General features: G+C 37.2%; 2 protein-coding genes and 1 long non-coding RNA gene across 3 annotated transcripts in view; 2 read left to right on the forward strand and 1 right to left on the reverse strand.

The window, feature by feature from the left end:
* The window catches only part of ttc17 (tetratricopeptide repeat domain 17), an 18,959-nt gene extending 15,289 nt beyond the window's left edge, over positions 1 to 3,670 (forward strand). Inside the window, exons 17-25 of the mRNA XM_038270581.1 lie at positions 124 to 243; positions 724 to 1,019; positions 1,136 to 1,289; positions 1,394 to 1,514; positions 1,617 to 1,776; positions 2,067 to 2,150; positions 2,428 to 2,547; positions 2,642 to 2,785; positions 2,916 to 3,670. Coding sequence (XP_038126509.1) covers positions 124 to 243; positions 724 to 1,019; positions 1,136 to 1,289; positions 1,394 to 1,514; positions 1,617 to 1,776; positions 2,067 to 2,150; positions 2,428 to 2,547; positions 2,642 to 2,785; positions 2,916 to 3,053 — 1,337 coding nt within the window. The 3' untranslated portion in view covers positions 3,054 to 3,670. The remainder of the gene's footprint in view (positions 1 to 123; positions 244 to 723; positions 1,020 to 1,135; positions 1,290 to 1,393; positions 1,515 to 1,616; positions 1,777 to 2,066; positions 2,151 to 2,427; positions 2,548 to 2,641; positions 2,786 to 2,915) is intronic.
* On the reverse strand, positions 341 to 14,153 carry LOC119773576. The gene is made up of 4 exons (XR_005279433.1): positions 14,008 to 14,153; positions 13,813 to 13,911; positions 922 to 1,328; positions 341 to 814 (listed from the first exon to the last, which is right to left on the reverse strand). It is a non-coding gene; the product is annotated as an uncharacterized LOC119773576 (long non-coding RNA).
* Positions 14,154 to 22,785: 8,632 nt separating this feature from the next.
* Positions 22,786 to 59,302, forward strand: hsd17b12b (hydroxysteroid (17-beta) dehydrogenase 12b). The gene is made up of 11 exons (XM_038270636.1): positions 22,786 to 23,120; positions 38,949 to 38,995; positions 39,360 to 39,435; positions 40,049 to 40,156; positions 43,218 to 43,282; positions 43,584 to 43,628; positions 47,065 to 47,099; positions 50,866 to 50,947; positions 53,487 to 53,552; positions 53,720 to 53,869; positions 58,143 to 59,302. The coding sequence occupies exons 1-11, from the start codon at positions 22,943 to 22,945 to the stop codon at positions 58,248 to 58,250; spliced, it is 960 nt and encodes a 319-aa protein (XP_038126564.1). The 5' UTR covers positions 22,786 to 22,942; the 3' UTR covers positions 58,251 to 59,302.
* The last annotated feature ends 12,787 nt before the right edge of the window (positions 59,303 to 72,089 follow it).

Below are 72,089 nucleotides of genomic sequence, written 5' to 3' on the forward strand. Positions count from 1 at the left end.
CTTGAACATCTGCATTGAAGTTAACAGGTTATTTTACATTATGTTTTATAAATCTTTAATATGGATTTTAACAAAGTAATAAATCTTTAAATCCTCACTGGAGATTTGTTTGTGGTGATCCAGAGGATAAACCCTGCTTGACTGAGGAAGACTTCAGCATACAGCTGGAGGAATGGGAGGACAGTGAAGAGCGACCAGATGGAACTGCCAGTCCTGCTATTGAAGACACGCTGCTCTTTGAGAGTAAGAACTGATTTTCATTGATGCCTCCATTACAATAAAAAATCTAAAAAGTACTGTTGGAAATAGTTTGATTCTAGATACATTTTGGGAAAATTCTGTTCATTTAGTATTATGAGGTTTCACATTTCATTTTATAAAAAAACAAAAATTAAAGCATGTCAACTTTTCTTTATTTTGTTACATCAAAGATCCATTAGTATGAGGACATTGCTTCCAGTTCTACTCATTTTGATATTTCCTTACAACAGATTTTCATCAGTATTTGAGACAAAGAGGCAAACAGGACATAAAGTTTTATATAGAAATAAACATTTCATGCATTTATTACCAGAGCTGAAAACCGTTTTGTTTGTTAGTTTACTCTCATAATAGTGCTGTTAGTTTGTTAATAATCTGTAATGGCTAAAAATGTTGACTGCAGATGACATTTTGATCCTCATGAAATTTTTGTTTTGTTTTTAATTCTGTCTCTTTGTCCAGATGTCGTCCTGGACAGTAATGGCTCAGGTGAAGCAAAGACACAGCAGCAGGCATCTCCCTCCAACGCAGGAACTTCTAAAATGTCTTCATCCTTTGGAGAAGGAAGAGTGGAGAAAGAGGATGAGTGGCAGCTGAAGGAGGACCTGATGGGAGCATTCGAGGGAGCACTGGATGTGGGAGGGAAACGTGGAGACTTACAAGGTATAAGAGTGCTGAAGAACGACCGAGTCATGGGGGCCCGTGCTGGAAGCGGACCATGTTTTGGAAACTGTGAGGATGATGATGGAGCAGAGTGGGTAAGTGTGGAAATAAAGCTGCTGCTCTTAAGTATTAACAATAGTTGACGAAAAGTGATTTAAGTGATTTTTGAGATTAGCTAAATGTGTTTTTGGTTATTTCTCCCTGTGTTTAGATCACCTTCCAGGTAAAGCGGGTGCGGAAGGCTAAGGCAGATGGATCAGAGAGTGCTACCGTCTCCGAAGAGGGTCAGAACGAGGAGTTTCTACCTGGAGGCAGCTCTGTACTGGAAATCAGTGGTCCAACTATTCCATCTCCTGGTCCTTCAGGTAGCAAAAAAACAACAACAAAAAACACTTTCCTTGCACCTGCAACAGCAGAAACAAAGCGAAAGGTTCACTATAAGGATTTTTTTTTTGTGCTTTCTGAGCAGGTCGCTGGAGAGACTATACAAGTCTTGGCTGGCCTGGACCAGAGGAGTGCCAGCGTACACGGAGGGTTGACCTCACTACTGTCGCTAGTACTTGGTTGGCTGTTTCTGCCAAGAATATTGAGTAAGTCTGTCAAAATGGTAAACACAGCCACAATCACTATACTTAGATTACGTCTCATGTTGAATTAGCAGCATGTTTTACAAGTGTGTGTTCCTTCTGTAGCATCACAGAGCACATTGACTTTGCAACCCCGCTCCAAGAGCCTGCAGCTGAGCCTTTATGCAATGCCAACCTAGCTGCCAGTATGCACACCCTTGACCACCTGGGAGGTGTAGCCAACCGTGCCTCCATCCACTACACAGGGGAAGCCCAGCTGCGAGAGGTACACTGGAGCTGAGACCATTTAATGTACTAATAAGCAAAATAAGTTCAGTCACTATGTCTGAGATTGAAGCTGCAAAATGGCTTTTAGAAAGCTGTTAGCTGCTGTTATTAAAGTAAAATGAAACAAACAGGATCATATTAATGTTGTTAGAAGTCATTCTTATTCTGTTATTTAATAAAGTCCAAAATATGGTATTACTTTCTAAGTTCTTCAAAGAACTATATTGTGTAGCCCATCTGTCATATTTTATTTAAAGCCTCACTTGTGGCTTTTTTTTATCTCTTAAGGTCCTGCAGAACCTTGGTAAAGATAAGTTTCCTCCCCAATCATTTGAGCAGGTGGGAACACGCATTGCTAAAGTTTTGGAAAAGGTAAGTACTGTATTACGAACAGTAAACCTGTCTTCAGTCCTTTTATTAAGTCAGTTTTTTGTCATTTTAGAGATAAAGAAAAAGCAAAGTTTACAGACTGGCAACTGTCAGAGTTTAGGAACTTTACAGTTTTTTAGTTTGCTTGCTTCCTTATTTTTACAGTTGTAAAAAATAAAGTTTTTCTGTACTGTTTAAAGTAGTGTCAGGAAAACAAATGACTAAAATGATACTAACACCTTCTGACTAGATTAATTAAAGTTTTTTTGTCACCAATCAGAATCAGACATCTTGGGTATTATCCAGCATGGCTGCACTGTACTGGAGAGTGAAAGGTCAAGGCAAGAGAGCCATCGACTGCTTGAGGCAAGCCCTCAACTATGCCCCTCATCACATGAAGGCATGTTAGACTCAATAATTTTGTTTTTTCTCATTTAGCTAGTATGTGTATAAATAACACATTTTTATTGTATTTCCTTCTGCTCTTGAATCAGGATGTACCACTCATCAGCTTGGCCAACATCTTTCAGAATGCTAGGTTATGGGAGGATGCCCTAACAGTAGCCCGCATGGCTGTAGAGATTGCACCGCACTTTGTTGTGAACCACTTTACCCTTGCCAACGTCTATATTGCAATGGTAACCGTGTTTGTTCTCATAACGATATAAAATACTCAGTATCTCTGGCCTTGTTTAGCTGGTGATGTAAAAGCACCTTAAACAATTTCTCCTTTTTGATCACATTGTGTTTTTTTTTTCCTGATAACAGGAGGAGTTTGAGAAAGCCATGCACTGGTATGAGTCCACTTTGAAGCTACAGCCAGAGTTTGCCCCAGCCAAAGATCGTCTTAGGACCATCCAGTGTTACCTCCTGACCAAGAGAGAGCGTCGTCAGCCTTCACCCTGATCTCAGGCATATCCAGTTATCGTGAACACGTCACATACATGCAGACGTTCTCTACCGCAGAATAATTTCAGAAATTGACAACATAGGAAAGTAAAAAAAAAAAAAAAAAAACATCTGTCAGAATGTTGTGTAATCCAGGCCCTTTTTTCTGCATTGGTGGTTAAACCCACCCCTACAATTGAGTATAAATGTAGATTGATTAGTCCCACATCTGCAAGACCTTTCCTATTTATCAATCAACAATGCGTAATGTGAATATCATGTTTTTGTTTTCTATTTTTTCTTAAAAAATATAACGGGGATCTAAGTGAGTAATGCTTTTAAAGTTCAAATACCTCTGGTGTAACTTTTGATTCAGCTTGGGCCAACCAGAAGACTTATTATCGTCCTTCTTGAAGACATTCTGATAATGGAAAAACAACATCAATAATAACCATGTTTTTGCTCTGCTGTTCTAGAGCATAATGAAATTTAATCGTCTTAAAGGTGGTGCAAGATTTAAATATAACTTATTAAAATTCTAACTGAAAGGGATGTTATACAGTGTTTGGCAAATACCTTTTGCTGAGAAAAACGGGAATCTGCTTCTAAACTCAGAAGTTAAACGGGTTTAAATTGAGCGATAAATGCCCTCTCTGTGCTTCTTTAAATAAATGGGAATTCTCGGTTTATGCACTTTTTCTTTTTATCATTCCTATTTATATGGGACCTACAAACTGATTTTGCTACGAGCTAATTTAAAAATAAAAGGGTAAAAAATTATATGCTGTACCATTTCCTAATCAACATGGGGAAATTACCTGGCATAAAAGGATTTGTCAGTCTATAAAAAAGTGACATCTGTATTAAATGTACAGTATTAAAGTCAATGTGTGGATTTCCTTTTCTTTCTCAGTGTTAAAACAGTGTTGTTGTATTTTTTAAAATCTTTTTAGGTTCAATTAATCTACAGACAGCATCTGCGTATTGCTATGAAGTGCTGATTTAAACTTCCCGATAGAACCTCTAGTAAACAGAACTCTGACCTCTTGGTGGTGCTGCTGGACCTTTTGTTGCCATACACAACTTACCTGCTTCTACAACATCCCCTCTATGCTGTAATGGCACCATTTTATAGTATTCCAATTCAAAAGGGAATATTAGGTACTGATGAGACATTGTTTTTAAAGGAAAGGGCAGCATTTACAATATTCTGGGAATATTAACCTTTTTCATATTACAACATGCAGATCCCGAATTCTTTGCAATGAATTGTATTATTTTTGGTGCTAAGCTTCATCCATTCTTGCTTGAACAAAATAAGTCAGAGACGTATCCTCAGATCATTGGTAGTTTCTGAGGTTTTTGTTATCACATATAACAATTAATTACAAATATATTGCAAGCACTGAACTATTTTGTTACAAATTTTTACATTTGAAAAATGTGTATGTAGCTAAGGAGCAAACTATTGTCTTATCTAAATCTAGATAGCAGAATGTGTCATTTAAATATCTTTCCATGGTCCAATATGACATTAAATATATGTTTATCATGAATGAAATGCCCAAACATTAGTTTCCCATAACGTTTGGCCATCTATGCACCCTATGCTAGAAAACATTAAGAAATACTAACTAGCAAAAAACATCTTTTTTTTAACTGGTTGTCATCAGACTGTTAAATACATGTGAGCAAAATTGTTGATACCCTTCATTTAATGAAAGAAAAACCCTCATTGATCACAGAAATAACCTGAATCTGACAAAAATAAAGAAATAATTCTAAGAAAATAAACAGATAAAAGTCAGACGTTGATTCTCAGCTATGCTTTAGAATGCTTTAAAAAGCGTATGAAACAGTCCTTGAAAAAAAATAGTGGTAGCACTAGAAAAAAAAATGAACAAAAGGACATGTTAAATTAAGGTATGTCCACTAATTAGCATCATAGGTGTCTGCAATCTTGTAATCAGTCATGGGGCCTATGTATGTATATATATATGTATATATACACACACACACTGCTCAAAACAATTAAAGGAACACTTTACAAAACATATTAGATCTCAATGGGGAATAAAATAATGCTTTTTATTTATACTGATATGGAATTGGGTGATGTGTTAGGAACAAAAGGATGCCATATCATTTGATGGAAATTAAAACTATCAACCTACAGGGCTGTATTCAAAGACACCCCAAAAATTGCAGTGAAAAAAATGATGTGGCAGGCTTTTTGCTGATATTTCATTGCAGCAACTCAAAATGGTATTCAGGAATTTGTATGGCCCCCACGTGCGTGTATGCATGCCTGACAACGTCGGGGCTTGCTCCTTATTAGGTGACGGATGGCGTCCTGGGGTATCTCCTCCCAGATCTGGACCAGGGCATCACTGAGCTCCTGGACAGTCTGAGGTTCAACCTGGCGGCGTTGAATGGATCAAAACATAATGTCCCTGAGGTGTTCTATTGGTTTTAGGTCAGGCGAGCGTTGGGGCCAGTCAATGGTGTCAATTCCTTCATCCTCCAAGAACTGTCTGCATACTCTCGTCACATGAGGCCGGCCATTGTCGTGTACAGGAGGAACCCAGAACCCCCTGCACCAGCATAGGGTCTGACAATGGGTGCAAGGATTTCATCCCGTTACCTAATGGCAGTCAGGGTGCCATTGTCTAGCCTGTATAGGTCTGTGTGACGCTCCATGGATATGCCTCCCCAGACCATCACTGACCCACTACCAAACCGGTCCTGCTGAACGATGGCAGCATAACGTTCCCCACGGCTTTTCAAGACCCTTTCACGTCTGTCACATGTGCTCAGGGTGAAACTGCTCTCATCTGTGAAAAGCACAGGGCGCCAGTGGCAGACTTGCCAATTCCAGTGTTCTGTGGCAAATGCCAATCGAGCTCCACGGTGCCGGGTGGTGAGCACAGGGCCCACTAGAGGATGTCGGGCCCTCAGGATACCCATGTGAAGTCTTTCTGATTGTTTGGTCAAAGACATTCACACCAGTGGCCTGCTGGAGGTCATTTAGTAGGGCTCTGGCAGTGCTCCTCCTGTTCCTCCTTGCACAAAGAAGCAGATACCAGTCCTGCTGATGGGTTGTAGACCTTCTACGGCCCTGTCCAGCTCTCCTGGAGTAACTGCCTGTCTCCTGGAATCTCCTCCATGCTCTTAAGATTGTGCTAGGAGACACGGCAAGCCCTCTGGCAATGGCACGTATTGATGTGCCATCCTGGAGGAGTCGGACTGCCTGTGCAACCTCTGTAGGGTCCAGGTAGCGCCTCATGCTGACAGTAGTGACAGTTACCCTAGCCAAATGCAAAACCTGTGAAAAAGAGTCAGAAAAGATGAGGAGGGGAAAAAATGTCAGTGGCCTCCACCTGTAAAACCATTCCTGTTTTGATGGTCGTCTCGTTGTTGCCCCTCTAGTGCACCGGTTGATAGTTTCATTAACACCAAAGCAGCTGAAACTGATTAACACCCCCCTCTGCTACTTACCTGACCAAATCAATATCCCAGAAGTTTAATTAACTTTATGCTATACTCTGATTACAAAGTGTTCCTTTAATGTTTTTGAGTAGTGTATGTACATGTATGTATATATGTATATATATATATATATGGCTACAGGTGGTCACTGTGCTGTTTTGTGACATGGTGTGTACCACACTCAACATGGATGTGAAGAAAAGTTGTCTCAGGGGTTTAGAAAGAAAGTTATAGCATGTTGAAGGTGAAGGCTATCATTCTATCTCCAAGCAGCTTGATGTTCCTGTGACTACTGTTGAATATATTCAGAGATTAAAGATCCATAAGACTGTGGCCAACCTTCATGGATGTGACTGCAGGAGGAATATTTATGGCAAATCAAAGGGATGGATAAAATTAATGGTAACAAAATTGACATGCCACAAAAAGTCGGGGAGAATGTGGTTTGGACAGTTGACACAGAAATTTACATTTTTACCAAGGCACATTAACATTATGTTCAGAGACATTTAAAAAAAAGGCATATTAAGAAAGGAACACTCCCTACTGTCAAACATGGAGGAGGCTCCATGTTGTAATGGGGCTGCTTTGCTTCATCTTACACAGGATACAATAGACAGCATACAATAGAATGACAAGAGGGATGTGATTCAAGGGATTCTAAAAAGAAATGTGCTGCCCATTCTCAGTAAGCTTAGTCTCAGGTCTTGGGTCTGCAAGGTCTGCAACCAGATAATGAACCAAAACAAACAGCTAAAAACAACCATGAATGGCTAAAAAAAAAAACATTGGACTATTCTGAAGAGGCCTTCTATGAGCCCTGACTTAACTCCTACTGAGAAAAGGAAAAACAATGCCTGACTTTTATCTGTTAACCTTTGTGTAATTGTTATTCACCAATACTTTGGTCAGTTTGAAGTTATTTGTGTGACAGTTGTGGGTTTTTCTTTAATTTAATGAGGGCTACAAACGTTTTTTTGTTGTAAAATTGGTCAAAATTGGTAAAAGTTGTAAATTGGTCTTTGCATCATTAAAAGTAAGCTTTTTAAATTTCCATTTTCACTTAACTTGTCCTTGTTTGTCCCTGAACAGGTTTTCAAATGTCTAGCTTCATTTAGTTTAATGAAAAATAAACTCATATACACAACATTTGAGACCTTAGAAAAATGTCCAGTATTGTAAAGGTTTACTTTTTTTTTTCCATCTTTTTTTTTTCTTTATTCTGCAAGTAGAATATGTTTTTGTCGAGGTAATAACAAAGAACCTGTATGGTGGAGTTTACTTTCATTCTGATACCAGATGCAGGCTTGCCTTTAAGTTATTGACTGCTGTCATTTTAGAAAAAACATCAACTAATGATCGAGTTAATGTCTTTTATCTTTTTTGTTTTAATCAACAAATTTATGGGTATACCAAGGAGACCAAAGTGTATCTTTAGAATTTTTCAGATGAAGAAGGCAGCCTGCAAATAATTATTTAGTATCAAAAAAACTGTTAAACAGTTATGATATCCATAACATAACATACCTGAGATATTAATGGACTCCTGGCTGTTTAAAGCCATGTAATGAAAGTTTGTGCTGGTTCTGCAGCATGCTGCCTCATGAACAAAGATGGAACACTTTGTTCATTCATATCAGTGAGGACCGCAGCATAGTATTCATGTGGAAGGATTCTTTTTTTCCTGCTGGCTTTTTTTCTCTCCCCGTGAAAATACTTGTTCTAAAAATGGCTCACGCACTAAACAGACTTCTATTTTTAGAATGCTGTGAAGTAACAAGATGGTTGCAGAGGAGCTGAAGTGTATGCACAGAATCCTATAAATAAAAAAGAAAGCACATGCAAGGGGAAAATCTGCAGCTACAGTGCCCTCCTCTCTCCTTCAGATCCACCGTAGACAAAACCTGCTGCATTGCAAATGGATTGTATTTTTTGTCATCCCCGCTGTCTATTTCTGTGCAGTCAAACCTCTTCTCCACTCTGTTTTGGAATGTCTCTCAATGAATAATTGACTGGAGAGGTATTTTTGACCACCCCTGTCTTGGATGCAATGTATAAATAGCTCATGTGCTGCAAAGCGTGCATGGATTTGTCAGGGGTGTTAGGCCTGGGAGTAAGAGCTGTGTTATGTAATAGCCATGTGAGTTGGCACGCCACAGAAACACTGCATTGAATGGGTGTGTATGAAAGCTCTGTTCCCATTGAGTGTTTTCAGAGCAATTGTATTCTCACTGGGAGTCCTTTGTTAAGTTTTTTGAAGCTGAGTTGGCCAATTTTATTATCGCAGTGGCAAAGAGGACTTGTATGTCTTATATATACTCATAAAAATGTATCTACATACATTACATCCCGGTTATCGTACTTTTTTCAAATCAAATATCCCACCTATAGATTGCAGATTCAGATTTTACAGTTTGCACAGCTTTTGCAGTTGTATGAATACCAGAAAACATCTCTACTTTCTTCCACATGATTAGCTACAATTTACACTTAAACAATTTTTTTTTTATGTATTTATTTTTGTGCTGATTATTTTTATCTTCATGTTACTTCATTAATAGCAATTAAAAGACAAAACCTTGATTTAGGATTTAGGAGCACTTCTTCGGTTGAAAACATGCATATTCAGTCCTGAATAAAGCAGCTTCACACATTTTCTATTATCTATCTCTTTTTTTTTACATTTAGTGATAATTTTCCATTATACTAAATGAACGATGCTCAAGGTTTTTTTTGGAATTTGTTTGGTGTATGCAAGTATTCATATTTAGCTCAGCATCACCTAATATAGAATCAGTGAATGAAAGTGATGCAAGACGTTATGTAATAATAGTGAATTTCCTGCGTTGACAGGACAGACTATTTTTAAATGCACTGAGATAAAGTGCATTAAGATTTCAAACATGGGCAGAATCTTTGTTTAAATTTCAGTTTTATTTGATTGGCAACCAGAAAATTCAGAAAGTATTCTTGAATCTTGGTGATATATCTGAAATTTAGTAGTACATTATGGTTTATTGGTTGAGCAACAATAGTAGATACAATCCCCTTCTTACCGTTTGGCATTGCTGACAACGTGCAAAAGGAGGTGAATTAGTCTACCAATCCAATAGCATGGTCTTTGATAGATATTTTTTACAATAAATAAACTTTGATCCTCTTTACGCCTTGTTATTTGTCACCCCTGTTCAGAAAATATGCTCTGATAAGGGTAATTTTTATCTTTTTAAAATCATTATCTGCCTCACGTCCAAATGATGGTAAGTAAGACCTCTATGTCAGATTATCATTTCAAGGTTTGTCTTTTTCCTCTTTAGAATGTATGGGTTTTCTCAGGTTAAACTAGATGTCTTCAGTAGTTTTAAATGTGAGATCTTGGTTATTTTACTGGATTGTTTAGGATATGGGTGTTAGAGGTCAGAGTTTTTTCTCTTTGCTCTTTTGGTAAACTTGGATCACTGGAGTAGGAATCTTTGTTTTACTGGATTGAAGTACTTGACCTTTCTCACTAGCAGGTTTTTATTTTTATTTTTTTTTTACAAAAGGATACTTTGAGATTGACAATTGATTTGAAAAATTACAGAAGTGCCCCACTTAAATGATACAGCAATGGCAAATTATTTTCCTGAAGAGTTTAGAGATGGCTTAATTTTTGCAAAACCAAACCAAAGGATTTTTACTTACTACCACAAAATGGTGAAATATAACATTTGAAACTGTTTTCTAACACTGCTCTGCTGAGAAATGTTTACAATGTTGTAAGGGTCCATCTACTGTACCTCTAGAGATCACACGTCACACATATTGACCATTAAAGATAGACAACAGATTCCTGGTGACCCAACAATGAATAAGCTGATTTATGAAAAATAAAATAATATCTGTTTTCATAATGGTTTACCTGATGCTACTATTCCTTTACTATATTGTGTGTTTGTAAACAATATATTCATGCTGCTTAGTTCAAAAATGTTCACAGCATTTGAATATTGCCCTTTTATCAGCAATGCAGGACTATGGTATATATATCTATAATCAGTTCCCAGCCTTATCCTTTTCACAGGTACCATGTGTTTCTGAATCTCCTCTCAGTTAATATATAATATATTGATAGGGCTTGGCGATATAGCTTAAAAATCTATTCTCTGGTTGTTATTTTTTTTCACCAAATCCGATTCATCATTTTTGTTTTTTTTACCTTAAGTTTCATAATAAAACTGTCAAATCACCCACATTACTTTCAAAACATAGCTTTTATTTCAATCATCCATTTTGGGAGGTGACCTTAGTTTAAAGGACAACAAAATTTAAGTTTTGTTGTTTCACAACAAATAATGCCCAGGGTTGGGATTAACTACCCAGCCCTAATTTTTTGTTAATCTTATGTTTATTCTGATTGAAATGGTTTCTACAAGCTTCCTGCATCATTCTGTACATTCTCCTAAAAAAATTAAACAAGAAAAGGGGCAAGATAGCACAACCAGAAAGATTTCTTTGAAATCAGCACCATGGACAGATCCTCAATGACCCTTTCACACTCTACGATGCTTTAACAGAGAAGTGGAGAAAAGAACACAAAATAACCGTTTTGGTTTTTGTGATTTTTTTTGTAGCCATTAAAAATAAAGAAATACAGTAATTGTTACAGAATATAAAAAAGCATACTATTTTAAGTTCTTTTTTTAAGTATTCATCCTTAACAGAACTCATCTGGCCTTGACCAGTACTGAATGAAGTTGAAGGTACTGCTTATTCTCTCTAATATCACCCCTGCATTGCCAATGATTAGAATTGACAGCCATGTTTCAGTTTGTCTATTCAAGATCACTTGATGCCTTCATATACCAGCTATAATGATGAAAAGATTCAGTATTCACAGTTGATCTCTTTGTACATATTAGTATGTTTCTTGGGGCAGTTGGTTACAGTTGGATTTATTCAATAAGAGCAATCTAAATGGCTCAGAAATCATTTGCATGCCACACCAATCAGATTTGAAAACGTAAACAAATTGTAAAATTTTCTTTCTTTATCACTTGCTCTTTTTCACAATACATTCTGAATGAATTATAATGGTCAGAAAACAACTTCTGTCACATCATAAGAGAGAAAGATCATTTTAATGCATATGCAGTTGTGCTTTGGATTTTGAGTCGTTGAATGATTAACAGTGTCACTGTATAAACGTAGCACTGTTCAAACATAGATACATTACTTACTGAAAGTACGTTCAGCAATTTCATATTAAACATTACAGCAGCTTGTCTGCAAATGTTCATGTTACTGTACAGAGCACAACTATCTAAAGTGTTGGTATTCCTGCAGAAGAAACAACTTTTAGCCTTTAACTAAACAAGTTTAGTTAAAGGCATCACTACCAGAAAGTTTTTGATTCTACTGTATTACTGTTCAGAAGAAATTAGAAAAACCTAAGAAAAGGTAGGATACTGCATTGAATAGCAAATCAAACATTTTAAAACGGGGATGTTATAGTCAACAAGTGAATATGATTAGGTTATAAAAAGACTGGTAACTAATTCTAATGCAGTGCACATGCATTGACTCACACAGGCAAAATATAAACTTTTTCGTAGAGCAGGGTAATACATTTAAAGGGGTGATAAACTGATATCTTATGGAAAAGTGATGTTTAAAATTATCTCTTTTATGTCATTACACACTCATTCCACATTCTCACCTAGCTGTATGTATTGAGGACCATGTGTTGACTCCCATTGACTTGCATTGATTTCTAACCCTGTATGTGCCTTAACCAAATCTATATTTAATACTAAACTTAACCATTAGCAGTGCATACTTAACTCTAACCTTAACTCAAACTCAAATCACACCTTAGTCTAAAATCTAACTGTAAGCAAAAACTAAGTGAGAACCATCAAAATATCCTCACTTTGGTTTGTTCATTTGTTGGTTAAATTGGAAAAGAAATGGTCCACTCTGATGCTAAGATAAGAGCGCACACACTCATATTTATGGCAAAACTTATTTGACCACCTTTGTCATCAAAAACAATGGTTATGCAATCAAGCACTAACTGTGTATCATGTGACTAAAACAAACAGAATGGAAAAAAGAACAGTGAATGCCTGAAAGCACTATTCCTAGCAGTAAAATAAAATAAGTGTGATGAAAGAACAGTGACTGTGTTCAAATTCTAAGAAAATATGAGTTTTAAAAACTTGTACTGTAGCTTTGTTCGTTTAGACCTATTTGTGCAAAACAACTGTACATTTAATTGTACTGATGTTATATTAAATGAGAAAGTTAAGACAGATGGTGGTCAAAAATTTTCTTCCATGACTATATCCTACAGGAATAATCAAACTCCTCCCATCAGATCTCATTCTACTGCCTATGTTGTTCCTGACAGCATCATGTATGAATGATGAGCCTGTGTATTTTTGTCACATTACATCTGCATGTTAAAGTACATCTACACAAGATTGCACATCGTGGGTGCTGTGTAATCAAATAATGTATGAATAAAAAACCGTAAAGGAAACAAAAGTCTCCTGCAAATGCAATGCCATGAAAATCCTGCAGGTTGCAGCTTTAATGAATGAGACGGTGTCTCTATTCTTAAAGAGACATCGGTTTTAATAGAAGAACAAATGAGGGTTTTTTTTGTTTTTGTTATCTATGTGATTATTGTAGTCGGACTGCAGTTTGTCCGATGAATGCTGCCGCGGGTTATTAAGACGCATCTTGTACAGTAGCACCTTGAGCAGAGAAACCCGCAGCGCCAGGCGTGTTGAGGATGGGAGTTAAAAATAGCATCATCGGTCGGCCAAGCGCCGCTCCGTTACTACGCGTTTCAGCATTCTGCCCTATGCAGGGGGGAGTCTGCAGGACTGAGACCGCGGCAGCCCTCCACCTTTTTCTGTAGCTCCGCATTATCACTCTGAGAGCCACTTTTGAAGAACTAAACCCAACCTGCAGTCCATTTTCTGCACATGTGCAACCCTTTTGGGTTAATTGCTCCCCATTGTCCGCCCGATGCTACTATAGTTTCCTCCCTGTGATATAAACACCGACTATTAAAGAGCTAGTCTTTTGGACTCCTCCTCTACTCTTTAACATTTTTACTTATAAGACCCTCGGCGGTGTTTATTCACATTAAAGGCAAAAGCAGGCTTTGCTTCCACCTTCAAAGTGGGAAATTCTCTACCTGACGTCAATGCCTTTGTGACTGACGCAGCCCGCAGCAGAAGGAAGTCTATTTTTGTTATCCATTTGTTTAGGCGTTAAAAAAGGGGTACCCACTTACCCACCATCAGGCTCTACCATCGTATGGTCATTTGCCAAATCTTTTGTTTTTCTTTCCACAGAATGGGTGCGTCTCTTTGCGCCTAAACGCAAACTGGCGCTGTGAAATAAGAGCGCAAACGCGCATTCAGCGACAATTCGTGAATTGATAATAATGAAAAAAAGACAGAAATGAAAAGCGTCCAGTTTTGCACACCATTATGGCCCGTTGACCAACCCGGAACGGGCGTTTTCCCGCTGGCAGTCATGATCATTTTCTATCAAAGAAAATGCGGGCGGGCTTGCGCGTGCGTGCAGCCCACCGTGGAAAGAGGATCGCGCTCAAACGCCGCACGCTCGAAATTCCTCCAAGGAACCTCTGCGAGCTTTTCTTTTTTCATCACGCGCGAGCTAAAAATAGAAACGGGGTTGGATCGTGATCCAGAAATAGATAGGGGGCATCACTCCTATAAAAGGCATACCATTCAAGAGTACAGTGAGAGAAGAGAAAAGTCGGAGCAGATTTAATGGACAAAGAGGGTATTTTGTCCGTTTTTAAATATAATTTTCCATGTTTATATCTGTGGCTCTGCCGCTACAACGGTGAGTTGTTTCAACCTTTCTCTGGATGCACCTGTTTCCTTTTAATCCCAGTGTCCTGCATCTGTAATATGCTTTATTATTTTCTTTTAACCAAAATTTATTTTTATTTTTATCTGTTTGATTATGATGGGATTCCCACTTGAAACCAAACGCCTCTAATGAGTGTTTTTTTTAAGCTGCTGTTTTTGCAGCTTGCTGGAAAGGACATCAACCGGTGTGTGAATGCAGCTACGCGGGAATCACCACCATTGATGATTATTTATATTCGTAGATAAGTCTTCCACTTTTTTATACAAGATAAAGCACGCGATACCAGGCTTGCTGCTTTGACTCTGTGATGCATATTCTGGGAAATGTTGCCCGGTTTTCTGCCAAAGAGTAAGGAGGGAGCTGTCCTTTATGTGGTGGTGCTGAAGTGTTTCAGGTTGCGCTTGCCGGTTTACACTCAGCGCAAATACAATTTGTATCCATCTGTGTTGCGTTTGATGCACCAGGATGTATGCTTTTTGATGTGTCTTGATCTGCTCATACTTTTTTCATACTGCGATGTGAACACATACATGAGTGATTTTCTTTTTTATGCAGATACGGAAGGGAGAGCGGTTCAGAGCCTCACAAAACAAACAAACAAACAAAAAGGTTACATTTACAATTTGCTATCCGTTTGCGGATTTTTTCATCTCTCCTCCCTTTTGTGCACGATGAGTCGAGTCGTGACTACTAAAAGTGAGTAAGGCGCGTGCTGCGTCAGTGGCGTCTGGCTCCGGTGCGCTCGAGACAGATGGGGAGAATCGTGACGGGCTGGGGAGACGCGTCCTCGACTGAAAGACTGGGCGGCCCAATGAAAAGGAAGCGAGGGTGGGGCCCCTACATCAGCAGCTGGGGATTTGGAGCCAAAATTAACCCTTTGCAAATAATGAAAACTTTATGTTTGTTTTAACTGGATGCGCTCTGACCAGTATGGTCCTACATACCAGATCACAATGAAGAGTTCTGCGTTTTCAGGTTAAGCTTGATTGGTTTAATCCGCTCTAATGTCCATGAGAGCAGAGGTAGTCAAGAAACAGTCAGGTGCTTTGGCCTCCTGCTTTTAGATGCTCCTTTTTTTGCATCCCTATTGGTGGATGACTGGCTACCCTGCCCAATCAGACCACGAGCATTCCTCTGCTGCGTGTTAAAGTCTATAACAGCGACTAGATATCGCCGCTCTTTTTAATAACAAGGCTGCATGTTACTGCAAAGCCATGAGCAGTTAGACGAGTGTTCAGATCAGATACAATTAAGTCAACAAACACATAAAACGACAGAGCAGAAGCTGAAGACTCTTTGAGGATGAAGAACCACCGGGAGTCGTGGACGATAGATTGACTGTGATTTGTAGCAGCTGTCCGTCACGAATCTTTTTGCGGTCTGGGCTTGCTGTGCATACATGAACCCGGGAAGCCCTTACCCCAAAAAGCATTCGTGGAGGATGTTAACGTCGCTCGTGTTGTTTTGGATGGAGGAGTCACACTGCTGCTGTCAAAACAGGCTGTTGTAAAACCGAGAGCTGGACCCTCAAAGTGCTTCCGCACACACAGACAGCGGTGTCTGAATGTAACAGTAAGAATTTAGGTTAGATACTTCAATGCAATTATTTGTTTATTTACATTAACTGGTTGAATCTGAATGAGGAGCAGACAAACACAAAAGTACAAACATATCAGCTCACATAACATGCTGATTATTGCGGTGCAAAGAATAAACAAATGAAGAAAGAAGACAACAGGAATTTGAGAAAATCTTAAACAATTATGACATTTCTGACATTATCTATAGAGTTATCCTGCTACTTGCGTTTATTCTGTTAAATCACACTTAAGATATCTATCTATCTATCTATCTATCTATCTATCTATCTATCTATCTATCTATCTATCTATCTATCTATCTATCTATCTATCTATCTATCTATCTATCTATCTATCCATCCATCCATCCATCCATCCATCCATCCATCCATCCATCCATCCATCCATCCATCCATCCAATTATTGCAGGTGTCAATATTGTTCTCATATTTATGTGAAATGTAAACAGCCACATGCTAAAGACTGAGTCAGCTGTAAATGAAATTGCATTACCTTCATATTTCAAGGATATGAATATACGTATATCTTTTGGCACAAATTAAACAGGGTGCTATCAAAATTCTGATGTTTTTTGTTGTTTCTGTTTTTTTTTTTTTTTTTTTTTTTTTTGCATTTTTAGTTGTACATACACATACCAAACAGTTTTCTGGTTTGGCCCAGATAAGAATGTAAAATTCAGAACATTCCCTATATCACATGCTTAATCCGAAAATATATATTTTTTGTATTCTATTTTTTAATAAATCAATGTTCTACACATATCCTGCATCCCACGTCAATCTGGGCATGTTTTTAAATTTCTTTCCCATTTGACTTAGCAGCGGAAGAAAAGTAGACTTATTTTTTTCTCTTTCTGCTCTCTCGTGTTGTGTTCACTTTCTTATTTCTTTTTTACCCCTTTCATTCCCAGGGTACCTACTTCACAGGCAAATATAGTACACAACAGCAGCAGTGACCAAACAGCAGCTAGGTCAACAAGTTGTAGCTACAGAGAGAGTGGTAATACCTGTAAAATATTTCAGATATTTTCACCATATTCTGTTTTTATTTTATTTTATTGTTCCTTCTGGTTTCCCTCCACCTAAAACATACTGCATTTGAATTAAGTCTCGTCAATATGTCATAACACACCTTAAGAGTTTGTTCCTCTCTTTTTTAATTTCCTGCTATTTATATTATTAATAAAACTATCTTTAGAATATAAGTTTAGTTGTATTAAATTATTTTTTTTGCAAGCCATGATGAAGCCATGACTGTTATGTCTACCCCATCACTGTGCTACTCATACACTATATCAGGTAGAACACATCACAGTACACAGTTAGCTACTCAGAAACCAGACAGAAATATTGTTTGTTATGTTTTTTTTATAGTCCTTTTGGTATTGTTAATTTTTACACACCCCATGTCTTTCTCTTTAAATAAGTACATCCATAAAATTTCATATAATTACATGTAAAAGTAGATCCCTTCTGAACATTATATATGAAGAACTTACTGTTATTGTTCTAACAAATTTAGACTTTGGTTTCTATGTTTTTTTGCAGTCTGTTACTCAGATAAACAATTGAACTTGAATCTTAAAGCTGCTTTAACAGTTTTGAACCTAAGATTTTAAACACATTAAGAAGCAGGACGTAACCCCCCGCTTTCTTTCCTATGAACTGTTAGGATGTTCAGTCCATCAGAAGCAAATTGTAACCTGCTGTAAATCATCCAATTCTTTGCAAATTCTCATCTCCCAGTGTAACAGGAATAAAAATCTGAACATGCACACTGGTTTGATGGGGCTCCGTGCTTGTGGGCTGTAGTTTGTTATGTTTAAAACGAGTCACGAAAAAAAGCAAAGTGGCTTAGAGTAGTTAGAATTTGAATGGATTTTAAACTTCAATCTCAGGAAATTATAATTTATCAAAAATGAAAAGGTATGATTCTTGTTCACGTTGTTCTTTGAAAGGTTGAAATATACACTCACCGGCCACTTTATTAGGTACACCTGTCCAACTGCTTGTTAACACTTAATTTCTAAGCAGCCAATCACATGGCGGCAACTCAGTGCATTTAGGCATGTAGACATGGTCAAGACAATCTCCTGCAGTTCAAACCGAGCATCAGTATGGGAAAGAAAGGTGATTTGAGTGACTTTGAACGTGGCATGATTGTTGGTGCCAGAAGGGCTGGTCTGAGTATTTCAGAAACTGCTGATCTACTGGGATTTTCACGCACAACCATCTCTAGGGTTTACAGAGAATGGTCCGAAAAAGAAAAACCATCCAGTAAGCGGCAGTTCTGTGGGCGGAAATGCCTTGTTGATGCCAGAGGTCAGAGGAGAATGGCCAGACTGGTTCGAGCTGATAGAAGGGCAACAGTGACTCAAATAACCACCCATTACAACCAAGGTGGGCAGAAGAGCATCTCTGAACGCACAGTACGTCGAACTTTGAGGCAGATGGGCTACAGCAGCAGAAGACCACACCGGGTGCCACTCCTTTCAGCTAAGAACAGGAAACTGAGGCTACAATTTGCACAAGCTCATGGAAATTGGACAATAGAAGATTGGAAAAACGTTGCCTGGTCTGATGAGTCTCGATTTCTGTTGCAACATTCAGATGGTAGGGTCAGAATTTGGCGTCTACAACATGAAAGCATGGATCCATCCTGCCTTGTATCAACGGTTCAGGCTGGTGGTGGTGGTGTCATGGTGTGGGGAATATTTTCTTGGCACTCTTTGGGCCCCTTGGTACCAATTGAGCATCGTTGCAACGCCACAGCCTACCTAAGTATTGTTGCTGACCATGTCCATCCCTTTATGACCACAATGTACCCAACTTCTGATGGCTACTTTCAGCAGGATAATGCGCCATGTCATAAAGCTGGAATCATCTCAGACTGGTTTCTTGAACATGACAATGAGTTCACTGTACTCAAATGGCCTTCACAGTCTCCAGATCTCAATCCAATAGAGCATCTTTGGGATGTGGTGGAACGGGAGATTCGCATCATGGATGTGCAGCTGACAAATCTGCGGCAACTGTGTGATGCCATCATGTCAATATGGACCAAACTCCCTGAGGAATGCTTCCAGCACCTTGTTGAATCTATGCCACGAAGAATTGAGGCAGTTCTGAAGGCAAAAGGGGGTCCAACCTGTTACTAGCATGGGGTACCTAATAAAGTGGCCGGTGAGTGTATTTGTTTTTATATTCCTTTTGTCATAAGAACACATGTTTGAACTTTGTATAGATATAAACAAGAAATATTAATCATCATTAAACACTGGTGAAGTTTCACATTATCCAGATTTTATCTCCTCCTCCTATTCTAATTATTTATTCTCTAACAGTGTGAGCTTTTGTTTTTCAGTGTGGAGCTGGTTAAGAGTGCTGAACAAACAGCGTAAAAGTATCTGGGCATGAGAAATACTGATCATTATAGTTATTTACACAAGTAGCAGCCTACATTTATTAAACTCATGCATGTGTGCAATTGACTTTCTTTATTCCTGCTACTGGTGGACACCATCTGCCCCTCAACCCTGTAAGGATAAGATAGACAAAGGATGAATGAATAGAGAGATGTGTTCTCACTGAAAAGACACGGCACTGAACAACTAATAAAACAATATTATGATGTGGTGCAGTTGTCACAAAACATTCGCAAGTATGTGCAGAAATACAGTACAAAGTACGCTTAACTTAAAAAATTCTAACATATATGTACGGCTTAAACTGCAGTGAAAAGTAATTTTAGTAGGCATCCTAATGTGCAGTTTTATTTTCTCTAAGTGTCTTAATGCAAGAGTATGGAGCAACATAAATAGATATAATATATGAGTCATATGCTTAATGAATGTGCATATTTGATTTCAGATCTATATGTAAGAGAAACATATTTTTGCTTTTTTTTATCTCAAACCATGAATACACTCCTGTGCATGACTCTGTACTAACAAATTCAGTTCGATCCCTTTTTTTGCATTTTATTATTATTTTTTAGACATGTACATTGGTTTATATAATGTGAAAATACAAATAAAAAAGATTTGAAAAAGTGTTGCTATTATTTGTGAGTTCCCTTTCTTGAATGTATTGATGTATGAAGACATGCTTGAGGTTGTATCTGCTCTTAGTGCACACTGTGATTCTGTTTGTCGATAAAAACAGAATTTAATCCAGCACAGCATTTGCATTTTTTACATTTCTATCAAAAAAGTTCATAGATTCTCTAAAGATATATTAATGCTCATGTGCTTTTGTTATTCTTTGCAACAAAGGTGGACATGAAAAAACAAAAATGTAAACCTGGGGATTTTCTTTACGCATGTTTGATCAGTTTCCTTCTAAGTTGAATCAGGTTAATGCAACACAGAGGATACAGGAATGTATGTCTGTTGTTGCCTTTTTAAGATGCAAAGAAACAAAATACTAAATAAATCACAGAGTTGGCATGTAGCATAGAGAAAGTTCAACAGAGTAAAATTGAAGATATCATCAGCCTATTTTAATGTTACGCTGTAGAAAAAAACCCCCCATCTGTAACTCATGTTAAAAACCTTTTTTTTTTTTTCATTCAATGCAACAGTTAAAACCAGCAGTTCTCAGTCACCTTCAGCACACTCCCTCACTAAGGCATTAAAGGCCGGCTCACAGGACTTGCCTTGGGGCATTCACAGTGAGGATGGGCTGCTGGTCCATCCACGACGAAGACAATCTTATGATTTTAATTTTATTCAGGTTCCTTCAACAGTTTAGACCCTTGTTTACAGTTGGTGCAATTCTATTTTTAGTAGCAAGGCACTTATGTAACACCCGCGCTAACATTATGGACCAGTGATGTCTGCTCCATCCTGCTCTAACTGTTTTCTGCATATGTGTGCATGTGCACATTTACATCTCTATACTAACTTGTATGCAGTTGGGATTTCTGTAAGGCATAAACAAAATAAAGAAAAGGAAATTACTAAGCATATGCTGGACATATCAAACACATGATGACAATTTTACAGAGATTTAATTAAAAGGGGGATTTAAACTATTCTTTGTTTCTCTTTGTGATTTTTTTTCAGGGAGTTGTTGATTTAAGATTTATATTTTAAGGTTAGCCAGAATATCTAGAATGATTCGCCTAAATTCAAGCAAGAGAAACCCTACAGACTTGAAAGAAGAGATTTAAAGTATACCTGATGAAAAATGAAAAAAATCCAATTTGCTGTCTATTATAACATAGCTTTTAAAAAGCACAAGTTAAGTGAATCAGGGATCGGCATTTGAGCAAAAAAATAAATCCTCTCAAAATTCAGCAAGACTATGAAAAGTTGAAAATATGAGAGAGGATTTTTTTTTTATTATTATTTTATTTTAGGTTGCTTATTTATATTTTCATTTATCTATACATTTTTCTCAACATAAAAAATCAATCAGAAAAATCCTCAGACAGCTTATGTTCACACCAATATTGAATATTAAGTTAAATACATACATGTCTAACCCAAGAGGTAAAAAAGCAAGCAACAATGTAATATTCTTGACGTACTAAAAAAAATAATAAAAAACACCACTTAATAGTCACCACGACATGTAGATCTTATTTTACTGTAAAGGTAAGCAACACGTGCTTGAAAATGGCAAAAAGAGAGTTAGTGTGTAGTAAGTGTAGCTGTGGGATTCTTTTTTTTAAAGAAGGAAAAGACAAGCGTGAAAGTCCTAAAAAAGGAGAGGAAATTTTAGGAAAAATAAAATTACCCTCAGTCGACTTCAGAATAACAGTATATACTTACAATATTTAAAATCTAAAAACAAATGAGACAGGGGAGGAAAACACTTAAAAGACAATGGGTTTTAGCAAATAAGGAATTTTGTAATTTATTTGTTGTACATCTTTAGCCAAAAGTTAAATGAACAGGCAACAGTCTAACATTCTTTTTTAAACATACTGAAAAAAATCCTGCTTCTGAAACACAAAATGAAGATTTGATTTTACTGTTAAGCAACACATGGATAACCATTTCAGAGAAAGACGTAAAATTGCAATGAGAGGGAGGATTGTGTGAACTGCAAATGTAGGACATTTGTCTTGAAATAAAGAAAAGTAAAAGTAAATATTTACAATATTTTAAGACATAAAAACAAATGGGATAGGGTAGACAAATACTTTATAGAAAAGGGGGTTTCTGATGAGTGTAAAGCACTCAATCTATGCCATCAATCTATGTATTGCCTAATTTATATAAGTGTTTAAGCTGTACTGACTATATGCTGCTTTAACATCTAGTTTTTTCATACATTTATAGAATACGTTGCTTTTAAAAATGAAAAGCTGTCAATTACAGGTTTATAAATATAGAGGAAATACAAAAATTAATGAATAAGTAAAATATCAGAAATATAAAAAAAAAGTACAGTTAAGTAAATAACAGAAAACATGTTTAAACCAAAAATAACTGAGCTTAAAATAAACTGAATTGAAACTTTCATTGTTGAAGATCAGGTCACAAATAAACAACCTCAAATGCAAAGAAAGAGCGTATAACGTGCTGAAAAAAATCTAAATTAAAAAATATTAAACTCTCTGTGACACACAAGCTTTTTTGTTAACATCAAAAAACAGAAGAATCAAATTTATCTACAGGTACCCACTGCTATCGGCGAAGGTTATGAATTATTGCGTTCTTATATTTCAACAGTAGAGGGTGCTATTATCCCAGGACTTTATTGTTGCTAAGAAACGCCCAAAAGAAGAAGCAGAAGAAAAGTTGACCAATCACCAGCAGCCTAACATAAATGCGGAAGTTCCTCTCAGGCGTCTTAAGCTCCAACTCCCATCTGCTTTTGAACAGCTACTGTCTCATTATCAAAGAGGTTAGTAGTGCAGGCTTCAGCGTCGCGACCGAATACCGACAGAGGTGTGAACGGTGCGGGTATGTCGCTTAACGGAGAAGCCTTGTTTCGGTCCGTAGAGGCGCCGCTGTTCTGGCTGGGCGCTCTGACTGCGGCCTGGCTCTCGGTGTGCTCAGTGTCGCGGCTGATGTCCGGCTTCAGAGTATGGCTGCTGGGCAACGGAAATCTCGTCTCCCCCAGCAAACTGGGAAAATGGGCAGGTGAGAATGTAGAACGTTGGAAACACACATATTACATTTATTACAGTTCAAACTGAAGCTTCAGCTGCACAGACTATCAGAACTAAGTTGCACCTGGAGTGAGTTAGTGTTGTTTCAGTGGTTAAAGAATTGTGCTGTAAATGAAAGGAATATAAGGGCAGCAGTCTTAATTTTGCGTTTCGACAAATTTCAAGTTCATTTGTAATCAATTATTGTTTTGTTTTACTTTGTTTATCGTATCATATCATAAAAATGTACAAATAAAACATAACTTTTTAGGTTCAGTAGCTACTGCACCAATTGAAACAGTTCACTAATTTAATGTAATTTGATTTTCCTTTCAATTTGGTTAAAAAAAACTGCTAAAGATTATGTCTATGAACTAATTGAATTAATGTGTGTGTATATACATATATATATATATATATATATATTAGTGTTGCGCCGATGCCATTTTTTGGCCCCGATACCCAATACCTCGCTGCCTACCTTTGTGAAGCAGGAAAAAATCGAATACAAAGTGACTCCAGTAGAACTTTTTAATAAAAAGTTCTACTGGATAATAAAAATAAAAAGTTTTTATTGCCTACCAGGAGTGGGTGACAATAGTTGAATAAACTTATGGCTCTCAAAATGGTATCGGTGCCCTATTTGTTGGTACTCGCCGATACCGATACCACCATTTTAGGGCAGTATCGGGACCCCATCCGATACTGGTATCGGTGCAACACTAATATATATATATCAGTCAGAATCTGCAGGTCAGAACTAGTAGGAAGCCAAAAATTACTACAGGCCGAGAAAAACTGAATGGTGCATTTTCATTAGTGATGTTCCCATAAAACCTTTTTATTTCCAATATGACACTGATACTGCAGCTTTGAGAATTGACTAATACCGACAGAAACACGATTAAACATCGGCTGGAATCACACACACTTTTAATACTTTTTTTTAGAGTGGAATATTAGAAAAGGGTTGATCTAGTAACTCAAACGGAGAACAATGGTCAACAACTAATGGAATGAGGACAACTGACCCATTTATTAACCGCATCACTTTATGTATTAACCACATAAACTTTAGAAAAAATAGTTTCTATCAGCATGCAAATAATACAGATTTTAGGTGCAGGCCACATAATCTGATATTTACACCCCATATTGAATTGGTACATATTTTTCGTTGCCATTATAATGTATTAAAAGTAGGGCTGCAACTAAGGATTATTTTAAAAATCGATGAATCGGCCGATTATTTTTTCGATTAATCGAAGAATCGGACAAAAATATTTTTTATATTAACCTCTTTATTCCAAAATAAACATTTTAGACAGAACAAACAAGCACACAAGTAGAGGTTGCTCATTAACTGTACTGGTGCAATATGAAAAATAAATGTTTGTGTTAAAACTGCGCAAACTTACATGAGAAATGTAGCTGTACATCCACAAAATATAGGGTACTTTGTTTCATAAAGCGCAAAAAAAAGACATTTTTGTTTTTAAAAGCCCCTAAGGGGTTCAAACAATAGGTCCCCCCATTTCAACAAATTAGTTTTTTTTTTTTAGACTAGAAGAGTTCTGCCTTTTAAGACAGGAAAGTATAGCAGTTAAAGTTGCTGCTTTAGAAAATACTGAACCATAGAGATAAAAATAGCCCTGTGATACAAATTATAAATTGTATTTGGAATAAAAATGAGAGAACTAGGGGTGCTAAAAAACACATCCTCCAAAGACAGATATTTACATGGGAATGTGGCATATAATTAATTGACATACACTATATTGCCAAAAGTATTTGCTCACCCATCCAAATTATTGGAATCAGGTGTTCCAATCACTTCCATGCCCACAGGTGTATAAATTCAAGCACCTAGGCATGCAGACTGTTTTTACAAACATTTGTGAAAGAATGGGTCGCTCTCAGGAGCTCAGTGAATTCCAGCGTGGAACTGTGATAGGATGCCACCTGTGCAACAAATCCAGTCGTGAAATTTCCTCGCTCCTAAATATTCCACAGTCAACTGTCAGCTGTATTATAAGAAAATGGAAGTGTTTGGGAACGACAGCAACTCAGCCACGAAGAGGTAGGCCACGTAAACTGACGGAGCGGGGTCAGCGGATGCTGACTCGCATAGTGCGAAGAGGTCGCCAACTTTCTGAAGAGTCAATCACTACAGACCTCCAAACTTCATGTGGCCTTCAGATTAGCTCAAGAACAGTGCGCAGAGAGCTTCATGGAATGGGTTTCCATGGTCGAGCAGCTGCATCCAAGCCATACATCACCAAGTGCAATGCAAAGCGTCGGATGCGGTGGTGTAAAGCACGCCGCCACTGGACTCTAGAGCAGTGGAGACGCGTTCTCTGGAGTGACGAATCGCGCTTCTCCATCTGGCAATCTGATGGACGGGTCTGGGTTTGGCGGTTGCCAGGAGAACGGTACTTGTCTGACTGCATTGTGCCAAGTGTAAAGTTTGGTGGAGGGGGGATTATGGTGTGAGGTTGTTTTTCAGGAGCTGGGCTTGGCCCCTTAGTTCCAGTGAAAGGAACTCTGAATGCTTCAGCATACCAAGACATTTTGGACAATTCCATGCTCCCAACTTTGTGGGAACAGTTTGGAGCTGGCCCCTTCCTCTTCCAACATGACTGTGCACCAGTGCACAAAGCAAGGTCCATAAAGACATGGATGACAGAGTCTGGTGTGGATGAACTTGACTGGCCTGCACAGAGTCCTGACCTCAACCCGATAGAACACCTTTGGGATGAATTAGAGCGGAGACTGAGAGCCAGGCCTTCTCGTCCAACATCAGTGTGCGACCTCACAAATGCGCTTCTGGAAGAATGGTCAAAAATTCCCATAAACACACTCCTAAACCTTGTGGACAGCCTTCCCAGAAGAGTTGAAGCTGTTCTAGCTGCAAAGGGTGGACCGACGTCATATTGAACCCTATGGATTAGGAACGGGATGTCACTTAAGCTTATATGTGAGTCAAGGCAGGTGAGCAAATACTTTTGGCAATATAGTGTATTACATATCTTGCTGGATTTTATTCTGCTTTACTTCCAAAATAGTAAAGCAGAATAGGTTTAGCGCCACCGCAGCATGGGAGGGAGAAATACGTCCAGGATCAAATGGATAAATATAGACAGGAGGAAAAAAAAAATCATGAATCGATACTCTTGCGGACATATCGATGCATCGGATCGTCAGCTGTTGAATCGATGCATCGATACAAAATGATTATTATTTACACACCTAATATACACTAGTTTTCTGTCATCAGTAAAGACCGGAAATGAGAAAAGGCCGCAAATGTAAGCAAAATGTTCTGTTGTAATAATCTTAAATTGTAGAGTTTTTCACTTTAAATAACATGTTAAAGATGTCTAAAATTGAATAAAAAAAAAAAAGAAGAGAAGCACCCCTTTCCCATTTCAGTACGTTCTTCAGGGGACGTTTGTCTGTATTGTAAAGGAAGTATCCCAGTGAATATTTCTTGTCAGACTAAACATGGCCTTGAAAATAGAAAATACCAGTGGCTGTGTCTGCTTGAGGACAATATACCATTTAGCCAGAGCAAACAACATGTGCTTGTGGTTTCACAAAGGTTTTGTGGTGCAGTCTTTGTTTCAGGCTAGAGTGCATCTAGTCTGTATGAGCAATGCTAAGATTTGCGCTCATGGTGTGCTGAATTGGTAAAGTTTCAGAATTGGAAAAAATCACTGCCACCGCCTCTAACTGAAGTTTATACCAACTATAAGCGTTTTACAATCCACTTTCTTAAAATACTGTCCACTTATGCAATTGATAACGCTAAGACATTATCTTAGGTAGAAAGTATCACTATCAAATATGGTTTAAGATTGTGACCCTGCCATGCAACTTTCTTAAGGCTTTTTAAAATGTCATGTTTGTAGAATCCGCGGCCTTTAGCTCTCCCATTATGCAGCAATGAATACTTACCTGCTGTCCTATGTTGTTAAATGCAGGATACTATATTGCTGGAACAGGAGCAAGATATTGAACAATGCATTTTTTTTTGGTTGTAAACTTTAGCTTGTGACTCAATTATGGTTCGAGAGGATTAGCAAATCAGATTGAATGCTGTCCATCTGTCGAAGCTGCTCACTGATTGAACTTTGAAATTTGAACAGACCACCTGATGTTAATAAGTGTAAGCCAAGGGATCGAAGTTCATATTTCAACGTGGATGCTGGAGACAATTTGTGTGTTTGGTATGGAGTTCTCCCACAGATTTTGTTGGAATCTAAAAGCTATTACGTTTTGGGATTGTAATCTCGGTGCTTCTTGTTGTAAAGAAATGACTGATGGTTGAATTTAAGCATGGGGATATGCTTAAATAAAAAAAAGTCTACTGCATCTCTTTTAATCCACAGTCGCATCACTCTGACAGAGAAGCAAATGTTTTGAAGCCGGCAACTGAGGTTGCTCTTGATCCCTTTTTTTTTCTTTTTTTCTGTGATGCTATAAATGGAAACTCAGAGAGAGGAGGGAGTTCATTTTTGGATCAGTCGTGCAAAATGTTTCAGAATATCCAATGAGCCAAAAGGAGGTTGTTGGCCTCCACTGTTACGTTCATTCACAAACTTTATCTCACTGAAGTAGACTTGATTGAGAGGACAGTCTGATTATATAATGACTCTGGAGTCATTCATAAATGAAGCACACATGATATGAATAATCCTCAGGATTCTGGTTCAGTAGTTCCCACTTTTCACAAGTGTGTAGGTATGCGTGTGTGTGTGTGTGTGTTTAAAAAAAAAAAAGAAAAGAAAAGAAAAAGTAGCTCTGAGAATATTAGTGGGCTGTGTGGTTACACCCTTAGGAAGATCTCTTGCTTGGCAAAGGTCTGGGTTATTTTTTCAGATCCTATAAATACAATCATGTAATGCATGAATATTGTAGAATTTCAATTATATATCGCCTGCCTCTGGTATCCAACAAATATGTCTGCTTCAAACGTTCTTTTCTCTGTGTGAATTATTATTATTATTAGATATTACCATTACACTGTAAGAAGGAATATAATAGTTTTTAAAAATGGTAATGCAATAAAATTGTTTTACTGATTTTCTGCTAAGCACCCAACATAATCAAAAAAGCATTAATTTAGTGTGACAGAGGCTGGATTTGAGCCATGGACTCCATATTGTTGTTCTAAAGTTTGTTATGCAAGCTGAATTTTTTTTAAGTTTTACTTTTAGTGCAACAGTTTTTGGATTTTTTAAAACTGCTATTGTATTTTCATCTCATTACTATGATCTATGATTACTGTGAACTAGAGATGTCCCGATCCAGGTTTTTGCACTTCCGATCCGATATTGTTTTTGGACTTCCGATCCGATACCGATACTATCCGAGCATGTATTTAAGTTTAAGTTAAAGTATTTAGCCTTAGTTGTAAGACTCATGTTGTAAAGGGTTTTAGTACTCTTGATAACATCTAGCCAGCTGAATTAGGTGAGATTGAATAAAACACAATGCTTGGTAACAACAAACTTGCCTGTTTATTAAGAGATAAACACAAACTGGACAAAATTATGAATAGCAATCTGAAATTGCACAGTGAGCAGTAAAACCGTAAACAGTTAAAGGTGCAAGTATTACTCTAAGTTTTAATAAAAATGCAAAACAGGGGAACACTGGCGCAAAATAGTGGAATGGATCGTTTCAATCGGCGAAACTGGAAAATACAGACCGGATTTAAAAAAAAAAAACTGGATCGGCAATCTGGATCGGCATTTTACATGCTTTGCCGATACGCATTTTTTTTCCAATATCGGCGTCCCGATCCGATATGTGGATCGGATCGGGACAAGCCTACTGTGAACCATATGCGCTGCTCTAAAATCAAGTCTGCATTGAAACAAATTATCTCTTAAAAATATGCTTTTTGTCAGAATGTATATAGTAGTTTATGCGATTGTAAAAAAAAAAAAAAAAAAAAAAAAATATATATATATATATATATTATAATATAATAAAAAAATCTATATTTGGTATGATTATTGATTAACAAAAAATATATTTATTAATACATTTATTAAGCAACCCTATTCTCCTGTGGTAGAAGTTTGGATGGATCAAACCTCTATGATTGCTGATGCTAAATTTGCACCTTATTAAGATCATAAATGATAAGACAATTTGAAGATAATCATCTGGTGTATTTTGCTCCCTTTGATGTATTCCTTGAACCTATCAAGACTTAACAGCAACATTTAAATTGACATTTGTCCTTGTAAAACCTTTAACCTGGTTCTATTGTAGTTTGCAGTCCCCAGGGGGTAGATGAAACCTGAAAAGTTATAATTGGCAGTTAGATTGGTGGTCAAATAATTTTTCTCAGTTTAATTATCAACCAGCCATTCTCCAGGATTCTGTACAGGCAGGGGATAGTGTAACAATGAAGCACAATTAATTTAAGTCTTTGTCAAAATACAATTAGGGGCATCGGTCTCTTTATTTGGTAATCATTTACCATGTACTGCTTGAAATTGAGCTTTCCTTGTTTCTTTATTTTTCCCTGTTATTTATTTATTTTCTCTAGCTTGAACAGTACGTGGCCTGACCCTACAGGTGATCATGCAGAGAAGCTGCACAGCTGTCTCAAATATTTCTTTCACTCGTGAATGTTTTCTCAGCGTAATGTATTTTCCTATTCCTTGGAGATGGCCTCATAAACCCTTACAATTGATGGGCATTTCTTAGATCGACCACATTTTAAATCCATTTATAAGCCAAGTTTTAAAATGTTTTCATTGTTATTTAAATTTTTGTTTCTTGTTATATAAATATAAGCAGTATAAGTCAATTGCTATTATATACAGCATTAGGTTTGATTTAAAACAAAATGCATACAAAAAGGATTTTGAGTGAAGATAAATTTATGTGAAAATTTAAATTCAATTACTCCATAACCTTTTTTGTTTTTTTGAAGTAGATAAAATTTTAAAATATTATTTATTTGACAAGTGCTTATAGTGTGAATTACATTGTCTTGTGAAACTATAGGATCCCTTTTCTAAAGCTATGTTTTACACCTTAGACTTAGACAGTACTTTATTGACCTCTTCAAGCTCTGTGTTTTTCTGACTCCTTGGTACCCCGTACCCCTTTCTGCCATGTTTAGAAATGTTTTTAAAAGATGCATTGCTCAAGGAAATATTCTCATATTCTGTTTTCTTTGCAAACTTCTTAGTTTCTCAGTGGAGTGGAGGTTTGTCTCCATCTGCTGGTTAGAGGCATTTCTGAAGATAAAATGTTAAGTGTCATTTTAAAATTATAAAACTGGCCTTATGTTTTGTGTGATTCTAATTATTGTAAAACTTTTAATTCGTATTGTTGTAAAGCAGATCTCTTCTTTTCTCCAAGCTTTCTGCATAACCAATTTTTGGAGCTATAATATTTGTGCTTATCATTCAGAAGCTTTTACTTGCTAAACCTTTTTTTTTCATAGCAAAACAAGGGTTTAAGTCTAATTATAACTGGTTATTGAATACAGTATTTGTTTGTCTCAGATTAACTTTTGTTATATTATCATGGAAAGGGCTTGCTTCTAACTGCTGATGATAACCTGGGAAATGAGAGGCTGTGTTGCTAACATTTCCACGTGCACATAGTAGCAGCATCATTCAGGACACTCACTTTAGTCTGACCTAGTTTTGCTGGAAACAACAGCTGCTCCAAAAATAGATCTTTACTTATTTGAGTGAAGGCAACATTCACTCAGCTGTAAAGTCCTTGCTTTTTTATTCCTGTCCTGTCTGAAAAGAAAATCTCATTCTTAAAAAGGCTAAAAATAAACCAACCTATGTTTCCCTCGTCATTTCGCCTACAGACTCTCCTGTACCCCCACCCTTTCCTCTCTGTACTATTTATAGTTGCCCCCAGGATCCCCTATGTTTGTGTTTTTGTCATTTTCTTTACTCTTCTCTTCAGCCCTCTTGTTTAGCTCTCCTGCAATCCTTGATGATGCTTGGCATCACATCATTCTTTGTACAGAATATTATCACGCAAATAAGAGATGAATAAAATAAAATTAGTTAAAGGGAGAAATTTAATAACCATTTGTAGTAATAATAAAAAAGTAAACGCGTGCTTGGAGTACATTTTATTATGTTAAGAATGTTAGATATTGCAGAAGTGTCAAAATCTCCTCTTTATAACAGTTCATATTTAGTATAAACTTCTGTTCCAGCTGTATTTCATCTAAGATTCCAGACTAATTGGATTGAAAACATCAAAAAGGGGAGTTTTTTTGCTTTCCTGAAACTCTTTAATGAGGCAATAAAAACATTAAAGAATATATAGTTTAAGTAATAATTCCATGATTATATTGGTGTCTTACAAAAATATTTAAATCCTTTCAATTTTTCCCGTTTTGTTTTATTGTAATCACAAATACTTTTCTAAAGTTTAACTGAATTGTCCTGCCTTTAAGTCCACCTATCTTCCTATAAACTTTAATCACTTTTTTTTCCTCCCTGCTGAAGAAAATCATACCCACAACATGATGCTATAAATACAGAGTTGTATTTGTATAATCAATTTGAAACATCCCACAAAAAATCTTAGTAAAATTCCTTGTACTTAGTGCAATTAAGGTGTCAGAGACTCAACTGTCTTTAAATCTCTTAATACACACTTGGACAAAATTGTTGTTCCCCCTCATTTAATGAATGAGCCACGTGACCATTGTGTGACCCACAATGGTCACAGAAATAACGTTACTCTGACAAGTCATAATAAATAAAATTTCTATGAAAATGAACAAATATAAGTCAGAATTTGTTTTTCAAATGTTGGGGTATTTCTTTTATTAAACAAGTGATATCCACAGTTTTGTTGCCATGTGTGAAGGTCTTTATTTATAGACGGGAATTGTACTACAGTTGGGGAACACTGAAACAGCTCTACACCCTCTGTTGTGTGCTCATGAGAGTTTGCCAACCAGTCCACATGTGCTGTATGGACCTGGAAAAGGCATTAGATGGTGTTCCTTATGGGACTACCGAGGAGTATGAATTTGGGAGCCCTTTAGTAAGGGCCATCCGCTCTCTGTACAAGCAGAGCATGAATGTTGTTGTCTTTTCCGGCATCAAGTCGATATTCTATTCCTGGTTCATGTTTGACTCTGGCAGGGGTGCCCGCTGTCACAGGTCCGGTTCATAGCTCATGGATTTCTTTTATGGAAATGATTTCTAGGTGTAGTCAAGGGCCTAAGGGCTTCTGTTTTGGGGACCAGCAGATTTTGTTCCTTCTTTTTGAAGTTGAAGTGGTTCTCTCAGCTCCCCCCTGCCAAGACCTTCAGCATACACTGGCATGGTTTGCCATCTATTGTCAAGTGGCAAGGATGAAGATCAGCTCCTCCAATTCAGTAAATGGTTCTTGACCGGAATAGTTTGCTTGCCCCCTTGAATTCAGAGGACATTTACTGCCTCAAGCATTGGAGTAAAGATATCTTGGGCTTCTGTTCACAAGGGAGGGGAGAATCAAGCAGGAGATCGACAGACTGATAGGTGCAGTTGCCGGCACAATGCGGATGCTTCAGTGGTCAGTTTTGATAAAGAGCACTAAACAAAAGGCAAGATTCTCGATTGACCCATCTGTCATTGTTCCTACCCTCACATGATCATAAGATCTGGGTCATGACCAAAGAGTGTAATCATGGATACAAGTGGGTGAAATGAGCTTCTTCCACAGGGTGGCTGGGGACTTCCTTAGAGATAGGGTAAGGAGTAGTCATCAGGGAGAGGCTCAGAATGGTGCCAATTCTCCTCCACATATAGAGGAGTTAGCTGGGTTGGTTCGGACATCTTTTTCGGATGCCACCTTGAAGCCTTTCTCGCGAGGTGTTCGACTCGTATGTAATTTCGATGAGGACTTGGGAACAACCCAGGACACCTCAGATAGCTGTCTTTAAGCCCCCGGCGGAAAAGTCAGGAGCAGTCGGCGTTGCCACAGGTCCATTAGAAGCAGGCACTTGCTCTAAGGCAGCAGCGGACTCCCTCAGTAGCTCTGCCACTATTTTGGTTATTGTAGTCGTTCAGTATGTCCTTATAGTCAGACCCGGCAATTCAACCAGTTTCCCACGGGCACACTTACAATATAATGAAATGCAGACATGCACAGTGCCCTTCCGAACAAAATGGGTAGCCCGGTCAGCAAGGACCTGAGGAAGAGTGGCTGCTGATGTCACTCTGCTGCACCCGCCGCTCAGAATGCTTTTCGTTTTCAAATTATGGACAGTACTTTGCAGGCAGACTACGAAAACGATAAAGCAATGTCCACTGTGTTTTATCTTTGATTATGGCATAAAATGTGTAGTCTTAAAGAAGAAAATGCAAATAGGATGATTGATTTTGATTTTCAAATTTTACATTTAAAATTGAATTTTGGTATGTATTTGCTGGGGTACATTTTGAAAAATAAATCTCAAATGTCTTTTTCATTTTTATTAAGTAAAAGGATGAGCAGTCTTGAAGAACAAAATTAAAATGCAAACAGGATGATTAATTACCAATTTCATTTATGAGTCAAACAATGCAGCCACATTCTTAAAATGAAAAAGCATTTCTGGAAATGCTTTTTAATTTGAAATATGGTAACAATTCGCTTCCATATTTACGTGTTTGCATTTTAACTATTGCAATACATGCTATGATGCCCAATTTTTTTATTTATGTTTTTTAAGGTATTTTTTTGCTGATTTTGCGCATGGCATAATGAATAAAAAGCACAGCAAAAAAATATAACATAAAACTCAATACTTTGACAGAAATTCTTTGGGACCCTAAGGATTTATGTTGTTGTATATATTTAGTTCATAAAGCTAAATTCATAAGTCCATAAGTGTCATTGCTAGGACGGTACAATTTGATAATGTTTTCAGATTTCCGAATGCCTAGATAGAAGCAGTCACAAATGTGAGGTTGAAGTCACTATTCTTTCAGTGGACTTTATTTTTAATAACTCAAATCCCTTTCCATATTAGTATAACAAAACGATAAGCTTTTTTTGTTTGTTTTCTCTTTGTCAAAGCTGCAATGAAGAAATGTTGTTACAACAAACTGTTAATGAAATCAAAAATGATAAAAGAAAAGTGGGTTTAAATGTGAATAGGGTCAGTTTTTCTCTTTTAAAGGTATCGTTTTAGATTATACATGCAGGGACACATCAAGGGTTTGTTATATTTGTAAGAGTAAGGGTTGTGATGAATCGTTCCTTTTTCTAAAGATGGGGACTGCTATAAATAGTTCCTTCTACTGCTGCTGTTTGTGCCAGGCGTTTCCAGGGCATCTGCTCGCTGTGCTGCTCCCTATGACAGACGGGCTCTTTCTTATCCTTGTCCTCCTCAGTCACTTTAGAAGCTCTCTTCACCTTTTTCCACACAACATCCTCTGGAATTGACATGGTAGTTTGCTGTATTGAAAAGGAATTCAGTATATTTTTTTGTTAAGCTCTTGGACCAGCCACCATTGCTGTTTGCACAGTGTTTGCCAGATGTCTCAAAAGGTTCTGTAGGTGGCACTGTCTGTCTGTGTATTGATGCTTCTTTCATTTTCTGTTCTATTATCTTAATTTTCCGTGGTGTTTTTCCACGTGCCATTTCTGTCTGAAGAAGTTTTCCTTTTCTTTTTTTTTTCTTAACCACTAACCTGAGAGCCAGATATATCTGAGAGCTCTTGTTTGATTTGCTTCTGCAATCCTCTATTCAAACAGTTTTCCACTTGGCCTTGTGGGGCTCGGGCAGTCAGTGTTTATCTAATATCAAGTATGCTTGATACGATAAGGCTGACAGAGACCCACTTTTGTGGCTTATGAGTATTTTCACATCTGATAATGCAATTGCTTTTGCCACTCCTGAGCAGAGGATACTGGCCAGGGATTGCTGAGTTGTGATCATCATCGAGAACTGTTTAAAGTGTCGATGCTAATGTACCTCACAAAATTAATTTATACAAAATTCAATCATTGGGATATTGTTATGGGATCAACACGGTGGTGCACAGTTGTCAGGTGTTGAAGGGAAAAATTACATGGTTGTCAGTTTGCCCTGTGTTTGTTTTCAGCCCTCTTTTACCCTGAGGCTGCTAAAGAAAGTCAAATAAGGACTTAACTTTCACATTGCTTAAAATGCAGTTATTTGACTGCTTTACGAATTTGTAAAGCAACATTAGTAAAACAAACTGTATGATGAAGACCTAGGAATGCACAAGAAAAGTCATACATAAAAGCTGCAGAGAATTAGATTTAGTTTAGAGTATGGGTTATAAAACAATATTTGAAGCGGAGAATGTCTCACTACCAACTGTTCTATCTATTAACTGAAAAATTGAGGAGTGTGGCATGCAAAAGTCTTTGTGGTTGGTAACTGGGCAATACCCTGAAAACATAATGCCCATGATGAAACCTGCTGAAGGAAGCTTTATACTGTGGGGATACTTTCTTCTGCATGGACGGTAACTTATCAAAGGTAATTGGAAGATGGAAGCAGCTTAACACAGGCCAAACCTGGAAAGAAAGCAATGAGTCAAAGCTGTAATGTTTGTGATTATATAGAGTAAGTTTACATAAACGATGTGTTAGAATCGTCAAGTGACAATCTGAACAAAAAGCAAATAAGATTTTGTGGTAAAACTTGCAAATCTATGTTAACAGATGATGAACATCCAATCTGTTTTTGTAACAATTGTGTTTTGAGTTGTTTTTTTTACTTTCTAAATTTCCCTTCTAAATTTTGTATTTTATTAATGTGGGCAATAATTCTATTTCATGTTTATTCACCAAGGAGGACATGTTTTTTAGGAGAGTTTATGTGGCTGCCTACCTGTCTGTCTGTGTAGAGGATAACTTAAAAAGTTTCAGATGGATTTTAATGAAATTTTTATCAGAGGTGTCCCTCATGACAAGGAACTACCCATTCAATTTTGGTCTGGATAAAGGAGTTAAAAAAAAATGTCTTACATTATGAGGGGGATATTTGATGGAACAAGCTGGCCCTAACTAAACCAGAGGATGGCAGCAGTGACTATTGACAGCTAAGCATCAGACTTAAAAAAGTAAGGAGGTATTTTATTGAAGACAAGAACACAAGAAAGGTAACGTTATTTGTTTGTTAGTAGGATCAATTCAAACCTAACAGATTTTTTAGATAATTTTATCAGAGGTTTGCATCATGCCTATGGAGGACCAACTCTGCCATATTTAAAAATAAATACGGAAATAAATAAATGCTCAAAAAATGCAAATTAATTATGAGCATACAATTAATTGTATGCTTATATATTTTTTGAGCATTTATTTCTGTATTTATTTTTAAATATGGCAGAGTTGGTCCTCCATACATGCCAAGGAACGATTCATTTAAATGTGGTTATGATCCAGATCATGTGCAAGTTTTATCTATAGGGGCAATTCACAATTTGGAGCTGCTTGGTGGAGGTCTTCTCTCTCAGTGATTTTCTAGTCTAAATATGTTTTTTTTTTTTTCAAAAATGAAGATGTGACTTGAAAAGATATTTCCAACATAGGTCTGCAGTTACATTTGACTGACATACCGGGTTTTTCGCTGTTTTATAATGGTTTTTTTTATTTATTTTATATTTCTATAACATCATATTGGATGGGTTTTATACATTTGTAAAAAGACAAAACAAAAACATTTATTTTTTAATTGGTTTCTATGTTTTTATTCTTAGCATTCCTAAGTCGAGGGCGGTGGATTTACATATTATCCCTATGCAAACTGCATGAGGAAGGAAAGGAAAGCTGAAAATGGAATGAATCCCACACAGTGACGGCGTTTACTGCTCTGCTCTCACCTCGTGCTACTACAAACAGCAGCACAGCATGGAGAGAGCAGAGCAGAGATGGCTGAATTTGAAGAGATTATTTTTTTCATGGAAAGGTTAAGGGGAACCAATCGGAATCAGGGAAATGGTTTTAGTTTAAGTTTTTTTTTCAGTTAAAATGGAATACAGAGATAAATAATGTTAACAAAGGTAGAAATGAGGAATAAAAAGAAAAGTGCTGTTCTTATTGCTCATACAACTTACTGTGTCCATATACAGTGGGGACTATATAGTGGACTTTATAGCGAACTCAGTTAACTGACCGTTGGGACAAATAATCACTGCTTTTAGCTCCACTGGTCACGTAACTCCTCCTCCACCACGTCGTGCCTGCAGCATCCTGGTTATTAGTCACTGCTGTCGGGTTTGCGACAGTGGGCCGCTGTGAGAGCAAATCCCATAATGCTTTGTGAGGAGCATCTTCACGCAAAGCATTCTGGAATAGGTCTGCCTCTTCTTAGGTTTTTCTTTTCATAAACTTTGTAAACACTTGTCCTCTTATGACTCTTGGCCATTTTCAAAGAACCGTGGTGAGAAAGGTGTGCTCTAATGATGCATATACGCCTGAAGGTGCGCATGTGCAGAAAAAGATAGCTAACAGGGCAAGCGCGTAGGGTCACCTTATGTAAACATATCACTAGAATGATTGACAATTAGGGGGACCAGTTCTTACACAATCCACCCTTAAATTAAAGATCATCCTCTATCACTTTAACCAAATTGGAGATGGATAAGAAAAAAAAAAAAAAAAAAAAAAAAAAAATATATATATATATATATATACATATACATTTTTTTTTTTGTGTGTGTGTGTGCTTTCAAGGCTTTTCTGATACTCCAAATCTGATTCAAAAGTTGCGCGCTTGGCGATCAATTTAGCAGGGTGAAGCACAATAAAAGCACAACTTAAGTTTCAACTGTGCTTTTATTGTGAAGTGACAACAGTGAGACCATGACAGGAAATGCCATGGGGAGGAAGGTTCTGGCAGGCTGGTGATTTACTAAATATTAATCATTCCAGCCACTGAATAAATTAAATATGCCCACTGTTATATTCAATACCATCACAGGAATGACACTAACGTCTGCGGGGATGGCGACGTCATCGGCTGTAGTTAAAATTAATTCTATCTTTAAAACCAAATCGGCACAAACAACAGTTTTACCTGCAAAAATCAAGTAGCAATGAAAAAGAAGGTACATTTTGATTCAATTCAGAGCTTAATCTTAGTTGGATTAACTATAAAAAAAAAAAAAAAAAAAAAAAATGTTTAATATTTCTGAAGCAACAGTAGCACATGTGATCTGTATTTTATTCATTTATTTCATTTTTACAAATGATATGGCTGGGGTGTCAGCTTCACACAGCTTCAATTTGATGATGCAGTCCAGGGTGTGGTGCTGGAAATCACAGCGGACACTGCTCTCGGTCTGAATGCACCTTTAAACTTTTTTGCTGTTTATCATTTCTATATCATAATGACTGAAACTAGGAACTATATCGAGATAGAAGCAGTGGCTATATTGTCTATATTGTCTAGCCCTAATTGTTGCTATATATATGTGCATCTCTGTCATGCATTGTTTTTTTTTTCCCCTGTGGGCCATTAAAGGATATTTTTATTCCATACTGTAGTTTTTTTAAAAATTTTTTTTTATTAGTTTTTTGGTTAAGTATTTTGTATAGTTTTACAAAACACTATAAGCCATTCCTGACCGGCCTGCACCTCTGGTCTATCCTAAATGTCCTCTTTGTCTCAATCAGAACCACCATAATGATGGTGTTACAGTAGCAGGCTAGGATCATTATTCAGTTTTACAAATTAGCTACATGTCGTGGTTGAACAAATTAAACCACACGGTCATACTATTCTAACCCTTTTTTGTTTAAATATATGAATGGAATAAATGCTTATCTTTCTCTGTATCTACCTTTGTTCTGCTTTCAGTTGTAACAGGAGCCACAGATGGGATTGGGAAAGCATACGCAGAAGAGGTATGACACCTGGGATAATCTTTATTCAGTTTTAGAGTTTGAATTAAAAATGTGTTGTATATTTTATCACAGGCATGTAACTTTGAATGATGGTTTTTGAAGCTTGTTTACATTATTTGGTCATACGTCCATACATTTATGTCTTAACTCACTTCTCTTTGGTTTTATTTAGACAGCACTGAAAAATTACCAAACCTTTTATGATGGAGATATTGAGGTCAATCAAGCTAAATTGACTGATACATCTGTTTTGTTTTAACTCATCTATCTCATTGTCCCCTGCATTGTGTAATTTCAGCAGCACGCTTTGTTTGTTGTCATCAAGGACTTGGTTGGTTTAGTTTTTCTCTTTCCTTCTAAATAGCTTGGCCGCAGAGGATTTGCCATCGTTCTGATCAGCCGCTCTCAAGAGAAACTCGATGATGTGTCCAAGGCAATCGGTAAGATATGTGGGCTTTTATGTTTTGACATCATCTTGATTTTTGTCTCGCTCTAACATGGCACTTCAGAATCAAGCTTACTAAAGGTGACAGAATATTAGTATATTTAACCAATTATTCAAACCAGTCTTTCATTTCTGTCCAGGAAAATCAATAGTTCTCATCTTCCAAAGAAAAAGACTGATGTAGGTGATCCATTAAGGCAAACAGTTGCTGGACTAAAGTTTAACCATCAGGATCCCTGCTGCTGTAAAACCTCATTCATCCTCTGCCTGAAGTGTTTTATCACCCAAAGGGCCTAATTGACAAGTGACTAAATGATATAGCGCCAAATTGAGTGTCTTGCTCATGATCCTTTCAGTACTGTAGAGATGCTGCGGCGGCTTTATTTTAGAGGAGCAAAGCCTCCTGCTGCAGCTAAGTGTGAATGCATAGAATTAAATAAAAAGAACCCTTTCCATAATGATGATGATGTTTTGAGATTCCAACTTTTTCTATTTTTTTTTTTTTTTTTTCCAGCTCAAGTAACATATTTGATAAACATTTGATTCAATCCTTACACCATCTCTAACATTCCTTTTTACTGAACGTAAATGCATGATTGTGCCCTCAGCTAGTAAATGTGGCGTGGAAACCAAAACAATCGCTGCAGACTTCAGTGCTACGGATATTTATACGAAGATCGATGAAGACCTTGCAGGACTGGAGGTTGGAGTTCTGGGTAAGTCTCCAATTTTATTTAGAATGTAGTTAAATGAATAAAGAACATTAAGTTACGCCTAAGTTTAATCTACTAGTATGAATTTAAGTTTTGTGTGTACAGGTATGTCTGAATAAGTTACATCTGCAAAATCATTAGTTTCTCAAATATCCAATTCAATATGAACATTTTCAGTAAATAGTGGTTTATTTCAGGCATTTGCTCATGCTTGTGGCTTACAGATGAGGAAAAGCAAAATAGTTTTCAGGAAATAGAATATAACAAAAGCTGACAAATCAAGGCCGACTAGACAGTTGCCCAGCAGTCATGGCATCCCCTGTAGCTTAAAGAGATGGCTGTCCAGAGTGTTGTATTGCTAGCTTATTAAAAGCAACTGGAGTGAAAGGAAAAATGTGCTTAAAAAGGAAGATAAGTAAGAAAATTCTCAGAGCTTCCCTCTCTGTCAGTAGTAAGAGTACATGTTTCAACTAACATGGTGTCAGACTCTGCTGACCTAAATGCCATTAAGACTGAATGCAATATTGTCAAAATAAAATGCCAGACCCAACAAAGAGCTAAAGGTCACTAATAAAGCAACCTTGGTCTCCTGATCGCCTTCATCCAATGGCATATTCATGCTATGATTCCCCCAAAAGGAGTCTTAAGTACTGCTTATATATACACTCACCGGCCACTTTATTAGGTACACCTGTCCAACTGCTCGTTAACACTTAAATTCTAAGCAGCCAATCACATGGCGGCAACTCGGTGCATTTAGGCATGTAGACATGGTCAAGACAATCTCTTGCAGTTCAAACCGAGCATCAGTATGGGGAAGAAAGGTGATTTGAGTGACTTTGAACGTGGCATGATTGTTGGTGCCAGAAGGGCTGGTCTGAGTATTTCAGAAACTGCTGATCTACTGGGATTTTCACGCACAACCATCTCTAGGGTTTACAGAGAATGGTCCGAAAAAGAAAAAACATCCAGTGAGCGGCAGTTCTGTGGGCGGAAATGCCTTGTTGATGCCAGAGGTCAGAGGAGAATGGCCAGACTGGTTCGAGCTGATAGAAGGGCAACAGTGACTCAAATAACCACCCGTTACAACCAAGGTGGGCAGAAGAGCATCTCTGAAAGCACAGTACGTCGAACTTTGAGGCAGATGGGCTACAGCAGCAGAAGACCACACCGGGTGCCACTCCTTTCAGCTAAGAACAGGAAACTGAGGCTACAATATGCACAAGCTCATCGAAATTGGACAATAGAAGATTGGAAAAACGTTGCCTGGTCTGATGAGTCACGATTTCTGCTGCGACATTCGGATGCTAGGGTCAGAATTTGGCGTCTACAACATGAAAGCATGGATCCATCCTGCCTTGTATCAACGGTTCAGGCTGGTGGTGGTGGTGTCATGGTGTGGGGAATATTTTCTTGGCACTCTGTGGGCCCCTTGGTACCAATTGAGCATCGTTGCAACGCCACAGCCTACCTGAGTATTGTTGCTGACCATGTCCATCCCTTTATGACCACAATGTATCCAACTTCTGATGGCTACTTTCAGCAGGATAATGCGCCATGTCATAAAGCTGGAATCATCTCAGACTAGTTTCTTGAACATGACAATGAGTTCACTGTACTCAAATGGCCTCCACAGTCACCAGATCTCAATCCAATAGAGCATCTTTGGGATGTGGTGGAACGGGAGATTCGCATCATGGATGTGCAGCCGACAAATCTGCGGCAACTGTGTGATGCCATCATGTCAGTATGGACCAAACTCCCTGAGGAATGCTTCCAGCACCTTGTTGAATCTATGCCACGAAGAATTGAGGCAGTTCTGAAGGCAAACCCGTTACTAGCATGGGGTACCTAATAAAGTGGCCGATGAGTGTATATATACACCATACTAAGGATGCACATTATCAGGGAATGAAGTACTAAGAATCTACAGCATTTAGTGCAATTTCACAACTATAATTTTATTGTGGTGAGACGCTGACTCAGATTGCACATATAATAAACGGACAGAAAATGAAAACACAAATAAACAAAGAACAATTAGCTTCCTTAGAGAAGACCCTCAATAATTTAAAGACATGCTCAAAAGAAAGATATACAGTATTAAATATGATCCTTTAACTCTGAAGAAATTTTAATTTGCAGAAGATATAAACATCCTTGGAAAAACACGTTTGTACATGGAAATGTGGCGTGCAGTGCTCGGCTGGTGGTTTATTTATCAGCATGTTTGTGTGTGTATGTGATCTTGTTGAGAGTGTCTGTGGATGGGGTGTCTCTGTGTGCGAAAGGTGAGATGAGTTGCAAGTGCCTTGATTGGTAGGGGGACGATTGCCTTCACAGCTTTGGGAAATAAAATGTTCCTTAGTCTATTTGTTTTGGATTTGGATTTAATTACCTTGTATTATCATTTTCCTACTGGAAGGGGGACAACCATCGCATTAGCCCAGTATATGCAATAAAGTTGATCATCATGGTCATGATGAAATGAGCTGTGATAGATAAATGGTTTAAAAGTGATGTTTGTGTCTGTCCTCTTTGGGGTCCTAGTAAACACAGTCCCTAGATAACGACGGGGGAAAAATTCAATCAAGCATTTCCTTCTCATTCGTAGCAACACTTTTTTGTTCTTTTGACTGCATCTTACTACAGCTGCTGTATTTTCCACTGCATTTGCAATATGTTTGCTCTTTAAAATCTTTCAGCATTTATAGTTTTCAGAGAAAATGAATGTCCGGGTTTCATTAGGTTAAAATAAAATAAAAGTAGTGCTCAGATATTCTGATTTTATATTTTTATTGTTAGCTTGGATGTTACCTGCTTTGTTTTAAGTCTTTTAGTCAGTCACTTTGGATTACAACTGATGATGAAAGCGTAGACAGAAATGACTGAGATTCATATCTATTTAAAGGGAGTTTAACATTCCTTTGCTGCCCCCAAAAGACAAAAAAAATGAATGGCACTTTTTACTTGAAACATTTTTTTTAAATTACATTTTTTCCCCCTCCTTTAGGGACTGGGATTTTTAGTTTTTCATCACTGTTTTTTTTGTGTTCTTTTTTAGTGAACAATGTGGGCATGTCCTATCCCTACCCTGAATTCTTCCTCAACGTTCCCAATCTCGACACGGTAAGTCTTCCTCATGTGTTAGGAATATATTTCTATGTGTGTTTGAATAGATTGGTAATGTTATACAGAAGTCCTAATAGGATCAATGGAGGTCCACTTAACAGGGAAATAACACTTTTTGTTTTGTAAGAAGACTGTTTTTATCATACCTGCACTTTTAAAACTATTGAAATAAAGAACAAAATCAAAACTACTTTTATAGAAGTCTAAACTTAGAAAAATGTTTAACTTTTAAAAATGTTATTTTAAAAGATAGGATTAACATCATTAAAACCCCTGTTTTTTTTTTGTTTTTGTTTAGTTCCTCGACACATTGATCAACATTAATATAACATCAGTGTGCCAGGTGAGTGCGAAGAATACGTTTGTTTTGGTAATGGGGACGAACAAAAAAAAAATAAAATAAAATAAATCAATCATTTAAAATGAAACTATGGTTGCATAAGTTTCCCTGCCTTACAAGATGATATTTAGATTTAGTACATCTTTAACTGTAACTGTAACTTGACTCTGTGTTGATGGGTGGGTATATCTGCAATTAAACTGAGCGAGCTGCATTTTTCGCCAACTGATCTTTTAAAAAAACCCCTCAGTTGGAAATAATCAGTGGAATGAAAGTAGGAGTTATATTTTTTTCAATTTTCTCAGTTGAAATTACGCACACAATCCTTCTCAAATTGTGTTAAAATGCATATTTAATCATTTAATCATTATTAGGAGAATAATAAAAAAAAGGCCATTTCAAACCCCCTTTTAAACCCTTTTCTTTATTTGTGAGGGTTAGGGATGGGGATCGAAACCCGGTTCCATCAAGGACCCGGTTCCACTTTTTTCAAAACCCGAAAATCAATAACGTTTGGGCTTATCGATACCACTATCGAGTCTGGTCGTTTTTTTTTTTTTTTTCTCCCGGAGGTCCTGTAACATAATTGTATGTCCCTCGAGTCGCGTCACAGCATTTAAATCTAATCAATCCAATCACTGCAGCGTGTCCACCAATGTTTTGGAATGAAATTGTAAGCAAACAGATATTAAAAGTAAAACAAGTAAAGTCTGGCAGTTACTGTAACTTCGCTCGCGACTCGAGGATGGCTGAACAGAAAAGACTCCTCCTCCTTATGCTGCTGCTGCCGCCGCACCACGTCTTCATCATCCACTCAGAGTACCACTGGTAAGCGCGCACACAGACTTTGTAGCTTGTCCGGTCAGTTAAAAATAGTAATTGTGAAATCCGTGTTGTAATCGGCAGCATACAAGCTAGTTAGCTTGAAAAGTAAATAAAGTTTCAGACGTGCTGCGTGATGATGTGTTCAGATTGGCTCAGTAAAACGACAATTAGGTTATCATGATGCGTTCATGTGTAACGTAAAGAAAACGGGAAATTTTGTTTTTGGCGAGAAACGTGAGTAATACAGTTGTATATTGCTCTATATATAATTAAACTACTGATGCCAACATTTATTAAAAGTTACATTTAATTTAAAATACAATTATTTATTTGTTAAATATTTTCCTAATCACTAAAAACATGATGAAAAGTGACAGTAGACAATACATTAACCAACAATTGTGAAAATGTATTCTAGTTAGTTTTATGTCATTTCGAAGTGGCCTATTACATTAGCCATGTTTATTGAAGGCTAGAAACGTTTTTGTTATGCTCACTTGTTAAGCAATAAAAGCAATACCAGTTCTGTTAAAAAAATTTTGTTGCATCGTCTTTCCACCAAATAACAGAAAAGTATCGATAGTGGTATCGATAAAGACTCGGATCGATAAGGGATATCGATAAAGGTATCGATATCAATAAATACTAACGATCCCCATCCCTAGTGAGGGTACATATACTTGAGTGTTTGAATTGTGTGTGTGTGTGTGTGTTTGTGTGTGTGTGTGTGTATACCCGTCTATCCCTCAGAAACCAGGTCATCTGCGTGTGTGTCAGGGCAAATGTGGCCCTGTCCCTGCCGCAGACACTCTGCTACATCTCTAAAAAAATTGTAGGTGACCCCAGACAGTGCCGCAGACAGGAGGCCTTTGATTTGTCAGATCTACATCCGCTCTACACTATGCGTATTTCCTGTTTGGTACCTTACCGGCTTATTTAGTTTGTATGACCACCATTGCGGCAAGTGACTCGTGAAGATGGACCAGCTAGAAGAGCGAGGTGGGACCCTTTATCCACCTGGATCCCTGCTCTTTTTCGACCTCATGTCCCTCTGTTGAGGGACATACTTGCCCCCACTTCCTCACCGCCTCAGCCGTGTCTAGACACACGGCTAGTTCTTAATTGTCCCTCTTGTGTTGTGGCATGGAATAACATAGCACAGAGCACGCTTCAATATTGAGCATAAACAAAAAAATATCTGCGAAAAGCTCACTGCCACACACTGCTGTGGGGAGTATAACCAGCCCTTTAGGGTTAGTGGATAGAAAGGGTTGAAAATGACTGAAAATCAATGGGAGTCAACAAATAGTCCTCACTACGGTGGCAGAACGAGTGTGTGTGTGTTCGTTTATGTCGATATGTCATAAACAGAGCCAGTATCTGGGTTTGCCCAGTTTAATGTATGTAGATACTCTCCAAAACAATAACAAAATCTCAGCAGTGGCGCACACATTGAGAAACGAACCCCCCTGTACCAAGGCTCATGGAATTCAGCTGTTAACGTTTGAGCCAAAGTCGCAACTGGAATAGGAAGAGACAGGACACGGTGGATTACGGATCCTTAGCAATGGAAAATTATAATGCTGTAGCCCCTTATGGGATTGTCGTTATTTTGCCCAAACACATGCACAGACATCCAGACAAATAGCGCAATTTACATCTATCTTTACATCCATGCAACAGAGCCTCAAGGCTTTGAATGCACAATAGAAACCTGTATGTTACATGCTGATGTAGTGTTAGCAACATTAGCAGTTTTTCATGGTTCCTTTATCTTCGTTTCACAGCGACTTGCATAATAAATAAACCAATTGCACTGCAGGTGAGTCGCTGATCGTTGGAATCGCCGTCGTTTCCAAATCCAGCCTTGAGGTCATCTTTGCATGGTATTGTCCCAGTTTAGGAAAACATTTGCTTTAAAATGTGCAGCAAAACACAGAGTTGCATTGAGAGTCACACACGTGATTGGACGTCTTTACCTTTAACGCGCTGATTAGTAATGGTAGCAGCTTAACGTCACTACTTCAGGTGTTGGAAGGGAGACGGTGTAGCTTAGGACAGAATGCCCACACATTTTAACCTCTTAAAAAAAAAAAATTTTCCAGGTGATGACTCCTTTAAGTTAAAAGTTTAGATTATCATCCCATCATTAATTTTCCATTATGTAGTACGAGACATCACTGACTAATTAAGTTTTAAGTACATTCAGTCTCCTTGAATTGTGATCCGGTTAGTCACACAAAGCAGTGAACACTCATTCCCTCACACAAGAAACACATGGGAAACAGTAGCATAAAGAACAGAAAGTCACTTCCGTCGCTGTTATACGCATATTGCTACTTCAAGAGAAGCTGCTAAAGAACACCCACTCTTTCAACACTTAATTTAGGTCATTCAATATTTCTTCAAATGGTTCCCTCGCCTATCATTAACATTTCCTCCCTCACTTTCTGTTACCTCTCCGACCACCTCTTCAAACACCTCCCACGCAGATGTATGTTTGCAGGCACACATCCACACACAGCCCACAAAATCATTCTTTTTCTGTCAGTATTTTTTATTCACTTTCTCTGTGATGTCCTTTTTTATTCATGTTTTTTTTTTTTTTTTGTAGATGACTCGTCTTCTTTTACCTCAAATGGTAGAAAGGTGAGTTTGTTTTTTCATACCAAAAATTCCACTAGTGTCACCAGAAAGTATTAACACTTTTCTTTAAAACTTGTGTCACTGTTTTGTTTCAGATTAAAAATGGCTTTAGTTTCTTTTATTTTCTTTTAAAAGTTATTCAGACCTTCCACCAAACCTAACTCATTGCTCCTATTATGTGTATTAATGGTAAAGGTCCATTGTTCTTGAATTTTGCTAAAGAGCACAATACAGACTTTAATTCCAGGGAGACTACAATTTTCTAATCTGTCTGAATCCAAAAAGTTTGGAATTTTCTGACTGAACTCGTTATCTCTGAGAAAAAAATAGAGTACTGCTCTTTACCACACTACATTTAAATACATGACTGAAGGCATAATGTAATGTAAAGACACTTCAATCATTTTCCAAATATTTCTTAGATGGCAGCAGGTAAGTATGGAGATATTCTTCAGCAGCTCCTCGTCCAGATTGTTCTGGATCTCAGACTAAGGGGATACATATATTTTCAAACACAATGGTTTCAAGGCACACAGCCAAGATAACAAAGGAGCAGTGTAGAAATTTCCCTGAGTGATTCAGCAAGAGCTTGGGCTGAAAATCTAATTCTTTCTTTAAAGACTTATAAATGGCTGTTTACAGAGGCTGCTCATATGACCTTGCTGTACATAAAAAAATATCTGGTGAAAAAATTTTGAGATAATACTTTGAAAATGAATGCACTGAGTTATATTCATCTAGGCTTTATTGCTGCGACAAAATATTGAGTACTTACACAATGTTGCATTGACAACCTTTGGCAGAAGGAAAAAATCTGGTTTTGCCTATCATGGAGAAAATGCTCCCATCTGTTTTAGAATAAGATTTTTTTTAAAGTAAATACTTTCTGAAGGAATTGTAATGCAACAGATATTGATACCTGTTTTAGTAATATTAAGTTCTGTGATGAAGGTGCAGAGCTATGGAAGATTAAATGAAAACAGGGAGTCCATTTTTACTTAGTTTTCACTTACAAAAGTTAATCAGGCTCCATCATACAGGATCCATCCACTGAGGGGAACATATATTTTGAGAAATTAACTTGTAAAATATACAGTTTAGTGAAAAAAAAGGTTCTCCTACTTTTTTCAATTTTTGCTTTTTTTCTTACTTCCATGTGGTAAATCCTAAACCAACTTAAAGAAAAAAAAAACCATAGTAAAAACCAAATGCAGTTTTCATATGAGAACATCCCTTCATTTGGCAATTGTGGTTAAAGTATTCGTCTCAGTCGGTAGCTTCAGGGTACTTTACTATCTTTCCCTCGTGACTTATGGGTTGTAACTATGAAAAGCACTTAATCCAAAGTTAACTATCCATGTATGGATTGGTATCTGGGATTTTGTGAATGTGGCTTCAGAGTAAGGCGCTTCTAGGGGTCAGGGAGACTAGAAAAAGACAACATGAATTAATTTATGTATTTTATTCCAAGCTTCAGTGTTCTTGTTTTGTAAATGTATTTCCTTCCTCAACTCATAACTGCTTGTACTACCTTTTTGGTGGCAGGTTAGAATTTCTGATAGTCGGCAAAAAGTCTTTCAAACTCCTATGGATATATTTTTGAGCTCCTTTAGTTGCTGAATTGTTTCATCAGCAGAATTTAAAAGAATTTTGTGTAATGTTTACAATACATTTAATATAATTTATTCTAATGTTTCCAGCCCCTGAAACTGGTTTCACATTTTTAAATTTCACTATTGATATAGAGATTCTCTATAGGATTCTCAAGTCCTGCTCAATGAATAATGGCAGGTTGTCTAAGGAGCTGAATAACCAGAGCTCCAGGGGAGCATTATTTATTTTCCAAAAGGGTTGATTCTATTGATTTTTATGCCAAATGTAAATGTAATAGACAGCTCTTTTAAGAGCTACTTTGTTTTGGATAGCCTTCGTCTGTTATTAAATAAAATCCCGGTTTAGAATGGCTTTTTTCTTTTTTTTGTATTGTTTGGGTGATCTTTGCTTAAAATTAAAAATTTGTATCAGAACTCTCTAGTGTGACATAGCTGCAAAAACAGAATAAAGCCTTTTTTTCAGCACTCTTAAGTCAGCTGTAGAGAAAAAAAATCCAATAAATTCCTACTTTTTATTATGGATGATACAACAAATAATTTTCTAACTTATTTTTAATCACTGATAAATTAACAGGAGTTTAATTCAGTCTGTAGTACATTTATTACCAAATGGTGAGAATTAAAATCTTGAGCTTCGGGTTAGTCTATCATCCACACTGTACCAGAGCTTCACATTTTCTTGTCTGTGGTAACATTTTTGCTTTTCTGTGACTAATTTATTGTTCACTTTTGGTCACAAAGAAATGTAATAATTTTGTTGATGTGGTTCAGTAATTAACTGAACTTAAATTGGCCAAACCCGCTCAGCATTTGCCAAATGTGGCATTAAATGAATGCCATTGGCATTTGAGTTAGCTCTCCTACAGCCAAAAGGGGGAGACAGTGTTGCTTTTTATGTTAGAAGCTGGAAAATACAGATCCCATAATATTGAAGTATTAAGAAATAAATGTTGAAATAAATTAAATAGGGAAACTATGTACATTTTTGTTTTTTAGAGTAAGATGTATTTATTCTGCATCAAGCATAAACAATTGAGAAAGTTTTAAGAATCCCTATTTTTGTTCTTGCAAATAGTTTATTTCTATGCAGACTCCTTAAAAATATTAGGACACATTGAAACCACATTAGATCTCAGTAAGGAAGAAATAAAATTATCCTGCTTGATTAAATATTCTGATATGGAATGGGTAATTTGTCCACATCACTGAGTGCTTAATCCAAAGTCAAAAATTGAAACAAAAACGGATGCTTCAAGCTAGTCCAGTTTCTCTGTGCAGCAACAAAAAAAGAAAAAACAGTAGTAAAAACCTGCCAATTCTGGAGTTCCCTTCCCAAATGCCTTTACATTGTGCATAGCACAGGACCTACAAGAGGATCTCAGGCCTCCCTGTTTCCAATAGTTGGGTGTAAACATAAACACCAGTGGCCCGCTAAAGGTCACTTGTAGGGCTTTCAGTACTTATCCTGTTCTTCATTGCTCAAGGAAGCAAATGCTGATAGGTTAAAGACTTCCGGCAGCCCTGGGATCTCCTTCATGCTCTTTAGACTGTGCTAGGAGACATGTCAGACTTTCACGCAATGGAACATATTGATGTTTTATCCTGGTGGAGTTTCACTGCCAGGTTTGGCCTTATTCTACTAGTAATGGCATTGAATCATGTAAATCACTTATTAACAACCCCCTCTAACACTTACCAGACCTCATCAATATTCCAGAGGTTAACTGACTTAATATTACACCCCCATTGTGTGTGTATAAAAGGCTTCCATATAAACTGTCACTGTACATTATTATATTATGAATATGCTTAAGATTTGTGTTTTCAGATTGTTTTTATTCTTATAGTAATTTTCATTCTTAAAAAGGGAAAGAGTTTGGATAAAGGTAGCAAGAGCTGAAGTAAAAATGTCATCAGAATGTAAACATTTAAGTATTGATGTTGCTGTATCTTTGATCTTATCATTATGCTCCTGCGCTACTTTGATGTACTACAAGTGGAGTTTTGGCTCAGCATGCGAGTACATGTGCTACCTTATTCTTTTATCTCTGGGATTGATTTCAGGCTGAAGTATCTGCTGCCCCCCACCTACCAGTCTCTTTTTCCCTTCTTTGCTGTGTAAGAGAACATTTTTCTTTGTTTTATATGTTTTTTAGGAAAAAGGGAGCCATCCTTAACATCTCGTCTGCCAGTGGGATGTACCCAGTTCCTCTGCTCACAGTGTATTCTGCCTCCAAGGTAATAGCAGTACACGGTCTATGACCTTTACATCAAATGTTACTTTGAAAGAATACCTGTAGATGCATCTCGGCTTCATAAACTGTTTGTTAACATAAGCTGTGGCCTTCCAGGCAAGGGCCACCTTGTTCTCATTTAACAAATTATTGTTTTATTGACATACATTCCCTCTAGGCAAAACCTAATCAATACCTGTACATATAGTACAGCATAAATTTCTTTTAGTCTTATGTTCTCTTTGGTAGCTAGAAAAGAGTGTGTTCCTCTCTGTTATAGTTATTAAAGAACAACTCACCCTGTTCTAGGGCCTTGCCTTCCTCCTAAATATAATTAAAAATGTGCTTTTTTGAGGTGTACCCAGCGGACCAGGGCATGTGGGGGCTGGGCGTGGTTTGGCTGAGTTTGATAGATGGATTGATATTGGGAAAGAGACTGGCAGTGACAGCAGCACAAACAGACGGTAATAATGGTGATAGTTTTGTGAAGGACTGGTTGTTTGAGACGGGGGGCATTTTTCACCATCTTTATCAGAGACGGAGGAAATTGTTGGAGTGTGGGGTCTCTGGGGTGGAGGCCAGGGGTCCTGAGGCATACCTCTCCTAATTGCTGGTTCTAGAGTTGCCTGAGGCCCCTGCTTTGTCCAACACACTTGAGCCATACTTCTATAGAATGGGACAGTTTCTAAGTCGTAAGTTTAATTTAGCCTGTTAGATAATTGGTTATTTTACACATTAGACTGTTAAAACTATGGTCTGTATCTGTACACACTCCGACTCTATAGGCTCCCCACAGCGGCAGAATAACTAATGTCAGTTTTTCTAGGTGGTTTAACGATACTACTAATACTCTGTAAGGCCCACAGTTTTTAAACGTGGTTACAATGCCAAATGGACAGCTTTGGACTCGGAGGAAATCCCTTTAACAAATTTATTAAGAGTGGGGAAAAAAGGATTTGGGGGTAAATTGTCCTTGAAGTTCTTTGGCATATTTTTTTAATGAATCCCATGTTCATGATTTTATGTACCACTCACCTGTAAATAAACGCTCTTTTTCTGCATAAACTGCATAGATTTCTAATAGTTCTGTCTTTATGACCCAGCCATTATATTTGACAATGTGTAAAACTGTTGTGTCCAAAACCATGTGTATGGTGCCCTCCTTGGGTTGAAAAATGGTTATTGCAAAGGATTCATTGCTATTGGCATAGCTGGAGCTGTAATGGTTCCTCCCTACATTCTATGCCCTCATCAAAAAACAAGGTTCAATCTTATGTTTGCTCTTTCAACTTAGCACAGATTCTACCGACTAAGTCAGTGTTTAGTCATTATGGAAAGCAGAACAGTGGTGCTGGCATCTGCGACCCTGGGTCCACAACATCTTTCAGAGATGTTCCCATTCCAAAACTACAGCTGTGTTCACGTAGCTTCCACAGTACTTCCATCTTGCCAACCTGAAACGGTAATCCTGCTTTGGGGAAGGACAACATAAGTAAGGTGAGGACGAATTATGGAACTCAGACAAGAGCAGAGGAGAGAGCAGTGCAACAAGCTGTGCGGAGCGAGAGAAGCCGAGCTGGGGCAAAGGCCATTGGCTGTGGCCTGCTCTAAGTTAAAGGAAGGCGGCCAGAGAGGGCCGAGAGACCAGCAGGGGCTGCGGTAAAACAGGACCAGCTCTGGAGCTCGGGGAGGACACCATGAGCATAGATAGAGAGAGCAACAAAACTGGGCTAAGGTGGCGGTTAGCTGGAACCAGCTCTGGAGATAAAGGGAAAGAACAAATGATGAATGACCAAACAGTCGTTTAAGGGCTAAGATAAAACAGCTTTCCAGCCTATGATATTATTTTTTTCTATTAAATAAGCTGATTTACCCACGTCAGGTATTTTGTCATTTTGCTCCTCATACCAATGATATTTTATTTATGCAACATAAGAAATTTTTTTTATTTATTTTCTTATAATGTAAAATTCAAATAATAACTGACTTTTCTGCATTATATAGATGCTCGCTTGCAAAACTGCCACTGATTGCTTTTGGTTCTCCATGTTTTTGTTGCTGTAAATGACCCGAAGTAGGACAGTGCGCCTTCTGTTCTATTTTCAGTCCTTCCTTGATAGTCTCTTTTTCTTTCTTTCCTTCTTGACATTGCTTCCACCATTAAGTCTCCTTCTCTGGATTCTACCTTCTATATCACTTCTTGCCTCTTTATCTTGCCTCTTTATATTGCTTCTTTCTGCCCTTTCTCCTTAGTACTTTTCCCCCACATATACCCTTTTGTTCCAATCTTTACACCCTTCCTTTAAGTTAGTCTTTTGGAAAATCAGTTCTCTTATATTAACTCATTGATCAATTAATTAATTCTTTATATTAATTAATTTTGAAATGGGTAAAAAGGAATGAGAAATCAGTTGTCAGGTTCCTTAGGCTCCAAAAAGAGTTGAAATCCTGCTGAGAGGCTTTTTTACACTTGGAACATTTGTGAAAACTTGGTTACCCTATTTTGATGAAATGCCTTTAATTAAATCCTTTTGCCTAAACAGGCCTTTGTGGACTTCTTCTCTCGTGGACTGCAAGCTGAATACAAAAGCAAAGGGATCATCATTCAGGTAATTGATGGACAATCTAAGGGTTTCTATGCTTTCATTAGTTTATATTGTTTGATAATTTAGGTCAGGGGCAGGATGAGAGGATGCTAATAAACAAATAAATAAATAACAAAGATAATAAAGCTACTAACATTGATGGTATTTTGTCTTTTTTACATTTTTTTTAGAGTGTTTTGCCATTTTTTGTTGCCACCAAGCTGAGTAAAATCCGTCGTCCTACACTTGATAAGCCCAGTCCAGAGCGCTATGTTGCTGCTGAGATCAACACTGTGGGGCTGCAGACACAGACCAATGGATACCTGCCACATGCTATTATGGTATGTCCTGTAATGAACCATAAATCTCTATAAAACCTATATTTTGAATAACGCCCAGTGATATTTGGTGTTTAATGTAAAATCAGATCAATCAGATTAGTATTTTGACTTTGGGAAATTGTAACCATTAGATATTTTAATATTTCTTTACAAAAACACCCATGTCTAGTAAAACATCACCTTTGATACCACGGAATGTGTAATGGGCTCTAAATGTTTTCCATGGTGCAGGCTATACCTTTAACTTATAATTAAGTCATTGAGAAGAGCGGGATCACCAACCATCATCACAACATGGGGTTTTACAGTCACAGACCTCTCTCTTTTCTTTCTATATATGCTGAAAATGTTATATTAGCTGATTTACTTAAATTATAATTGCAGACTATATATTCATTAGTTTACAGTTTTTTATGTTTTATTTTTGTTATCTTTTTTGGGTCAGAAACAACCCAACGGGACTTTTACTTTGTGTCATCCTATTGTAGAGCTCCAAAGAAACAGTCTTTTTCTGTTTCAAAACAATAAAGCAGAGCAAAGAAACTCATCTTATCTGTTGTTTATACATTGCGCAGGAAACCACTGCTAACAATATTTGCCCACAATAGGAAATAAAAAGCTCTGCTATCCTGCTTATTTAAGCATGTGGAACAACTTTCAAATTACAGTGCGAGCTATAGCTTATGTTATCCATTTTGTTAGAATAAAGCTTTCTTTGTCAGCATCATAGAACTGGGGCAGCTTACACATACATAGCTTAGTGAAGGTATGCCATGGTAACTGTAGCTCATATAGCTCCCGTTTGACTTTATACTAAAGAACCTCCTATGAGCTCACCTCCATTCACTAAGGTAATGTTCGAACAGCTGCTCCCAGCATCTGTTTGGAGGTAAACATCCTCCAAATAATGCAGGGAGACGCTTCACTACCTTTTGGTATTCTCTATGTCATAATGACACCTTATCGGAAATGAGGCGGAAACTCTAGGCCTGGCCTGCATTTTCTTCTATCCACCTTCATTTATCAGAGGTCGCAAACATATGTCAATGTCAGCCTTCTGCAGTGGACTGTATGACCCAAATATCTACGCTCATGTTTATTGATTATTCATTTATGGAACAACACCATTTATTTAAGAAGACAGGTGATCAATGAATTAAATTCTTTATTAAAAGCCCTCTGCTAAGAATGTGCAGTCACTTTGTTTGCTGAAGATAACATCAATTCTACACAGACCCTGTCTGCTCTCAGCCACAGTATTTCAACAATCGGTAAGCAGCGGACAAGCAGTGCCGTTGTGTTTATCTGATAATCCCTCTCTGTTCAGCCGTGTCTCAGCACTCTGAGCGTTTACAGTTTTAAGCCACAGTTCACCAGTATCTAATTTAGACTGCTGTAAAACAGCAGTCTGCATCTTTCCGGTGGAAAACAACAGCTGTTCCATTAATTCTGCTGCAGCCTATTTTTCTTTAGTTGTCGAATTAGAATGACATAGTAACACGCTTAAAATAATAAAACTAAATGGGTAAGTGAGTGGAGTGTGAAATTCCATCCTGTGCTGCATTTTTTGACCAAACACTTGATGTAAATTAACTTGGGTGCTAAACATCTTGGTCATCTTTAACTGGGCTCAATCAGCATCTCATTTACTGGGTTTGTAATCCTTAAACCAAATTCTCATTACGGTAGCCATGTTAGGTTGAGTTATACACATGATCAAAGGACGGATTTTTAAAAAATTCTGAAAATTATTGAAGGTTATTGCTTGAGATAACATGCTGAGCTTTCAAACTGCATGTAAAGAAGCGACTTTTATACGATTTCAATTTCCTTTTATTTTTACACATTAAAAGAGAGCAGATCCACAGAGAAATTTAAATGGCTCCTTCTTTGCTGCAACTCCATCAAGTTCTAGGTGATTAGATGTGGTCATGTTTTTGTTTGTATAATCAAGCTTACAAACAGATAAGCAGCGGTAATCGCATACCTTCCCTCAGCACCTAACATAGTGGAAGAATGAGTTCATTATGTTTAAAGTTAATCTGTGTAAAACCCTGTGATTAGACTGCATAAACCCGATCTTCACTTTGAAAGAGGATGGGAATATTACACAGAAGTACCTGGTTTTGGTCTGAAATGCTACACAAATAATAAAGTTAAAGTAGAGGGTTTACATATGACCAATCATGACCAATGATATAATTGATAGGGCATATTTAATGCATTTCAGCCCTTATATTTTCAGCCTGAAGTAGTTTCACAATAGATAACTACAGCAACTTAAAATAGCAAGAGCTTTAAGATTAAAGAGAGACTTGCTCATTTCAAAACTACTGAAAAGGATTTACTACTGCTAATACCAGAAGTCCCACATCAGCCCAAATATCAAATATCGGAATGGTTTGGCCTAGGACCAAGATTCCCGATATAAAGAATACAGAAAAATTATTCTTTTGTTTAATTCAATTTAATTACAGTAAGGGATAGTAAGTGTTTGAACACCCTGCTATTTTGCAAGTTCTCCCACTTAGAAATCATGGAGGGGTCTGAAATTGTCATCATAGAAGCATGTCCGCTGTGAGAGACATAGTCTTAAAAAAAATTCCAGAAATCACAATATATGATTTTTTAAACTATTTATTTGTATGATAAAGCTGCAAATTTAAAGAAATTGAAAAGTTGTATTGGGAAAACCTTAGCATACTGTATCGCTCTTGACAATTAATTGAGAAGTGAAACAAAACCATTACTTCACCCAGTTAGTGTTATAAACCAGCTCCATCGGCAACCAAAAAACCATTAGCACAGATTTAACACCATTATTTGTAGCTTTTATACCTTTTTTTGGTTTTAAAAGCCTCATCTTGACTAGTCCTTGCAGAAAAGTTTGATCATTGTTGCAAAACATGTAATTCTTTGAATTGAATTCTTGAATTGAATTTACCATCTTTAGAGCCTGATTTCTCCCTTGGATGGCTCCCACTCAGTGGATTTTGATGTTACTCTGACTTTACCGTGGACTGCTAGACTTGTGTATACACAGTGCAGTAAATCATTAGCCTCAAATGGACAAATCTAACTTCTGAAATGGCCTCAAAACATTTAAGATTTGTGGACTATACCTATCGCAGAAAAACAAAGCAATTTCATTTTATTTCAAAAATTCTGCTAGAGGAAAAGTCAAAAATTTGGTCAAAATGAAATAAGAAGCTTGTTTATGGATGCAGAAAGTACAAGGGCCTGCATTCTAAGTCAGGGGAGCCCAAGTCCAGTCGTGGAGAGTTGCTGTCCTGCAATATTTCAACATAGTATATTGCACAATGTCCAGCTTCTTTTACAAAAAGTTCCACATTTTATACTTGATCTATGGGATCCTTTTGTTTACGGATGCCAATCCCCATCAATTGGTAACTATACTGTTTGCAGCTTCCATAAGCTTAAGTGGTGTGTTTATAGTTGCATGAGAAAACCACAACTGCAGCATTTTTCTCTCATTCATCCCAAAGCTGTTCTATATGTTAAGGTCAAGAATCTGCAAGCGAGTCAAGTTCCTCCACACCATTAAACACAAGCAGCCATGGAAGTGTTTGGAACATCCAAATGCATCATTATATAAAACGTCAACCAATACCTTGGCAATATATTGTGCAACCCTGCTCCGCTACACCTTTAAAAAATGAGATAATTTCCCTCACCAGCTTTGCTGTACCAGATTATGGAATTTTGACCCAGATACTTGTGCACCATAAAGTCATATTAGTGCTCAGAAATATTGTTTTTGAAACGTCAGACATCTCAGATGAATAAAGAATGAGCAAGATGCATCAGTAAAGGCCAAAAATGTATGACTATCATACCTATGAAAATGTATGTGAATTTCTCTATGGTATAGCCATTTTAATGATGGCTGAAGTTAGAAGTTTCAAGTCTAGTTCTTGACAATACATAGGCATGTATATTTGTCCTTAGACTAAATTGTGTGACCTTCTAACTACAAAAAGAAATATTTCGTTTAATTTGCTTTTAAATTGGCATTCATAAGAGATTGAAACACTGTCCAAATAAGGACTTGAGTTATGTGATCTGAATTTACCAAATGGCATGTAGTTCAAACATAATTTGAAAAGAGCATATACAATAACACAATTGTTTGAATTTCCCTTGTACAAACACATTTGCCACATTTGTTGCTCCTGTGGGTTGGAGATTAATAATGAATGCTAATCTGTTATTTGTAAATGCCAACAGATGACCATGTAATTTCCCTCTGTAGGGGTGGGTGACTACAGCTCTGCTTCCAGCCAAGCTGCTGAACAGCTATGTGATGGGGATGGGTCTGTCCCAGCGTGCCCGTTACCTCAAGAAGCAGAAGCAAGGGTAGGGGCATCAGATGGACCCTGGGAGCCGCAGCAAGAGACGGAGGAAACCAGCTGTATTAGTGTCTAGTCCAACTGCCATCATCATCATGGACCAGGCAAAGAGAATGTGACAGTTTCTGGGCAACTCTCAGTATTCCTCTCACAACTGATAGATGATGTGAGCCAGTGTCTATGCACTCGACATGTGCTCTTCCCAACAGTTTTATAAAGAATCCATTGGACTAATTGGTGTGTTCAGTAAAACGGCTTTAATTAAGCATATAAACTAAAACCATGCAATCTGTTTTAGAAATGTGATGAAAATTTCATCTTACAACAGAAAAAAAATAGATAAGTTGGCGCTAAGTAAGCAGGAAGTCTCAGAACATTGTTTGGTGGCTCCTGTTTGCAAAAACACTGAAAGTTTAACCCACTGTTAAAAAAAAAACAATTCAGCATAATTGTGTGTGGTTTAAACTTTTACCACTGCTATTTTTTTCCACAAAAAATGTGTTCAGTGTCTATTTTTCAGCACAAATATTAAAGCATTTCCCTTAAAACACTAACACAAAATCATTCCAAAGCTTTAGCTTTTTTGTTTACCCTGAGTTGTCTTAATAATTTCAGTGTTTTACGTACTTCAGTCGTTAAGCCAAACATCTGTGATTAAAAAAATGAAACGTGATTGGTTTGCATTACCTGCATAAAGAACCCGTATGATTTATTTTTTAAATTTATAACCAAATTAGATTAGTAATGTCTCTATTTAAAAAAAAAAAAATAGACAGTTGATAAACATGAGAACTAAGAGGAACTTTGGGTGTTTTTAGTTTCTGTTTATGGTGTTTATATAATTTCAAAATGATTATTTCATTTTTGTCTTGCAGTGTGGAAAGCTTAAAATTAACATTTCATAACTTACAAATAAAAACGGCGTTCAGGAGTTGCTCCTCTACTAAAGAACTGTAGCAAAATCTGGGCTTCATGAAGCTTTGCAGGTTTCCCTGAAATATTGACTTGTTGAATCCTAGCTTGCATTTGTTCCTTCTTGCCATCAATAAAAATGCTTTCAGAACAACTTGTCCTGGGTTTTTTCTTTTTTTTTTTTTTTGTCTTATACATAGTCACTTTAAAACAAAGCTTAAACAACCTTAAGTATGGTTATTGGAATACGTAAAGGACAATATCCTGTTATAAACTGACATCTTTTGTCTACTGACAGTAATCTCCCAGTTCTTTTGTTTTAAAATCTATTTAAAGTGGTCTTTGATTAAGGGACTAAATACAGGTGACCACAGCTGGAGGTAAACTTTGGCTCAGTTTTTCTTTTCTAAAGAGGTTTTGATGCCTATCCAAGAGTGACATTTCTGTTCGTTTGCACAAGGGCACTAAAATATGCAGAACACTGGCTCTTGAGGTCCCAAAAAAAAAAAGGATTAGACTTTTTCTGTTAAGACGTATTCCTCAAAAAAACAAACTTTATCATAAATGTTCTGATAGTTCTGTACAGCTTTCCTAAAGACAGCTGAACAAACATTCTTTGGGTAGGGTGGTAGGTGTCAGCAGCAATGATGGTTCTCTTATGAGCTTGTCGGGTGTATTTGGAGTCCACATGAAGGATCGAACATCCCACAATCCCCTGTGCTGTTAGAATTCAGACCAAGTTATACGTGGATATTTAATCTTTTCTGTGGTATTTATAAATTAAACAAATGCAAAGTTTTATGCCATCGAGAAGGGTTCCTTGCAGTGTTGAGAGGTATTTGATTTGTTAGCTTATATACATTTCTTTAATGGCTGTACAATTAATTATTTCCCAAATCTTCATAAATCTGTTGCTGTTTTTCACTGTTCTACCTACTCTCTCCTAAATGTTCTAATCCGGTTCCCATGCCAACAGTTTCTGGGAGGTTATTCCGGTGCACTGGTATGGAAGCTGCGGAAATCTGTCATCAGTGAGGATGTAGGAGGGGAGAGGCGCTCTGTGCGTGGAGGGATGCCCAAAGGAAGAAGTGAGTGGGTTGCTGAAATGTATAAAAGAAGAGCTCAGTGTTACTCAGCAGCTCACTCAGACTTGTTCACACTTTTTCTGTTTTTAAGACAAAAACATTTTTGGGAAAGGGAGCACAACAGGATCTCAGACATCAAACAGAACCCTGGAGGATCTATTCAACAGCTCTCATTGATTAAATCACATGTTGACAAGTTTTTTTTGTGATAATTTCTGTTCCAGAAAACTTAAGAACCGCTCATCAGAAATATCTGTACTTGAACCTCTTTTGTCCACTGCTGTGGCTTCTCTAGAGCTTTACTGTTTGCAGCTCATCATCCTTTAATTTTGGCCTCTTTTTTCCATGGCGACCAGCATGGATACTGTTCCTGCCCATCTGCTGCCTTTAGCGATGGAGGAGTTTCCTCAATCTTTGGCCATAGCTTGCGTCTGCAGGGCTGGACAACGTGAGCCCCGCCTTCGCTGTGTTCAGTGTGGCATCATTGAGGAGGAGGAGGAGGACTATTCCACCCTGGAGCAGGAACAGGCCCAGCGCTCCTTCCTGCAGACACTAGAAAACCTGAGGAGGAGTACGAGATGAACATCTGTAGCGAAACGTTTTGCCTGATGTCTTTGACCTATTTGGCTTGCCTGCAACATTTTGGAAAGCAACAGAAAGTGGATTCTGTGAGTGGTGATCCGCTCAATCTTCCTCTGTTGAATTAGAACTGATTATTCAAGACAGCAGATGAGACTGATGAGTCCTGACATTAACAGACTGCTCAAAAGAGCAACTGAAAATGCATAAGCAGCGTTTGGCATCTTTCACAATAACATTGCCTGTTGTATTGTAAAGTTCTGTGAACCAATACTTTCATCTTAAATTTGGATGATTTCTCTTTTTGTTGTTATTGTCAAGGATTAAAGTTATAAGGTTCATGCAGTTTTAATGTTTTAAGATTTTTTTTCCTTTGGATGTTCTAAGATAGATGTAGAAAAAAATAAGTAAATTTTATACTTAGGCAAGACTTTCTAAATATTTTGTTTTCTATTGATAGTCAATACTACTACTTCAAAGTTTGTTTCACCAACATGAAAGAAAAAACCTTAAAATATTTTATGCCGCTTCAGTTGGGGCTACTATTGACGCATTTTTTAGTGTTTAAAAGCCAAAGCACCTTCTTTTAACCATGTCATAAGTTATCTAATTGCTTCAACACATTTTTACAAATTTTCAGCTTATTTATTGTCAATGCATTGTTGTTTCAGAATATTTTCTTATCAACCACAAGAAAAAAGTAAAATAATACAACAGTAATTTACTGATGTTTATGGATTGACTGCAAATGGACTCTAAATAAGACAGAAATGTCTCTTTGTGACTCAAAGAAACAATCTTTTTTTTCTTTTTCATTACTTGTTTATTTTATGTATGCTCAGGCTAGAAATGTTTTCCACAAAGCCAAGCTCCACATTTGCAGACTAGTTTCCATTTATGAAGCGTGCCAAAATATTCTGAACAAGCTATTACAGGAAGAATGTCGCTCTAATCACGCACATATTACTTTGCAATCTCCCTATTTCTTGTTAATTTTCGGAAAATAGCCAGAGAGGTTTGCAGATGTCTGCGGCATGAATCGAATCAGTTAGAGATATTGTACACCATCTGGAACCTGTTTAGTGTTTGGTTGTTTGGTAAGTACTTGCTCTGATTAATTTTCTGTTGAAAAGTATTCTTTCTGTTCAAGTATCCTCGTCTGAGTTGCAGTTGCAGCACTGGAAAAGTGTTTTCCACCTAATTTGAAATATTCTGTAGGAATAATTAATTAGATTAAATGTGTAAATATTTACTAGTAAAGGCATATCTCTTCTAAAACTGTAAAATGACAGTTTCCCCCTTTTGTAAAAAAAGACAGGTTATCGAGTATATTTTTTTTCTGCAGCTTGGCAGTTGTTACTTTGACTATATAAGTAACAATTCATATGTCTTTATGCTCAATTGATCCCTCAAAGTTTATTTTAAACTTGCAACATAATAATTGTAAACTACCACATAAAATGTTTAGAATTTTCATGCATTTCTAAAGCATTTTTCTTGCAGCAGTCCAACACAGAAGATCCTGTCTTTTGAGTTAACAAGAAAGCTGCACGAATGACAGCTTGAAACAAATTGATCTAAAAGGGAAACTGTTGTCTTTGAAACTCCCTTTTAGAAGGATATTTGAAGTCATGAACCTTAAAAAACTGTTAAGATCATGTTTACTGAAAATGCATTTGATCTTTTACTGTAAATTGGTCGAGGATTTCTCAGATGTTCTTTTTTTTTTCAACAGAAATATTATTTATTTAAAAAATAAAAAAGATGAAAACACGTGGCATTGTGGTATTTCAGTCAGAAATGTATCAAATAGAATTTTCTTATCTTTTTATTTCCATATGTAAACTCTAAAGAATTTGAAAATTCTAAACTTGGCTTTTAGTCAACTTTTTATGTATTATTTATTTCCTATATCAAGCTTACATTTTCTTTTTATGAAGAATACATGACGGTCTGCATGTCAGTGTAGACAACGGTTATATTCAAATCCTGTTTTAGTCCTTTTTTTAGTCAGATATATGCCTAGATGCTTGAATTTCCTTTCATTGTTCTTTCAATTTTTTTTATTTCCACTGTTGCCCTGGCCTGGGGTCTGTTCTCCCCATGCATGAGTGGGTTCTCTCCGGGTACTCTGGCTTGACTGTTAGGTTAACTGGCTTCTCTAAATTGTTCTTAGATGTGAGTTTATACATGCATGGTTGTATGTCTCTGTGTTGCCTTGCAACAGACTAGCGACCTGTCCAGGTTTTAACCTGCCTTTCGCCTGTAGATGGGCACCGGCCCCATTGTGACCCTGCTGGAATAAGATGGAAGGATGAACTGGACACCTACAGCCCTGTGAAGATCGCACATATACATGTTAAAGATGCTTGCAGTGCATTAGGCAATCAGTGAGGTAGTTTTGGTTTATGATCATCTTATTTACAGACAGACACAGTGATGTAAATAACATTGGTCATAAATGTTAGACCACATGGTAGAATGGAGACTTGGCACTCTGCAGCTCCTATTTAATGGGCAACTTAAGTTTCATTAGTGCCTCAGTTCTGGTTGTACTTTTGGGTTGGACTGATTCTGACACGTGTAAGCAGAACAACTGGCGAAAACCAACAAATTCATGAATGCATTCATATGAATGCAAGGTTTGTGTTTCTCTAGATATATTCTCTTTTTTATTAGACCGAAGCAGAAATTGTCGGAAATACAATTTGTTTCAGGTTTCCCTGAGGTCTGGAGAGACTTTATTGTTTCCTTTGTCTCATTTTTTTTCCCTTTCACAATCTTTTTTAAAAGTAATAAGCGCCTGAACAACTTCCCACATAAAGGACTCTAGGTCAGCCTATTTAACCTTCATGTGTAGCTCATAATACCATGTGTGCCTGTGGCTGTGCAGATGAATTGTATTAGTGCTTCCCACTTTATAATGCTGGTGGTTTTAATGGGCTGGAGTCTTCATGTCCCAGAGGGACTTGTTTTTCATAAAGTATTTTATTTGGGGGGGAGCATAGTTTTGGCCGAGCATTTAGAATATGAATTGAATGTCGGAGAGCTATTAGAACAATGTTAAACTTTTTTATAATTTAAACAAGTTAAGTAAAAAAACAAAAAAAAGTCTCTCAAAATCTTCTTGTAGTCATTGTCCATCACTCTGCATATTACTTGTTATTTCTCTACTTTACTCTTCATTTTGTTAATTTTTTTCCCCTCTGTTTGTAAATAATGCCCTTAGTGTATTTTGACAAAAAAAAGAGGTACGAATCTGCGCATGTGCCCACGGGGTCCAGAAGGATGTACTGGGCCTAAGCAAGTCTCACCAACTAGAAAAATTGTGAAAATAATTAAGAAAAGTTCAAGATCAAGTGTCAAAGTAGGCAAAAAGTATATTCCAAGAGGAATAAGAGCAGAATAGCACCCAGAATACAATATGAATACTGCTATTACCTGAAGCACACACTAGAACTGCGCAGGCGTTAAGATGTGTCCACAGCGCTGGTGGGTGCGTTAGTAAAAGTGCTTAATAATGCTGATAGTAAAATTATTCTTAGTCTATGCACTTTAAATGCAAAATATATTATACACAGATAGATTCCTTAAAAAAAAAGTGTGTGGATGTGTGTTCCTGTTTAGCCATCTGAGTGAAAACCATTTTTCTTACCAGTAAGTTCTTACCAAATAAATTCTGCTTGTTTATTTATATAGCACCAACTCACAACACGTCATCTCAAGGCACTTTACAATTCACCAGATCATACAGTCAAATTGATTCAAAGTTTTCTATCTAAGGAAAACCAGTTGGATCGACAGCCTAGTGGTAAGGGCATAGAGCTCAGAATCCTGAGTTTCTGAGTTCGAGCCCCACTGCCACTCTGGGGCTCTGAGCAAACCCAGGCGTCGCCCCACAATGGCAGCCCACTGCTCCCCAAGGGGATGGGTTAAATGCATAGGTAAATTTATCCAATGTGAGATCAATAAAGATTATTAAACAGAGAGCTTTGCAAAACTTGGAGCTCCTTACCAAAGCATAAATTGTCATATCACCAGAGAAATGTTAAATGCAGTTACAAGACAAATATGATTCTTGTGATGCAAATAAAATAAATTCTATGTTAAATGAGAATGGAAAAAATCATTTTTCAAAAATATCAAAACTTACTGACTGAAAACTGTTTTCCTTTTTGTACAGTTTATTTGCTCAAGGCTAAAACTATTAACATTAGGTCTGCTTAACACCTCCTTTTGTATGCTTTATCTAAGAGCATATCTACTTGTCATCCGCTTATTGTAATTTTATATATATAAGGAGCCATTTGCTTAGAGCTTTAAGTCTTGTGGAATTTAAGAGGGCATTTATAATTAGTGTGTGTGATGCTTTATGACTTAGCCTGTCTCTGCTGCAAATCATGTGGATTGCTAAGCTTAGATTTATCCTCATTTCACAAATTTCTCTCCTTCTTATGATTTCAGGTGGATAAATGGCTGCATGATGGTTGACGCTGCCCGGGTTAGTTCTAACCCCAAAGCAATAACTTTGAGCTTCTTTCTTATAGAATTGCATAAAATTAACCTCCAGGCTTTTGACCTTCCTGGGGTAGTGTTTACTATCAAGCCCCTTAGGTTGTTGCTCTGCTGAGGTTTGGAATTGCTTATGGTGAATGACAAGAAAACTAGTTCAGGTATCAGTTTCCAGCATGCAGCTTTTCACATGTAATATACTGGGTCTAGGTGTGCTTCAGAGAAACAAATAAATGAATAATAAAATACACACTTTAAATGAGATCAGAAAAACATCTTCTCAGTAATGATTAATTCATTTGGATGAATCCTCCTAATGCTCCCAATTTGTGAATACTTGTTTTCATGTTCTTATGCATCTTTAGGTGTGACCTGTATCTTAGCTTTTTTGTTTGCTGCCTCTTTTGTCCAGCTATAATAACACCTTTATGTGTTTATTGATTTTAGTTGCCCGGCAACATTTCATGTCTATTTTTTGAGCTCACTGCATAGAGCTCCACTGGGTGTTGCTTCATCAAAATACAGCACCTAAAATCAATCCAGTACACACTGAGTACCTGGGTATCATATTCACCTGTCATCACTCCACACTCTTAGAATATTTGTACGTACATAATTGGACTTGCCCTTCAATTTCACCAGCAAATCACTCGCCTGTTGTTGGGTTCACTTCATTTGGGCACGGCATGCTATTAGGGGTTATTTGTATAATTTACTACTTCTAATTCCAAGCCTCAGCCATATTGGCAGCAACATTCAAGACTAAATTGAGTGTGAAGATTGAGAGGAATTAATGTCTGCTGGACCGCAGGGTGAAAGCATGCCTTCAGTGGGCCCTCGGCCACCACAAGGACAAGAGTGTGAGCAGGATTTGTACGTTAAAGCTTGACTTAACAAAGTCAATAATTGAGCTACTCTGTGGGAGTTGGACCGCCCAGGAGTAATCATCCATTCTGTTTTGCTAGAAGAAAGCGATGAGAGCGAACCTACAGGACCAAAAGACTTAAAAAGCTGAGAGAAACAGAGAGGGAGAGAAAAAATAAAACAGAAAACAAATGCATTATTAAACCAACACAACTTTTTCTGTATTGTTCTAACCTTCAGAAAGCTGCTTTGAAGTCAGATATTTGTAGTTAGTTTTATCTGTCTTTTCCTGTTCTTTCATGAACACATGTTTTTGTGTTTTATAATGCAAAAGACAATACTAGCTTGCTAAATGTAAAAACATAGAGACAGAAATGATTGCACATTTCATCATCTCCAGAAACCCTGAAATGATACCGTGTAACTGGGTCTTTTTAAGTTTCTTTTCTCCACAGACTCTGTACCTGAGCTCAACAAGTGACATTTTAAACAAAAAAAACGAATGGGTAAAATCAAGACAAAAGGATCAATTGGTCACAGTCAGGGGGATAATTTCATAGACTGCTAACCTCTGCACTAAGATGAAGTTTAATGTTGCACAGCTGGAATTATATTCATAGCTGCCATATGTGACGTTTGCGCCCGTGACCGAACACAAATGAAGATAAATTTAGTAAAGATCATAATTCAGATCACACATATTTCCTGCTGTTAGTTTAATGGGACTTTAAAATGCAAGCCCCAAACGCTTTGAAACGGTTTGCTTTGCTTTCTCATCCTAAGCATACATGAAAAAAAAAGAAAAGAAAAAAAGAAGTAGCTTAATCAAAATTATTTAATGTCACTGTATTGGTATACTGGAATCTTTATGGAAACTGATAGGTAGAACTAACATGTTGAACTCAAAGGTTAATATACATGTTTTTCACTTACGGGTAATAGTTGGGTGTGGCCATATACACTTTATCACCAAAAGTATTTGCTCATCCATCACGTCTTCCAATCACTTTCATGTTATGTACAATCAAGCACTTAACCATAAAGACAATTTTTTCAAACATTTGGGAAAGAATGGGTTGCCCTTGGAGCTCAGTGAATTCCGGTATTGAACTGTGATAGGGTGCCACCTGTGAATATCCAGTTATGGAATTTCATCCCTCCTAAATATTTCACTTTTAACTTTCAGCTGTATCATAAGAAAATAGAAATGTTTGGAAAGACAACAACCCAGCCACAAAGTGTTAGGCAACATAGACTGAATGAGCGGGGTCAGCAGATACTGAAGCGCATAGTGCGAACAGGTCGGCCACTTTTTGCAAAATCAGTCACTAAAAAACCTCCAAACTTTATGTGGCCTTTATATTAGCTCAAGAGGAGTAAGCAGGGAGCTTCATGGAGTCCGATTCCAAAGTCCAGTGCAAAGCGGGTGATTTAAAGCACACCACCACAGCAGTGGAGATGCGTTCTCTGGAGTGACAAACAGCGCTTCTCCATTTGAAAAACTGATCATGGGTGAGTATGGGTTTAATGGTTCGCAGGAGAATGGTTTCCATTGCTTTCTGACTGCATTGTGTAAAGGTTGGTGGAGGAGGGATTATGGTGTGGTGTTGTTTTTGACGAGCTGTGCTTGACGTCTTGGTTTCAGAGAAAGGATCTTTGAGAGTGCTTCAGTATACCAAGACGGGGAGAGTTTGGGGCTGAGCCCTTCCTCTTCCACCCTCACTATGAACCAGTCCACAGAGCAAGATCCATAGCGACATGGATGGTAGATTCAGGTGTGGATGACCTTGACTGGCCTGCAAAGTGTCCTGACCACGACCTGATAGAATGCCTTTGGGATGAAATAGAGCGGAGACTGAGAGCCAGGCCTTCTCGTCCAACATCAGTGTTTGACTTCACAAATGTGTGGATGTCACTTAAAATTACTCGTGAGTCACGGCAAGTGAGGGAATACTTTTGGCGATATGATGTATTTTGAGACCATTCAAACCACTATCGCTATTACCCAAACCATATGAATCCAAATACAGTATCTAAAACTAAAAATGGCTCCTACAACAAATGAAGGAAAGATCCCTTTAGTGTCCTTCTCATTAAAACAAAGAAAAATAAATGTATTTTCCAAATACTTGATTTCTTTACACATGTAATTAAAGGTATAGTGGAGGATGTTCAAAATCAAAATAAGTGGTCCTCCTAATTTTCAATCATTCAATTCAGTTTATTTATATAGCTCCAATTCACAACACATGCCATCTCAAGGAAAGTCAAATCAACTCAGAGTTTTCTATCTTAGGAAAACCAGTTAATTGCATCAACTCATCGACTCGAATGCAATCCCTCACACTAAGCATGCTTGTAGCGACAGTGGAGAGGAAAAAACTCCCTTTGAATGGGAAGAAACCTCCAGCAGAACCAGGCTCAGTGTGAGCGGCCATCTGTCGAGGCCGACTGGGGTTCAAGGAGACAGAAGCACAGATACAAAAAGCAGCTGTAAAAGGCGGCCCTGTCCAGGAAACACACAGCCAGGCAGATGAGCTCTAAGCCAGCTCCCATGTAAGAGGATGATGAGAGCACATCCAGCCAGTTCCAATCACAGAAACAGGACTACACTGGAAAAACAGGCCGATCTCCAACATCTAATTTTGTTATAGATCATATATGAATTAAGGCCACCCAGCCTTTCTGCTAAAACATTAGTCTGAATCCATTACTACACCTAACTTTATGACAAATTCTTTAGCTTTTAGTCTCCTTTAGTTTAACTGAGTGCTTATCTTTATCCTGTGCTTTGGGACCAAAAACAATAAAACCTTTATTTGCACGAGACTTGAGGAAATTCTGACCCATCAATTTCCTTACTCGGTTGCTGTTCTTTTGTTTGATGCATTAAGCAGCATTACATATTCAAATATGCATGAAGAAGAGCTTCTGTTTCTCAGTGTACATAAAACCAAATTTCTGAGTGCATGCTCCTTTTAAGGTGATCAAATACTTTCTGGGATATCATTGCATACATATAATTTGATTTAATACCCCTCAGCTTAGTTCATACCTTCCCATTATTGATTTTGGGAGAAACTCAGTAAACATTTCTTTCCAATTATAGAACTATTTCTAATATTTTTTTTGTGTACTTCTCTTGGGACCATTATAAAATAAAATATCAGTACACAATCATTTTTGGCGTTTCTCATAAAGCTTTAAATGTGAAATTTAAGGTATTTAGTCTAAACTGATGCTACTGTAGAAGATTTTATAAATTTTCACATGTCTTCATGGTGGATACAGTATTTGTATATTTGTATAACTATAGACATTTTCTTGTTTGAGGCTATTTAAGAATTGTAATGTTTTAAAATGAACACACATTCCCATGGGAAAATGTTTGCAAAGAACCTTTAACCTTTAATAGCCAGGTTTGTGTGCTCAAATTGACTTTGGTTTTATATCACTCACATCTTAAAAAACAGTACAACTATAGTATATATTAAGTAGCATGAGCGGCCCCTTTTTATTTTTTCAATTTAACACATGAAAATTTTAAGACAGGTTGTAATCCAAGGTGCTTTGATTATGATAAAAGTTGTCAATTAAAACACAGAAAATAAGGGCTGCTTTGCCAATTTACTTGCATTTAATCACTTGGATCTATCTGTCTAATCACGGATCATTAGCATCATTACATCTAGAAAACTTGACATTATAACTAATTTATGGTCTGCAGTAGGTGTGTATTTAAATAAATCCTAAAACAGCACATGTAAATTGTTACAGAGGCTCAGGTCCCAACAAATATAGTTGTATCTTATAGAAAAGCTAGAATTAAAACAGAAAACTCAAGAGTTTACTCTCAGGGTCTAGAGGACTCAGTTAGCATGCTAAATATAACACCTCATGAAAATACAATTAGAAAGGAGCTGAATAAATTTGAGATTTTGGTACAGGTGGCAACACTAATCCAAATTCTAGTGTTGCAGCTAAATGAATCAGCTCAGGAATAATGTCCCCCAGGCAGGCTTGAACAAAGTACAAATATCTGGCCATAGTGCACAGTCCAATCTATCAAAAAGAAACAGCTTATTAGCACAAAACCTCATTGTACCTATAACACATGTTGCTGTGCTTAGTCATACAGCGACAGGATCTGAATACGTTGAGCTATCCATGAACCTCTCTATTCCAAAGCAAAATATGGCAGAGTATATCTTCCAAAAATAATATAATCATCAGAAGAATGATCTTAAACACAGAAGCACATCTACATCAGAACGAAAAAAATAATAGAATCAGTAAAATCTTAGTCATAATGTAGACCTTAACACAATTTTAGTGCTGTAGTTTTATGTTAAGCTTTATTAAAAAAAGACTTCATATCACTTTGAACTAAAGCAAAATTGTAAACATAAAATACAAAATTTCCTGTACAAATTCAGGAGACAGACATCAGCTGTATTTGAATGTATAGCAGCCAGACATGGCATTAAAAGCAAATGAATCATGCTCTGTATGTTTATCTTTTTATGTCCATGTTTTTTTATGGTTTACTGTAGGGCACTCTGGACAAATGAAATATACTTTTCTCTAATTTTTACTTAATGCAAATAAAGAAAAACAAAAAATGTTCAGTGCGATAAAAACAGCCACATGTGATGGGTAAAAATGGTTTTCAATACATGTAACAAAAAAAGAGAGGTCTCCATGATTGTAAGGCATAGATAAATAAAACCCAACACATCGTTTACACCATTAAGAACCTGTATTTTTAGACCCAGGAATGCTCCATTAAAACGAATTTTTTTTGTCCTTTTTACTTTGAAGCTCAAAAAAACTTACTATTCTCCACACTCCTTTTACCATTCTCTATAATGTTTGGAAGTAATCGTAGTTGTCAATTGTAGTTACAATTAACCCCCTTTGAAGAATACAGTAATGGCATTTAATTTTAATCACAACTGCTTCTGTTGCAAGCCTCAAACAATTCAGCAACTTGTGCAGCAACTTTTACAACTGACAGCCCAAACAGAGGTCCTGTTGTTATCAGATTCATTACATTAGCATTATAAATGCTATTTCTGTGTGTTTAGCATTGTTTACACATTTTGCTGTCACCATGCTGAGTGCTTTACACATCATGTGGCAGGCAGATTTATCTTGCTTTTACATAAAACCCACATTTACTCTACAAAGTCTGAGAGCTTTCCCTGTCTGCATGACAGTATTCTATTCATTTGAGGTTGTCTGTCTTTGTAGAGCTGTGCTTCAAAGAGATTAGAATAATACCTACAAAGAATATTCATTGATAGTGTGATTCTTTAAGCACAATAAATTAACTCTAATTCTATTACAATTTGCACACTCTCTGGTGAGGTAGATTTGTCAGAAAAAAATTGAACTGTATGCAATGATGGACACAAATGAGCTGCTTTGTTGGTTTGTTCTTTCTACCTTCTTTGTTAACTTCTGCTTTGGTGAAACGTAAATAATTTCTACCCACCACAATTCAACTTGAACATGTAACTACACAAACAACATAGTAACAAAACGAACAAAAACATTATATGTCTTTATTCTTTGATCCATATAGATTTGGTTAAAAAAAAAGGATATTTAACTTCTTATGATGCAAAGATCATGAAGAGATTATGTTTCCTTCTTTCTACTGTTGCTATTGAGTATTGGTTAAAAGGGTGGTAGGCATAAAAACAAAGATGAACTATTGTTGACCCTTTAAAGTACCTAAAAATATATAAATGTAAATAGTTATTAAGAAATCATCAATGAATCTGTAGTATCAGACAACGATGAACCATAATACAGCTGTAAAATGATGTCTTTATCTATACAAGAAAAAACTGCCATCCAACCAACATTAAACAGTAATAAACCTTCTTAGGG

This window comes from Cyprinodon tularosa, unplaced genomic scaffold (genome assembly GCF_016077235.1).
Source record: "Cyprinodon tularosa strain WSP-4 unplaced genomic scaffold, ASM1607723v1 ctg77, whole genome shotgun sequence".
NCBI lineage: Eukaryota > Metazoa > Chordata > Actinopteri > Cyprinodontiformes > Cyprinodontidae > Cyprinodon > Cyprinodon tularosa.

Coding starts and splice junctions, on each gene's coding strand:
- hsd17b12b (XM_038270636.1), top strand. CDS start 22,943: ATGTCGCTTAACGGAGAAGCCTTGTTTCGGTCCGTAGAGGCGCCGCTG. Junction 39,436..40,048: donor TGATGTGTCCAAGGCAATCG/GTAAGATATGTG, acceptor TTGTGCCCTCAG/CTAGTAAATGTGGCGTGGAA. Junction 50,948..53,486: donor CAGTGTATTCTGCCTCCAAG/GTAATAGCAGTA, acceptor TTGCCTAAACAG/GCCTTTGTGGACTTCTTCTC.